General features: G+C 45.4%; 1 protein-coding gene across 1 annotated transcript; it reads right to left on the bottom strand.

Moving 5' to 3' along the window:
- Positions 1 to 15,567: 15,567 nt before the first annotated feature.
- Positions 15,568 to 50,575, bottom strand: LOC123454629 (liprin-alpha-3-like). Its single transcript, XM_045133354.1, has 8 exons — positions 50,447 to 50,575; positions 22,642 to 22,896; positions 21,566 to 21,667; positions 20,783 to 20,947; positions 19,660 to 19,881; positions 17,103 to 17,237; positions 15,773 to 15,936; positions 15,568 to 15,664 (listed from the first exon to the last, which is right to left on the bottom strand). Exons 1-8 carry the CDS (start codon positions 50,573 to 50,575, stop codon positions 15,568 to 15,570), a joined length of 1,269 nt encoding a protein of 422 aa, XP_044989289.1.
- Positions 50,576 to 72,089: the final 21,514 nt, after the last annotated feature.

Here is a 72,089-nt window from a genome sequence, read left to right on the forward strand (position 1 = left end):
ACCACTGGGATGGCCCAAAAGGCAACATAGTGCTGAGAAGAAGGGACGGAGGAATGTCTAGCATTGAAACACCCTCCAAGGCTCAGGGTCAATTGCGGAAGAGGTGGCGGAATGAATGTTCCAAAGGAAGAGCCAAAGGAAGGGTACCACTCCTTACATACAACTATCTGGACAGAATTTGGCCTCGATATCCAAAACCTCACAGTGCCTAGCATACCCACACAAGACCCTCATAATAGGAGAAAAAGATGATGACATCAAATTAAAAGAGAGACTAATGGAGAGAGGGAGGGGATATGATGGAGAGTAGAGTTATGAAGGGGAAAGTGGGGGAGGGGAGAGAAGGGGAGGGGTAAAAACCATGGTTTGTTGTTTATAAGTATAGAAGGTGTCAATAAAAATACATTAACAAATTTAAGTAGAATTTTGGCTGAAGGGATGGCTTAGCGGTTAAAGAGTTTGCCTGCAAAGCCAAAGGACCCAGGTTCAATTCCCCAGGACCCACATTAGCCAGATGTACAAGGGGGTACTTGTTTCTGGAGTTCGTTTGCAGTGGCTGGAGGCCTTGGCACACTCATTCTCTCCCTCCCTCTCTGTCTCACTCTTTCTCTGTCTCTGTCAAATAAATAAAAATAAAATATTTTAAAAGTAGAATTTTCTTGCCGGGCGTGGTGGCCCACGCCTTTAATCCCAGCACTCGGGAGGCAGAGGTAGGAGGATCGCCATGAGTTCAAGGCCACCCTGAGACTACAGAGTTAATTCCAGGTCAGCCTGGACCAGAGTGAGACCCTACCTCGAAAAACCCCCCAAAAAAAAAAAAAAGTAGAATTTTCTTTTAAAAGGCAAAATTTTTTATTCTGAATAGTTACATAATTATTAGGCTGGGAAATGACTTTATAATCTGAACCAATGTTAGAAATGCCATTATGGGATTACTTTGATTTATATAGTATAATTGTTGTAATAATACTAACCACTGGATGTGTTACATACTACATATTCAGAACAGTTGAAGCTCATATAAAGACAGCAAAATGAATGGAAAGGTTTAATGTAATTATCCCATTTCGTAACTCTGGATAAAAAGGACAGGCACTGAAGAGGAGATCTGAAGTTTCCAGGAAGCCATCTTAGTCTTTCAGCCACATGGAGAGAAGAGGAAGCCATGGGCATCAAGTCTTTGGGCTGTGGTTAACTGGGAAACCTCGTGAGCTGGGCCCCTCACCGGACCCTGTGTGCTTTGGCTGGGCTCTGTCTCTGGCCAGCGGAAACAGCACCATGTTGCCCATGCTCCTCAGCCTGCTGTGGTATCTCTTTCTCCCATTGAAGTGCATGTAGAATGGCTTCTTCCAGCTTTCTGTCAGCTGGTCTACATGGAGGATGTTATCAGCTCAGTTCCAGCAGGATTTCTCAGTGACCTTGCAGCCCAAGTATGTGGAGTCTTCAGCAATAGGGTCTTACCATCTATTCCTGGTGGGAAACCAAGGGACTCGGCAATGGCCTATAATGTTTTGGGGGCACAGGGATCTCATGGGATATTTTTTATAATCATGGAAGTTGTTTAAAAATTTGAGAAAAACAATTCCTATTGGATGTACAGTGGGATTTAATTTTCATACTTCTTTAATTTCCCTAATGTCTGATAAACTGAGTGTGTTTTCGTATGCTTCCAGCTATCCACACATCTGATTTGTAATTTCAATTATACTGTGTGCTTTAAAGAAAACTGCTCAGTGGTTAAGGCTCTTGCCTGCAAAGCCAAAGGGCCCGTGTTTGATTCCCCAGGAATCACATAAAGCCAGATGCACAAAGGTGGCACATGCATGTGGAGTTCATGTCCAGCAGCTGGAGGCCTTGTTGCGCTCACACATAGACACACACACAAATGAGTGACTACATTTTTTTTTAATTTTTTATTTATTTATTTGAGAGCGACAGACACAGAGAGAAAGACAGATAGAGGGAGAGAGAGAGAATGGGCGCGCCAGGGCTTCCAGCCTCTGCAAATGAACTCCAGATGCGTGCGTCCCCTCGTGCATCTGGCTAACGTGGGACCTGGGGAACCGAGCCTCGAACCGGGGTCCTTAGGCTTCACAGGCAAGCGCTTAACCGCTAAGCCATCTCTCCAGCCCGAGTGACTACATTTTTAAAAGCAACTTTAAAAAAATATCGGGCTGCTTCTTATTATTCACTTGTCTGTGAGCGTTATTTTTAATTTGTCTATATTTTATTTTTATGTTTTAAGGCTTTTCATATTATATTTTTCATTATCTGGGGGAAAAAGAGGCAGACAGAAAAAGAGACAGTGAGAACGGGCACACCAGGGCCTCCAGCCACTGCAAACAAACTCCAGATGCGTGTCCCACCTCGCGCATCTGGCTTTACATGGGTGATGAGGAACTGAACCTCGGTCCGTTGGCTTTTCTGGCAACTGCCTTCCTTAATTGCTAAGCCACTTCTCTGGAGCTGAGTGTGTTTAATGTCAGTGTGAGTAATTTAGCAAGATCCTGTCTTACGTGAAACAAACAAAATTAAAAAAGAATAGGATGGGAAGTGGAGAGACAGCTAAGCAGTTAAGGTGCTTGCCTGTGAAGCCTAAAGACCCTGGTTTGATTCTACAGGACCCACATAAGCCAGATTCACAACGTGGTGTCTGTGTCTGGAGTTGCTTTTCAGTGGCTGATGTGCCCATTCCCTCCCTCCCTCTCTCCCTCTCTCTAAAATAAGTAAATAAATAAATGAAATATTTTTTTAAAAAATAGGATGGGAATGTACGTTAGTGTTTGCCTAGCACTTAATGAAACTTTGGAACTGATACCTAGTGATGCTCTGGATAGTGTGATATGGAAAAGCATGGATAATTCAATAAGGGGGAACATCAAGTGTAAATCCATAAATATATATGTAATAATGTATTAGTATATATGAATATATATATATATACATATATATATATATATATATAAACATTATTATTGAATGATCCATGGTGTCATTTAATACAGCTCTTAGCTCTAGCAATTGCATCCCATAAAGGTTTTCCATATCACACTATCCAGGTGAAACCCCTGTGTCTTCATCTCTTAACCTACTTCACTGTATTTGTGATATCTACGAGCACTGGTCATTATGCTTCATGTTCATCTGCCGTATGTTCATTTCCTTTTCCTAATATTCTCTGTCTACTCATTTGAGAGAGAGAGAACTAGGCGGGGGCGGGGAGTGTGAGGAGAGAATGGGCATCCTAGGGCAACATAAGGTGATGCAATTGTCTGTAACTTGTTTTTTGTGTTGCTGGAGGCCCTGGCACATCCATTCTTTCTCTTTCTGCCTCTCTGTGTCTCTGCTTTTTTCTCTTTCTCTAATAAATAAACATATTATAAACTTCGAAAATGTCAAATAAAAATGTAAGTCCCATCATTTGATACAGTTAATGGGCACATGGAAGCCTGCAGTCCCCTCAGTGTCTGGGTAGCATTTGACACTGTACTCTAAAGTTCTCCTCCCGAGGACTGGGAGGCCTCTCTGACATTCCTTCTCAGACTCCTGTCCTTGGGCTCCTTCAATAGGCCCCGTGACTCTTCTTTGTGATCATCCTGTGGGGTCCGGGTTCTCTCCCCGTGCTGTTCCACCAGGCAACTCCATTCGCAGCTCTGCACACGCCCCGTGAGTGGCTTTAGCCGTCCCCATCATGGAAGGACCACTTCATGCTCAACACTCCAAAACTTTCGCTTTCTCTCCTCCTTCCAAGCTTGCACACATGTGCACATAGCAGACACCCCATGCTATATGTGCACCACGAGATGCGTAAACCGCAGGATGTGTCTGAAGCTGAACTTTTAGTTTCTCTAGTTCCTCTGCTCACTTCACACCCATCTCTTCCTTCAACATTCTGTCATCAGTGGAAAATGGCCCTCACATGGTTATTTAAACCAGGAACCTGCAAACCTACATCCATTATGTAACCTTCCCCTCTCCTCAAAGATAGGATGGACCAATGAACATGACCAATCAATCACCAAGTTTGATCGTCACTGATAAATGACACACTGAGAACCTACTGTGCGTCAGGCACTCTAGGTACTGGCGGGGAGGCCGCTGTCAGTGTGAGTTATCAGACATTTCATGTTTCCTAAGTGAATTCACTGAAGGTCAGTTTCAAGAGAAGTTCTGGAGCTTACCAGCAGACAATGGGTCAGTATCTCATCAGTTTTGTTTTATTCATGAGACTCACATGGTCCTACGTTGGCTCCAGGCAATGCAGAGGAGGTTTGTAAAGGCCGAGTGGAAGTGAGAGGACCAAACAACAGGGCCGGACAGGGGAGAGGACTCAGTGTTCAAGGCGCTTGCCTGGAACGTCAAGGACTTAGGTTTGACTCCCCAGTACCCACATAAAGCTAGAGGCACAAGATGACACACGTGTCTGGTGTTAGTCTGCAGTGGTTGGAGGCTCTGGTACACCCATTCTCTTTTTCACTATCTCTGTCTCCTAAATAAATAAATAAAAATCTAAAAGTAAAAATACAAAAACAAAAACAGAGGTTTCTTCCACCAGGTACAGTGGTATACACCACTCGGAAGGCTGAGTCGGGAGGAACATAATCAAGTAACAGGTTGGCCTGGGTGATGTAGATAGTCCTCATTTAAAATAAACAGGGGAAGGGTGTTAAGGGAGCAAGTCACATTCATGAGGGAGAAAAGGCATCACCAGGAGACCAGAGGTGACTGGCTGTATGTCCCATATGTCGGGAGCAGGACCAATGCTGAAGGAAACTGAGGAAGAAAGGAGTCAGAAAAGGAAAATCGGTTCACCCCATTTGTACCGAGCACAGGAATAGTCTTTTTAAAGATCAGGTTCCTGGGCTGAAAGAGATGGCTTAGCAGTGAAGCTACTAGTTGTAAAGCCTAAGGACCCAGATTTAATTCCCCAGTGCCCACATAAAGTGGAGCATGCATCTGGAGCTTGTTTGCAGTGGCTGGTGGCCCTGGTGTGTCCAGTCTTCCTCTCCCTCTCTCTTTGCATTTCTCTCTCAAATAAATTAATTAAAAATTTCAAAATGTTTAAAAAATTTACAAGAAAACAAATATGGGAGAAAACTTCAAGTACATAGTGTTACAAAGTACATTAAAATTCTACAGTAACTTAAAATAACAGGGAAATGGATGAAAATTATAAGTCTAATTTGAAGATAAAGCTAGGAAAATGTTTTTTGAGGCTGGGTCTCATTCTCGCCCAGACTGACATGGAACTCACTGTGTAGCCCAGCTTTGCCCCAATCACATGCTGATCTGACTCTCAGTCTCTGCATTATAGGTGTGGCCATCACACCTGGATAAGCAGGCAAAAGTCACTCATTGGACTGAAAGAAGAAGAGTAATTTCAAGTCATCAGCGATGCATTACTCAAATGAAGGTTAATCTGGAGCCAGCTAGGTCCACCACATTGCTTCCCTCATTCAGCGCCTCCTTGCTGGGCACACAGTCATGCCTTGTGTGGGTTCCCCTATGGGACACTGGAAACAGAGATGTTCATATCTCAGATGTCTTGCTGTCACCAATCTATGCTCCCATTGGTATACAGGGTGCTTTTGGGCAGCCCCGGAGCTTAGGGAATGGTTCACGATGGTCAAGTCATCATGTCCATCCACACCAAGCTGCAGAGTGAGGAACATGTGGCTGATGCCCTGAACAGGGCCAAGTTCAAGTTCCCAGGACATGAAGATCCACCTCTCCAAGAAGTGCTGATTTAATGTTGGCCATGAGCTCCTAATATCCCAATTCTGGTCCCCTGGACTTCCAAGGACTTCCACTGTGCTTGCCCCTTTAACCATGTTCACCAATAAATCTTATTATATGCATGTGAATGTTCAAGGGAGTTAATGACACATCTAGACTCATACAACAGGCCAGGCCATTTTGGTATATATCTGGGAGGCTGAGCAGGAGGATGGCCATGAGGTTGAGGCTATTCTGGATTATGTAGTGAGACCTTATCTGAAAAAACTTATGTGTTGGGGCTGGAGGGGTAGTGCAGTGGTTAAGGTGATTGCTTGCAAAACCTAATAATCTGGGTTTGATTCTCCAGTACCCACATATAGCCAGATGCACAAAGTGGTGCATCCATCTGGAGTTCATTTGTAGCCTCTGGAGGCCCTGGCATGCCCATTCTGTTTCTCTCTTCTATCTCTCTTATTTCAAGTAAGTAAATAGAAATATTTTAAATATTGAAATGAAGTGAAATAAAATTCAATAAATGAATAATGCCAGTATTTATTAAGTCAGAATTTATTCTGGAGCTATCAGCCATCCAGGTCATTTTTATGGGTGAAGAGTGTAATTTGGTGATACAACACTTACCCAGCAAGTGCAGGGTCCTTGAGGGTTCAGTCCCCAGCACTGCACATTGTAAAACAATTCATTTTCTTTCCTCTATGCTATTAATCTGTAGAAAATATAGAATGGAAAATTTATTAATAAATTCATAACACTGGGCTAAATAAGAATAATTCTAAATATAACTAATTCATGCTTTTCTTTTTGAGGCAGGCCCAACAGATTTGCCTTTTTTAATGTGAAAGAGTGACAGAGAGAGAAAGAAATAGAGAGAGAGGATTATCATGCCAGGGCCTCCAGCCACTGCATTCAAACTCCAGACATTTGTTCCCCCTTGTGCGCATCTGCCACCTTGTGCACTTGTGTCACTGTGCACGTGGCTTACTTGGGACCTGGAAAGCTGAACATGAGTCCTCAGGCTTCACAGGCAAGCAGCTTAACCGCTAAGCCATCTCTCCAGCTGTCATTCATGTTTTATGTTATTTTGTCTTTGCATGTAGAAGTGGAAAATAACGTATTAAATACTTGGTGAACTTTGGTGTCTCCACCACAATTCCAGTTTGTCAAAAGTAGTTACTGACAATTTCAACAGTTAGCAAGTGGTCACGAAACTGTGTAGCAATGGTGGGAGTGGTTCAGACCCCTACACAGGGTTTCCCAGTGCACCACAGACTCACAGCAAATGCTTACAGGCCTAGAAGAGTACCAGAAAATATTGACAAACACAGCCAATTAAAATGTCACATCAGGGCTGGAGGGATGGCTTAGCAGTAAAGATGCTTACCTGCAAAGCCAAAGGACCCAGGTTTGATTCCCCAGGACCCAAGTAAGCCAGATGCACAAGGCGGCGTATACATCTGGCATTTGCAGTGGTCGGAGGCGCTGGTGCACCCATTCCCTCTCCATATCTGCCTCTTTCACACGTGTGCTCTCTTTCAAGTGTGCTTATGCATATGTCATACACACAAATAGGCCCATGTAGGTTTTGGTAGAAAAGCAATGCCAGAGATGGAGAGATTGCTTAGCTGTAAGGGCAGTGGCATAGGAAGCCTGAGGACCCTTTCCATGTAAGCCTTCTTTGCTATACAGTCCAGCTTCTCCCAAGATCATTTGCAACTAAGAGGCTGCAAGGAGAAGTGACTAGAATCCCAGGAAAGGGTCCTGTGCCCCTTCCCTCTCCTCCTATTCCCATCACCGCAGGCATGGCTATCCGTGTATTGTTCTGCTCAATTAGGTGACCATCCTACTGGGCAAGGACATTCTGTACTCCAGGATGGCATCATGCTGTGCCTGGATGGAAAAAAGCCCATGCTACAGCATGCCTTAACCTCATTGTGTGACCAATGGTTAGCAAATCACCTTGATGTTTTAAATGTTCACCCATTTTTATTGTACATTTCTTCCTGGTATGTAATTTTGCCCAGTACTTTAATAAAATATCCCTACTAGGTTTGGTCCCCAGGGCCTCCAGTAACAAGCCACAAGACTGTCAGGATGCAGGGACTGGCCAGCGTCACCTAGAATCCATCCAAAGTGACCATTACATGTATGCAGAGCACTTGAATTCTGCCTGAGTCCCTGCTGTTTGCTGAGGTTTGTGCTTCTTTGTGGTGCTGACGAGCTGCTGGTGGTTTTTCTCTCTGCTTGGATCTGTGATAGGGAGGCCACCCTTGTCATCTTTATGGAACTTCTGGGTCTGTAAGCTTCAATAAATCCCTTCATCCCATAAACTGTGCCTGGTTTCAAAGTTCATACTAGAAAAGTGAATCTGACTTCAACAGTCACTGAGAATCCATCCAAAGTGAAAATAGCTTTTGGTCACCAGAGTCCACTCGGGATGCAGACAAACACCATTTGAGGGAGACTGATTCTGGAGAGGAAGATGGGAAGGAAGAGGACAGCTCGGAGCAGGGAGCAGAAGGATGAGTGAAGAGAGGGGGGAGATTCAGAGTCCAATAAGCCAACATCAGAGGGAGGAGGAGGAAGAAGAGGAGGAGAGCCTGGAGGAAGATCTGCTTCCCTTCACCCTCATCCCTAACCCCCTGGCTGGGAGGAAGGTGTTGGGAGAAGGTTCCAGTGAGGACAGCAGAGAGGCCACAGGTGAGTGGCCTGGCTTAGAGAGAGGGGGCAGACAGAGTCAGTGGGAGTCATATCTATTCTGTCCACACAGGTGCACACGATGCCCAGGAGTTTGGGAGCTATCACCTGGGGTCCCTGTGTGGCTACTGCTCCTTCTGCATTGTAGGCTCCTACCAATATCAGTGTTGCTACCTCTGCCCTCTGGTCTGTGAAACCACACTCCGGATGGGCCCAGGGATCCAGCTCCTCCCCTGCTCAGGGAAGTTCCCATGAGGCAGGTCCAAGCCTAAGGGCTGGAGGCATGTTGCCAGGTGTGGCCAAGTCAAAGAGCAAGTGGTTGGAACCACACACCAGGGACACAGGCAAAATAAAGTAATAGCACCAGGCCTGGTGGTCCATGTCTATAATCCCAACACTTGGGAGGCAGAGGTAGGAGGATATCTGTGAGTTCGAGGTCACCCTGAGACTACATAGTGAATTCCGAGGTCAGCGAGACACTACCATGAATAACAAAATTTAAAAAAAAATGGGTAAAAAGAGAATTAGTATAGGCTCAGGGGCAGGCCAAGAAACCATTAGACAACCCAATAAAAATTAAGGGTTGGTTCATGGTAAAAGTTCTGCAGAAAGTGAGAATAGAAGAAACATATCTCAACATAACAAAAACAATTTATGACAAACCTACAGCCAACATAATACTAAATGGGGAAAAACTTGAAGCTTTTCCACTAAATTCAGGGACAAGACAAGGGTGTTCACTGTCCACATTTTATTTGATATACTACTGGATGTCGTAGCTATAGCGATAAGGCAAGACACACTCTTATAAGGGATACAAATTGGAAAGGAAGAGATCAAATTATCATTATTTGCAGATGATATGATTCTATACATAAAGGACCCTAAACTCTGCCAGCAAACTCTTAGAGCTGATAAACACTTTTAACAATGTAGCAGGATACAAAATAAACACACAGAAATTAGCAGCTTTTTTATATACTAACAACAAACATGTGGAGGATGAAATCAGGGAATCTCTCCCATTCACAATTGCCTCAAAAAAAAAAAAATTAACTTAGAATACACATAACCAAGGAAGTGCAGGATCTCTACAATGAGAACTTTAAAATACTCAAGCAAGAAATTGTAGAAGACACTAGGAAATGGAAAGATATCCCATGTTCTTGGATTGGAAGAATCAATATTGTGAAAATGTCAATCTTACCAATCTACACATTTAATGCAATCCCCATTAAAATGTCAATGGCATTCTTCACAAAAAATCCAAAAATACATTTTGAAGCACAAAAAAACCTCAAATAGCCAAAACAAATTTGCGCAACAAAAATAAGGCTGGAGGTATCACACTACCGATTTTAAGTTATTTTACAAAGCCATACTAACAAAAACAGCATGGTATTGGCACAAAGACAGACGCATAGATCAATGGAACAGGATAGAGGACCCAGATGTTAATCCAGGCAGCTACAACCATCTGATTTTTGACAAAAATGACAAAAATATTCATTGGAGAAAGTACAGCTTCTTCAACAAGTGGTGCTGGGAAAACTGGATATCTATATGTAGAAAGATGAAAATAGATTCTTGTGTTTCTGTCTCCATGCACAAGAATCTAGTCTTTATGGGTCAGGGACTTTAATGTAAGACCTGAAACACTGAAATTGCTAGAAGGAAAGATATTGGCATATTGGCATAGGTAATGACTTTCTGAATATAACCCCAATTGCTCAGGAGCTAAAACCACTAATCAACTACTGGGATATCATGAAATTACAAAGCTTTTGTATAGCAATGGACACTGTAAATAGAGCAAAGAGGAAACCTACTGAATGGGAGAAAATCTTTGCCAGCTATACATCTGACAGAGGATTAATATCCAGAATATACAAAAAACTCAAAAGACAAAACAATAAGAAATCAAACAACTCAGTTAAAAATGGGCTATGAAGCTAAATAGAGAGTTCTCACTGGAAGAAATACAGATGGCATATAAACATCTAAAAAAGTGTTCTACATCCTTAGCCACCAGGGAGATGCAAATTAAAACTACTTTGAGATTCCATCTCACTCCTGTCAGAATGGCTTCCATCAAGAAAACAAATGACAACAAATGTTGGTAAGGATGTGGACAAAGGGGAACCCTTCTACACTGTTGGTGGGAATGTAATCTGGTGCAGCTATTGTGGACATTGGTGTGGAGGTTCTTAAGACAGCTAAAAATAGATTTACTACATGATCCAGCTAAGGCACTCCCGCATATATATCCTAATGTCTCTCTCACTACCTTAGAGATCCTTGCTCAACCATGTTTATTGCTGCTCTATTCACAATAGCTAGGAAATGGAACCAGCCTAGATCTCCTTCAAGAGATGAATTGATAATAAAGATGTGGTATATCTACACAATGGAATTTTATTCAGTGGTAAAGAAAAAGGAAATTTGCTGGGAAATGGATGAATATGAAAAGGATTATACTAAGTGAAGCAACCCAGGCCCAGAAACTAAACATTGCATGTTTTCTCTCATATGTGGATCCTAACTACAAATGTTTAGATTTGTGTGTGAACTGGAACCAAAAAACCAGTAGCAGAGGCCAGTAAACTGTAAAAAGGCTGTAATGGTGGGAGGATAAAGAAGGAACTTTAGGGGATGATATTGTACATATGTAAGTAGAAGATCAGATTACAGGGAGTGGAATGGTTTAAGTGAGGCCTGAGGAAGAGATTGAGTAAGAGAAGGGTAGGTCATTGAATTTTCAAGATATTCTGAATAAGACATATGAAAGCCTACTTCTTTGAATAATGGCACATCCAGAAGCCATAGATTGCTACTAAAAAATTTTCAGTGCCAAGGATGGGATACCTACCAGTGTGTTGTTGGCCAGGGAGGTCCCTGCTGCCTCCAAAACATTACAGGCTTTTGCCAAGGCCCTTGGTTTCCCAGGAGTAACAGATGGTAAGACCCTATTGCTGAAGACTTCACATGCATGGGCAGTAAGACCACTGAAAAATCAAGCTGGTGCTGAGCAGAAAACCTCTCTGTAGACCAGCCACCTATAAGCTGGAAAAAGCTGCACTGCATGCAGCCCTATGGGAGACAGGAGTTATCAATGGTGGAAACAGTGGACACTGGAAGCCTCAGGTTTGGCCAGATAGGCCAAACGACCAAACAGGTGCAATAGTGGCATGTCTGCTCTGGGGAGAACCAATTGCTCTCTAAGTTGACTGGAGGCCCACTCTATGAGAGGAAATACATGCTTGGTACTGAGAACCTAATCAAAGACCTATGGCAGGGGAGGCCATGTGCCTTAGGGGTATAAAGCCTGCTCTTGTCTGGCTAAATGCCTATATTATTCTCACCAAATTGCCCTGTAAGCACTACGCTTAATGTTCATATCCATATATTAATGCTACTCTCACTTTTGGTTAGAGAAGCTTCTCTGTTCAGATGGTGGTGACCACTGGGATGCTCCACAAGGCAACACAGTGCTGAAAAGAAGGGACGGAGGAGTGCTCACCACTGAAACAAGGCTCAGGGTCCATTGCAGAAGAGGTGGCAGAAAGAATGTAAGAGCCAAAGGAAGGGAACCATTCCTTACAATGCCAACTGTCCAGATTGAAATTGGCCTCGATATCCATGACATCACAGTGCCTAGCAATACCCTCACAAGACACTCATAATAGGAGAAAAAGATGATGACATCAAAATAAGAGACTAACGGAGAGAGGCAGGGGATATGATGGAGAGTGGAGTTGTGAAGGGGAAAATGTGGGAGGTGAGGGAAATATCATGGTTTATTTTCTGTAAATATAGAAGTCGTCAATAATAAAATAATAAAAAATCAAGGGTTGGGGCCACTGGAGGACAAGCAGTACCTGAGCAACAAGGGTTGTGGCCTTCAAAGAGGCTGAAGGTTGTTCAGGGCAGGAATTAGGAGAAAGAGAAGCTCACCCTGTTCCTGAATGTCCCCAGTGTCACTCACTGAGCAATCTTCAAGCATGGACTCCCTCCTCTCCCACTGGAAGCTACTGTGGACTATTTCACCTTCTCCCTGCGTCAGTGCATGTGTGGGTCTGGCTAAAGCGTCCTGTTTAGAGAAACGCTGGGTCGCTACGTTAAAGGAGATCCCTGGGGCTCCCAAGTTTCCCCTGTGAAATGGGCAGGGTCATGACTGCATGGGCTGGCTGACCTCTGGGTCCTTCTCTCTGGATCCCTGGCCAACATCCAGGAGACACTAGAAGCCTGAAGGGACAAGTGGATCCTATAGGTTGATGCCCCTCCCTTACCCTTAGACCCCTTACCACGAGCCATGTTTACTGCTCTGAAGAAATGCGGCCTTTCCCGGAAACCTCAGTGTTAGGTGTGGGGTCCATCTTCAGAAGAAGGGGATAGAGACTGGACCTGAACTTGTGCCTGAGGCATGAGTGGGGGGATGGTTCTGGTCCAATCAACACAGCTTTTTGAAACAGTTCTTTACCAGTGGTAGCTCGGTAACACCTGGGCCTGGAGGCCAACTGAGAGTCAGGGTGCGCAGGCTCCCCGCTGTCCACCCTTTCCCATGTCATGACCTCCAGTTGCAGAGTGGAAAGAGTTGTTTTTTGGGTTTTTTTTTCCCCATGCACACTTGGCCTCCCAGTGATCTTTAACCTCTGCCTCCCAAGTGCTGCGATTGGAGGGTTAGAGGCCTGTGCCACACTGCCTGACTCCTTAGGAATTTGTAAAGAATTTTATTTATTTACAAGGAGAGAGAGAGGATGAATGTGCCTGGTTCTGCAGCAGCTGCAAACTCCAGATGCATGCAACAAAGTGCATCTGTCTTTATGTGGGTACCCGGAAATAGAACTGGGGTCATTTGGCTTTGCAAGCAAGCACCTTAACCACTGAGCCATGTCTTCAGCCCTTTCATTAAAACACTTTTTATATTTGTATGTACCTAGTAATTTTTAGAATAAACCATTTATTTATTTATTTATTTATTTGGGGGAGGGAGGGAGAGAGAGATTAGGTGCACCAGGGCCTCTAGCCAATGCAAAGGAACTCAGACACATGCACCACCTGTGCATCTTGCTTTACATGGTTAATAGGGAATTGAATCCCTGACCTTAAGGGATTTGAAGGCAAGTGCCTTATCTGCAGAGCCATCTCTCCAGCTCTCCCCAGGCATTCTTTAAATAAATATTTTATTTATTTATTTGAGAGAGAGAGAGAATGGGGACTCCAGGGCCTTTAGCCACTGCAGACAAACTCTAGATGCATGTGCAACATTGTGCATCTGGCTTTATGTGGGATCTGGGGAATCAAACCTCCGTCCTTAGGCTTTGTAGGCAAGTGCCCCTGGATAGGTATTTTTAATGATCATATTTTATTTTTACAATCATTACTGGCAACCAAGCATTCTACTGCTGAGCTATGCCCCCAGCCCTTACTGGGTTCTAGCTAGGAGCTCTGCCACTTACCAACATGGCCAGCCCTGGTGTGTGTGCAGGGACGTATGTGCAGGTGTGAACAACTGGAGGCCGGGGATCAGTGTAGCATGTCTTCCTCTCTTATACCTCACCTTATTTTCAGAGACAGGATCTCACTGCACATGGAGATCACCAATTTGGTTCAACCAGCTCTCTTGCCCTGCTTTTACTTTAGTGCTATGGATCTGAAAGTTATCAGGTGAGCCATCTCCCCAGATTTGTTTTTTACCTTGAGGCAGTGTCTCACTAAGGTTTCCAGGCTCCCCTAAACTCAATTTTAGCACAGGAAGACACAGAACCTGGCAGTCCAAGAGCCTCCACCTCGCGGGTAGCTGTGACAGGGAGCACTGCAGGGTCGGAGACTCCAAGGTTTTGGTCACCCTGGCCTCAACCCCAGGCTCCCTCCCCTGGACTTGGACTTCAGTCCCTCCCTACATCACCACCTGGACCTGCTCACCTAGATCTCTCTCTTTCCTTTGTGACCTAGGACTCAAAAACAAAACAAAACAAAAAATCAGATAAATGTGTGGCAGGATGGGGTGGACTAGAGATGTGGCTCAATGGCCCACAAACCCAGACAGCCTGGGCTCAGTTGCCCTGCACTCATGTAAAACCACATGCCCCAAGTGGTGAGTGCATCTGAACTTTATTTGTAGTGGCAAGATACCCTGGTGTACCTATTCTCTCTTTTTCTCTCTTTTCTTGCCAATAAAATAAACAAAAACATAAAATAAAATAAATAATATGAGCCAGGAGGATTTCCAGAAGTTCAAAGCCGGACAACTACGAAGTGAAACCCTCTCTGACAACAAACACAATACATAAGGGAGCAGGAGGGACGGGTCTGCCATCTCAGCTCCTCACGACACAGAGGCAGGAGCTTCCAAAGCTCAAGGTCATCCTGGGCACCAGGGCAAGTTCAAGTCCATCCAGAGTAACTTAGAAAGCCTAGCTCAAGCCAAAAGTGTAAAGAGGACTAGAGATGTCACTCATGGGTACAGTGCTGGCCTGAAATCCACAGAGAGGGGCTGGGTAGAGCACCTGCCTAACATGTGGGAAATGCTGAATCCAACCCTCAGAACTGGGAAAAGAAAAGAACAGGAAGGGCAGAGAAGGTGGCTCACCATTGGGCACTTGATTGCAAAGCCTGCTGAGCCAGGTTCAATTCCCAAGTTGCCTCCTTAAACCAGAGGCAAAAAGGCAAAATCTTAACCAAGCATGGTTGTGCACATCTTTGATCCCAGCACTGGGGAGACTAGGTTCTCCACGGGATCACCATGAATTTGAGGCCAGCCTAGAGATTCATAGGCTATTCCAGGTCAGCCTGGGCCAGAGTGAGACGCTACCTCAAACAAACAACAACTACAAAAGGGAAAATGTGCCACAAGTGTGTGGTGTTCATTTGCAGAGGCAAGAGGTCTTGGTGTCCTGACATACAAACATACACATATGTGCACATAAGTAAATAAATATTAGAAAAACCAAAAGGATTAACAACAGTCAGGCATGGTAGCACACATCTGGTTTCCAAGCATTGGAGAGGATGAGACAAAAGGGTCACAACTTCAAAATGAATAAAGAACGCGATGAATGTAGAGTTAATATGGAAAAAAGGGAGGGAGGAGAGGAGGGGTTTCTCACCCAAAGAAGAGCTATCCTGGCCTGGAGGTCACATCCTGCCTGTTTTCTTTCCAAAGAGGTTGCTGAGGTAAGTTTTCATGTCCTTCTTGATGGGGCCTTTGTGGAGGGCATCTGGGGTTCCCTTCCTGGGGGAGCAAGTGGAGAAAGGGCAAATTCTGGGATACCCCTGTCCCTACATGTCCTCACCCCCTCCCATCTCACCCTCCATGTTCTCAACCTTCATCCCTGCTGACCTTTCACAGGAGGGTCCCGCATCGTCCAGGGACTCTTCCTGCAGTGCCAAGGCCTGGGTCTTTCCATGAAGATGAGCAAAGCAGGGAGTGGGTGGAGGGGTGTCTTCTGTTATGGTTGGGCCCTGTCCTGGTGGAACCCCAGCTTCCACCGTGGGGACAGGATTCTGGAGAGAGACACACATATACAGAATTCACTTGCAGGCTTATAATGGGGATTCCTCTTAATGGTGTCTACTAGAAAGAGTCGGGTTGTTTCTGGTTTTGAGTACTAATTGAAGGTAGCCCAGAACAAGCTTGGGCCATAAGGCAATGACTGCAGAGCCCTGGGGCTGGAGAAGCCCATGGGGAATAGCTCTGCTTGTGGTGCAGGAGTAGGGTGCATCGTCCCAGAAAAGCCAAAGAGTTTCAGTCCTGTGAAGAGGAACGCCGGGTTGGCAGCAATACAGTAAGGCTGCGTGTTGCTTTGCATCAACCAAAGCTCAATTTCCCCTTTGTTCCTACTCTTCCTTTTTCGCCTATTTCTGCTGCCTCTTCTTCTTTTTATTTTCTTACTTATTTAATAGAGACACACAATGAGAGTGAAATAACAGTTACACCAGGGTTTCTTGCCTTTGTAAATGAACTTCAGACACCTGCTCCACTTTGTGCATCTGGCTTTGTGTGGGTTCTTGAGAATCTGACCCAGGCCCTCAGGCTGTGCAAGCAAGTGCCTTTAACTTCTGAGACATCTCTCCACTCCACCCTCTTTTTGGGGAGGTAAGGTCTCAGTCTAGGCTGGACTGACCTGGAACTCACTCTGTTCTCCCAGGCTGGCCTTGAATTCCCAGAAATCATCCTACCTCTGCTGCCACATTTTTTTTAAACATCATGTCTCCACATAGCCCAGGCTGGTCCCCAAACTCACAGAAATCCTCTTGTCTCTGCCTCACAAACTCTGGGGTTGCAACCATTGAGCCACTATATCCAGCTTCTCAAGGATCAAATCTTTCCTAGCTGTAATTCTCAGCACAGTAATATTAAAAGACAATGAAATGGAATAAGGGGAGAGAAGGAAGGGAGGTGTATCTATATGGCTGGCTGTGGTGCATGCCTATGATACCAGATGCTTGGAAGTTAAGGCTTTTGGACCATTGGACTCATGAATACAGGAGCTCTTGGTTCTTCTCCAACTGTGCCTCCAGCTGCTCAAGCAGCTCCTCAAAGTTCCCCTGACACTGCTCACTCTGTGCACTGGACCCAAGACCTCTAACTAACCTCACCAGGATCAGCTCAGGCTCCTGGCTTGCCTCCCCTGAGGCCCCGCCCCTGACCCGCAGGCCCCGCCCCTCACCTTGTGCAGAGCCTCTGCTCCCTGTGCCAGCTGAGCCTCAGCCTCAGGCAAGGGCGCTGCCTTCTGCAGCATCTGCTGCAGTTTCAGCTTAGAATCTTCCAGCCATTCTTCCAGCTGTCGCCTCTTCTCTTCATTCTGGGAGAGGCAGAGGCATGTGAGTGAGGGGCTTGGGCATAAGAGCCACAACATCCCAGACTCTGCCCTTTCCCCCTGGCAGGACCTCACCTGCCATTACCAGGACTCCTTGGTCTAGGTGACCACTATTCCCAGAAGGCCATAGGGCAGCCTAGGCTGACAACCCCAGGCAAGGAACCCTCTGGGTTTTCTGGAAAATGAAATTCCTTGCCTTGCTGAGTGTTACAGGTTTAACGCAGTTCTGGATGAAGGTACAAGGCATTATGGTGATGTGCATGCTGGTAATCCCAGCACATAGGAGGCTGAAGCCCAAGAGATTCCAACTCCAGGACAACCTAGGCTACATAGCAAGTTCAAAGACAACCTACATATGGGCACCCAGCCCCAATAAACCAAGAAAAAGATAAAAAGTTCAAACACTCCTAGGATGTGAAGAGTCCAGCCACCCATCTGCCACAACACAAGTTTAGAATTACAGGGCACATGCCTCGGTGTCTTTTGGGAAACCAAGCTCCTTCTCATCTGCACAGCAGCACCCCCAAGAGACACTAGTTTAGCACAGGTTTAGAACCCAGAAGGGACTCCTAGGGTCTGATGGGAGATGGACACTCTGTGAGAAGCCTTGTAGCGGGGCCACAGATTCTCGCCAACAGGCCCAAAGTCATCAAGGAAGAAGAAAACCAAGAGATCATTCCACTTTCCCACTCACTGCCTTCAAGGACCCAGGCATGAGCGGGGAGATGGCTCAGCACTTCAAAGGGCTTGCTTGCAAATCCTGATGGCCCTGGTTTGATTCTCCTGTTCCCACATCAAGCCACATGCACAAATATGCAGAAGGCCCTGGCCAGCCCATTCTCATTCCCTCTGTCCATGCAAATTAATAAATAAAGTTAATGGGCTGGAGGGATGGCTTAGTGGTTAAGGCATTTGCCTGCAAAGCCAAAGGGCCCAGGTTTGATCCCCCAGGACTCACGTTAGCCAAATGAACAGGGGATGCATGCATCTGTAGTTTGTTTGCAGTGACTGAGGCCCTGCTATGCCCATTCTCTCTCTCTCTCTCTGTCTATCTATCTATCTATCTCTCTTTGTCTCTGTCTCTCTCTTTCTTCTACTTTTTCTGTCAAATAAATTAATTAATTAAATAAAGTATTAAAAAATTAATAAACTTAAAACAAATCCAGGCATGCCAGGCAGGGTGGCAGAGGCCTGACATCCTGCCTACTCAGTATCCTGAGGCAGGAGGATTGAAGATACACACTAGCTTGGGCTACAGAGGGAGTTCAAGGCCACACTGGGTAATTTAGAGAGGCCTTGTCTTAAAATAAAAAGTAAAGAGGAGCTGGGTGTGGTGGCACACACCTGTAGTCCTAGCATTCTGGAGACTGAATTTGGAAGATTGCTGAGTTCAAGACCAGCCTGGGGCTACAGAGTGAGTTCCTGGTCAGCCTGGGCTACAGTTAGACCCTACCCCAACAAGTAGAACAAAGAAAAATGGTAAGAGAACTGGAGCATGGCTAGAAAACCTGCCTAGCATCCTCCAGTTGAGAACTGGGGCAGTGGCTCTGCAGGAGAGCTTCATTGGTGGCAGTGAGGAGCTGGGAGTGTGGTTTATTGCAAAGCATGGGCCTAGAGTGCGTGAAGGCCTGGGTTTCATGCCAAGAACTACATCCCTCCCCGCTACACACACTTACACAAGTTCAACTTAGATAGGGAATATACCTGTGGGTAAAAAAAATGGAGAATGTACCTGTGGTTACATATTAATCAAATACTGAAGGCTATGTAGCCGGTCATAAATCAAAGCTATATTGCCCTGGTTCAATTAATTGTATTTATTTATTTATTGTGTTTTGAGGGAGGGTGTTACTCTACCCTAGGCTAACTTGGAATTTACTGTGTGGTCTCAGGGTGGCCTCAAACTAGTGATGGTCCTCCTACATCTGCCTCCCAAGTGCTGGGATTACAGGCGTGCACCACCAATCCCAGCTCAATTTGTTTTTAAAATAACTAAGGGCTGGAGTGATGGCTTAAGTTAAGTTAAGTTAAGTTAAGTTAAGGTGCTTTCCTGCAAGGCCAAGGGACTCAGGTTTGATTCCCCAGTACACACATAAAGCCAGATGTAAAAGATGGCACATGCACCTGGAGTTCCTTTGCAGAGGCTAAAGGACTTGGCACTCCCATCCTATCTCTTGCTCTACCTGCCTCTTATTCTTTCTCCCTCCCTCTCTCTCTTAAATAAATAAATAAACAATCCCATTTTACAGATGAGGAAACTGAAGTTCAGAGAAGAGAATCTACACAGCTTGGGACTGAATCGAGGTTCCACATCATTTGGGAGCTCATGAGCTGATCTCCTCTAGTCTAAAGGACAGGGAAAGCTGGGTAGGGACAGAGGGCAGCCCTGCAGGGGCTCCAGCCTCACCTCCTTGAGCTCCTGCTGCAGCTTGCGGTTGGCTTCTTTGGTCTCATTCAGCTGGTGGTGAGCAGTGGCCAGTTCCTGCTCCAGCTGGCCCACCTGCCCGTCCAGCAATGCCTGGCCCTCCCGCAGCTGGCATACTTCTGCTCTCTGCTGCTCCAGGGCCTCCTGCAGCTCGGCTATGCACCCATTGGTGTCCTCGACAGGACCCAAAGCATTTGCAAGGGTCTGGAGGGGGAGGAGGCACAGAACCCAGAGTGGGGAGCTGGGTTGATGAGTTGGGGTGGTGACAGGGCAAAACAAAGATCAGCAACAGTCATTCAGATCCAAGTCTGCAGGGTGAGTCACTGAGGGCCATGGAAATTAGTTTTCTAAGTGACTATTAAAGGACTTGGGCATTCAGAAATCCTGGAGTCTGTAAGTACACTAATATGTATTGGGACCATCACAAAATCACAGAGTTAGTAGACATGATAGCACAGGTTTAAAATCCAGACACTTGAATTCAAGGTCAGCATGGGCTACAAAATGATACCCTGGCTCAAAATAAAAAAGTAGGGCTGGAGAGATGGCTTAGCGGTTAAGCGCTTGCCTGTGAAGCCTAAGGACCCCGGTTCGAGGCTCGGTTCCCCAGGTCCCACGTTAGCCAGATGCACAAGGGGGCGCACGCGTCTGGAGTTCGTTTGCAGAGGCTGGAAGCCCTGGTGCACCCATTCTCTCTCTCTCCCTCTATCTGTCTTTCTCTCTATGTCTGTTGCTCTCAAATAAATAAAAAATGAACAAAAAAAAAATAAAAAAGTAAAAAGAAGTGCTGAAGAGATGGCTCAGTGGATAAAAGTGCCTACTTGCAAAGCCAGATGGCCTGGGTTCAGTTTCCCAGTACTCATGTAGAGCTAGATGTACAAAGTGTGCATGAATCGGGAGGTCCATTTGCAGTGGCAAGAGGCCTAGACATGCCGCACCACACTCTCACTGCCCAGTCAGTTCTGCCCTAAGGAGCTGCCCTTCCTGTTTCAACAAATCATTGTAACGCTTTAAATGCAAGTGGGATACATCTAGCCAATCACAGCCAGAGTCAGTACAACTCCAGTCCACCATAAGTTTCTGTTCTTTTTCCTAATTCTGCTACCTTCTCCTGGAGGACTTTGTGATGATGGAAGAGGATTTTCAGAGTTGTAATCATTTCCATGTTGGAGGAGACACCGCCAGAGGACTTGGGTTGGTGTTTGACAACGGTCCTGCGTAGAGATCTTTCATGCCTGGAAACCATATACTTCAGGTGTTCCAACAGCAGCTAGAAAAATAGGGAAATCATGTCAAGATGTAAGGGAGAATGTGTGAGGTCAAGAAGGGGGTGATAAATGTAGAAGAGCCAGGGAGGAAGAGATGGAACCAGGTCAAAAGTCTCCCCAAGACTGAAAGGAGAGATGGTTAGAGGTTATAGGCATTTGCTTGAAAAGTCTGATGGCTGGGCTCAATTCCCCAGTACCCATGTACAGCCAGACACACAAAGTGGTGGATGCATCTGGAGTTCATTTGCAGTGCCAGGAGGACCTGGGGTCTCTCACCCTCTGTCTGCCTTTTTCTCACATAATAAATAAAAGTAATAAATTTAAAAAAACATCATATATTTACAAAATTAAATTTAAGTTTAAAAAATGATTAAAAGAAAAAGAACAGGGCAGTAGTGATTGCCAAGAAAGGCGTGGTGTAAGAAGCTCAGGGAGAAAGGATGAGAACAGAGGGAGCAGTAAGGAAGTGAGCTCAGGAAAGAGAAGACCGGAAAATGACATGTGGAAAAAGATGGATGAGGAGGTAACACCAAGTGAATCCGCCCATTCCACGAAGCCCCGCCCCATCACCCCAGGACTCCGCCCTAGCACTGAGGCCCCCGCCCCCCAAAAGACCTCACCCTCATATTGTTCCGCTCAGCCTTCAGCTCTGCAATCTCTTCTTCCCTCTCCAGCAAATGCTTCTGACACGTTATCAACTCCTTGGTCAGAGCCTGTAACTCCTATCCAGACATGGGCAGGGTCAGGACACCAGCTCAATCCTTTCCCCATCTCCCTCATGAGAGATTTGGGGGTTCCACTCCCATGGCTAAGCCCCGCCCCTCTGAACAGTCAGACGGGCTTCTTCTTACACAGGCTCCACCCTCCCATCTGGACCTTGCAAACAAGGTCCCTCTCATGAAGGACACATTCCCCCACCCCTACCATGTGGATCATGCCGGCTTGTCCCCTCCCAGTCCCCGCAAACCTCCAGCTCCGACCATCCTCCCATGACTAGGCCACTGCCGTGCCCAGCTGGTTCCTCACCTACGCAAGTCTTGACCATCTTGCCACTCTTCTCTCTCTTTCCTCTCTGCCCCACCCCTGAGCAAAGATCTGCCCCTCCAGCACTGCAGGCACCAGACCCTCCTAGCTGGGCCTCGCCCTCTACCTTAATCCTCTGCCTCCTCTTGTTCCCTCCCCCCAGCCCCCTTCCAGGAAGGGCTCATCGCTAGTATCAATTCTGTCCCCAATGTCAGTCAGGCCCATTGATAGACCACGCCTACCTTGCTCATCAGTCTCTGGTATCAGGAATCTAGCTCTCTTGTGAATCAGGCCCTACCCACCCAGGTCATGCCCACCTTTCTTGCAGCTCAAACCAAGCCCCCAGACTGCCCAACAGGTCCCTCCCAGTGGGCAGTTGTCAGCCCTCTGTCCTCTCAGGTCTTGACCTTCAGTCTTAGGCTCCGCCCACTTCGTTAAACCTAGTCCCTTCCCCTAGACTTCTCCTAGACAAGCCCCACCCCCATTGTTAGTCCCCGCCTCCTGAGCTGCCCCGCCCCTTTCCCTCAGACTCCGCCCAGGATGTTCTTGTGCTCAGTCCCCGCCCTCCCTGAGCCCCGCCCATCCTGCCACTCAGGCGTGCCCAGCAACTGAACCCAACGGACTCCGCCCTTCCCGCGCTCTCCCCGAGCTCCGCCCCTCGGGCCCTCCAGACCTGGGGCAGCAGGATGCTGAGCTGCTGCTTCAGGGAGTCTTTCTCATGTCTCAGCTCGCACAGCCGCCGTTGTGCAGTGGCCAGATTGTCCTTCGCCTGGCGCATTGTCTCCAGCATGCTCTTCATCTCGGAGAACATCATCAACTTGAGAAGTTCCTGGTCCCCACCTGCCCCTTCTGGGCCCAGCAGCGAGCCACTCATGACATCTCCACAGATGGTGGACATCACCTCGCGCATTATGGTGGAGGCCCCAGCCTGCAGGGGACAATCTGAGGTGAGGTGTTGCAGTCACTTAAGAGGGGGAACCGACGCCCAGCCACTCTGATCATGGTGGGGAGATTGAAGTACAGACATGCGGTGGAGGACAGTCTCCCTGGAAATCTAAGTGTCAGCTGCCAAAGGTTGCCAGGGGAAAATAAGGTCTATGCATTATAATGAGACAGACTGAAACTCTAGACCGGGCATTGTGGCGCACACCTTGGATCCCAGCACTCAGCTAGGGTAGGAGGTAGGAGCATCTCTGTGAGTCTGAATCCAGACTGAGCCACAGAGTAAGTACCAAGTCCGCCTGGGCTAGAGTGAGACCCTGCTTCAAAAATACCAAGAAATAGAAAGTAGGCGGATAGATAAATGACACAGAGACAGAGAGAGGACGGGTAGATACAAGCGTGTGGGGAGCAGGGGTGACTCATCTCAGGACTCAGGAGTCTGGACCCAGCAATCCCAGCCTGCACACACCTCCTCTCCCCAACTTCACTAGGACCCTGGATTTCTGGGACCCGCCCTCATGAGGTGTTAGCTAACAGTGGGGGAAATGGAGGGGACAGAGCTTAGGGAACTCCAAGGCATTACAAGGGGCCGGGCAGACATGAAGGAGGCCATCAGAGCCACTTCAGGTGTCCTTCAGGTCAGGCAGTTCTGGCTGGCCAGGCCTAACCCAAGAGGAACTTTTGCTTTGTTTCTTCCTTCCTTTCCCCCATACAGACAGCAGCCTGAAGGGTTTCAGAATGGTTAATTCCCAATCTGCCCATATGAGTTCTATGACCAGAGAACTTCCTGTGGTCTTCTGTGAATGGAAGAAGAGGCTAAGGCCCTCTGGGACCTGAGGAAGGAGGCGATTGGCAGCCCGTGTCCTTGGCATTTGATGTGCTGCTCTTGAGAATCTAGACTCTCAGAAGGTAAGGCTTAAGAAAATGTCTATAAGAGAACAGGCAGCCAGCAAACATAGTATCTCAAACCCACAACTTACTCAGATGGTACAATGCAGGGTGGCTGGTGGGGGGGTTGATGTGGAAGCGGTGTCCACCGAGAGACAGCACACAGCCAATCTCACCAAGACACTCGAAAGTGCAGCAAGAAGTTTCCACACTGACCTGATAGTAAGGTCTGTTGATGGGACCTCACCTGGCAACAACTGTAGGGTCAGGTTCTAGAACTGACTGTAGAACCTGTCCAAAGTCAACCAGTGACTTAAAAAGGTAGTGGCCCCAATACAGAGCTTTCTCACCTGAATGAAGGTGCTATTCAAGATATAAACCTGGCATAGTGCCACATGCATGTGGTCCCAGCACTCAGGAGGCCAAGGATAGAGGATCAAGTGTTCAAGGCCAGCCTTGGCTAGACAACAGGTTCAGGACTAACCTGGGCTACATGAGATCCTGTCTCAAAAGTAAAAATAAAAACAAAACAGGGGTTGGGAGATTACTTAGTGGTCAAGGCACTTGCCTGTGAACCCAAGAATCCAGGTTAGATTCCCCAGTATCCTCAAAATCGGGATGCACAGTTTGGCCCATGTATCTGGATTTCCTTTGCATTGGATTGAGACTCTGGCTAACCCATTCTCCTTCCTCTGTCTCTCTTCCTCCCTCCCTCGAATAAATAAATAAACATTTAAAGAAACAGAAATACCTGGCTTGAAAGATGGTTCAGTGCTTAAGGCACTTACCTGCAAAGCCTAATGAGCTGGGTTTGCTTCCCCAGCACCCACATAAAGCCAGATGCACAGTGACACATCTGTGTGGAGTTTGTTTGCAGTGGCTCTAGGACCTGGAGTGCACATTCTCTCTTTCTCTGCTTGCAAATAAATACATAAAATACTGAAAAAATATTTTTTAGGAAACAAAATACATGGTCATAGCCTTTGTGTCTAAATAACATTAGAATGATCTGTACACATATCCAGCCCACATGGCTTCCTTCTGGGATCCCCTCTGTGTGGGCCAGCTGCATATGACAAGGGTTCCACTGGCCTGTGTGCCCCACAGGGAACATGAGAGTCAGCTGCATTATCCTCTCAGCCCATATTACTGCCTGTATCTCATGGTGTGCATGCATGTGGGTATGCATATTTGCATATATGTGGGAACATGTGCACGTGCATGTATGTATGTGTGCTGGGGGGCAGAGGTCAATGTTGGGTGTCTTCAATTGCTCTCTACCTCATTTTTTATTTTATTTTTTATTTATTTTAGATAGAAAAAGATGCACCCGTGTGTTTGTGTGTGTGTGTGTAAGAGAGAGAGTGGACATGAATGGGCATACCAGGTCCCCTAGCAAAGAACTCAGTATCTATGCAGCACCATGTGCATCTTGCTGGCGTGGGTGCTGCAGAATTGAACCTTGGTCCTTAGCTTTGTAGGTGAGCGTCTTAACTGCTAAGTCATCTCTGCAGCCCCCCACCTCATTTTGTTGCATATGTCATGTGTGTGGTATGTGATGTGATGTGTGTGTGCTGTATGCATGCGTGTGTACAGATATGTGCGCAATTCATTATTAAGATGGATGATAAATTATATTGGCTTAGTTGTATATCACATACTTATGTCATATGTTACATTTATTTCTGTGCATATATCACATAAGTATGCAAGTTTTGTTATTAATATTTCATCCTATTTTATTTGCATATGCAAAATAAAACCTTAAAATACTTGAATATGTGTAATCCTTTCTGTATTTCATCATGCACTTGTTTAAAAAGGGAAAATTTAGCCGGGTGTAGTGGTGCATGCCTTTAATCCCAGCACTGGGGAGGCAGAGGTATGAGGATTGCCTGAGTTTGAAGCCACCCTGAGACTACATAGTAAATTCCAGGTCAGCCTGGACTAGAGTGAGACCCTAACTCGAAAAAAGAAAAAAAAAAAAGGAAATTTGGCTGGAGAGGTGGTGATCCTCCTACCTCTGCCTCCCCAGTGCTAGGGTTAAAGGTGTGTGCCACCACGCCCAGCAGCGTTATGTTTTCATGAAGGTAGACACATGTGGGCCAACATGTTGTAAAACATGACAGACACACCCATGCAATATAACATTAGAATCACACACACAGAGCACACATACACAGATGCATCCTCACACACACATGAGCACAAACACGTCCACACATACACATTCACACACTTGTACAGACATGCGCACACACACTCAGAGGCTCAAGTCCACACCTGTACACCGTTCTTGTCAGGTGAGTGACATCATCAACCTTTGCAGGATCAAGGACTGTGTTTGGTTGAATTTCCCACAACCAGGCCCAGTGCCCAAGGCAGCAGCAGCCATAGAACCTTCATCCTGGTGGTGCCTCTGCTCCCTTGGGATGGCGTCCAAGAGAATATGAGTGGAGGTGTGAGTGTTTTTGTTTGTTTGTTTTGTTTTGTTTCTTGGGGTAGGGTCTCAATGTACCCCAGATGACCTGGAATTCACTATGTAGTCTCAGTCTGGCCTTCAACTCAAGGCCAATCCTCTTACTTCTGCTTCCTGAGAGCTGGGATTAAAGGCGTGTGTCACCATGCCCAGCCTGAGGTACATTTTTATTTCCTAGGCCTGTTGGCTGGACATGTGAATGAGCCCATTGTCCTTCCCTGGTGGTCCTCAGGTGGTCCCAGCATGGACCACGGGGCTGTCAGCGGTGCAGGGGGCAGGTGGACGTTCTGTTATTATTATTACTTTTAGTGATTTTATTATCATTATTATTACTTTTTAATGTCTCTAGTGGAGAGACTGTAGACGTCATTGACTTTAATGGAAAGGATGCAGTGATCACATATGACCTATTCAAAAGACAACAGGATTTTCTCCAGCATTACAATCATTCAAATGGACCAACATGAATGACACATCCCCCAACTCCTGGATTCACTTGTTCCTTCCTTCCTTCCTTCCTTCCTTCCTTCCTTCCTTCCATTTTTGTTTTGTTTTGCTTTTTCAGAGTTAGGTCTGGCTGTAGCCTAGGCTGACCTGGAATTCACTATGTAGCCTCAGGGTGTCATAGAACTCACAGCAATCCTTCTACCTCTGTCCCCACCTTGTGATGGGATTAAAGGAGTGTGCCACCAAGACTGGCTCGCTCCTTCTTTCTTTCTTTCTTTCTTTCTTTCTTTCTTTCTTTCTTTCTTTCCTTCTTTCTTTTTTTCTTTCTATTTTTGATTAATATGAGAGAGAGAGAGAATGGCAACGCCAGGGCTTCTAGCCACTGCAAACAAATTCCAGATCAGTGTTCCACCTTGTGAATCTGGCTTTACATGGATCCTGGAGAATCAAACCTGGATCCTTATGCTTTGCACGCAAGTGCCTTAAACCACTGAGGCATCTCTCCAGCCCTCAGTCTTTTAGTTCTTGAATGTATTAATTACCAATTAAGTGATCACCCTTTGTTACATGCTAAACTTTTACACATGGAGAATTATTACCTGTCATTAAATAAATACTTCAAGATCCTATGTGTTTTTCCTTGTTCTCTAATGAAATGGCAATTTAAAAAGTGACTTTGGTTCACATGAAAATGCAAGACATAAAATTACATGTCCTGATTTTGGAGAAGAAATTGTCAAGTAGGAGGGACAGCGATATGCTAAAGAGATTTCCACTGAAAATAATCAACACACCAAGGATAAGTAGTAAATATATAAGTCCTTCAAATATATACACATAAATGTATAAAATATATACAACATATTATATCTACCATATATTATATGTTACATATAGTATATTAAATAAATACTTCAAGATACTATGTATTTTTCTTGTTCTGTAGTCAAATGAAAAAGTTTAAAATAATATATGTATACTCTATGTGTTATAATATGCATATTAGAAATGGAGATTTCTTTATAAACCAAGCCACATCTTCTAAGAATATATATTAGAATATGTATTAGGATTGAAGACTTCTGTATATACCAAAGCACATCTTCCAAGAATATTTATTGTACCATATATTAGGATTAGATATTTCTTTAAAATTTTTTTTTTTTTCTTTTTCAAGGTAGGGTCTCATTCTAGCCCAGGCTGACCTGGAATTCACTATGGAGTCTCAGGGTGACCTCGAACTCACGGTGATCCTCTTACCTCTGCCTCCCAAGTAAAATTTTTTTTTGTTTTATCTTTATTTATTTATTTGAGAGTGAGAGCTAGAGAAAGGAAGAGACAGAGAATGGGCGCGCCAGGACTTCTAGCCACTGCAAACGAACTCCAGACACATGCGCCCCCTTGTGCACCTGGCTAATGTGGGTCTTGGGGAATCGAGCCTCGAACCGGGGTCCTTAGGCTTCACAGGCTAGTGCTTAACCGCTAAGCCATCTCTCCAGCCCAGGATTAGAGATTTCTTTAAAGACCAAACCACATTTTCTATAATATATGTTATATATTAGGATTGGAGATTCCTTTACAGACCAAACCACATCTCCTAAAATAACTTTTCGACCTGAACACTAGATGGCGAGCTTGGATCACAAACGCCCTGAAGTTCCCTCCCGCGTGAGCAGGAGCGCCGCCTACAAGCCACACAAGGAAATTACATAAATAGAAAATGAACAGGTAGAATGAAAATTCCTGGGACAGAAAACTTCATGAACAAGAGATACTGATTTATCTAGCTTTAAACAAATACGTTTGAAACATTGAATTAGAGGGCTTATTTATTGCAAGGAAATTATTTACCACCCACAGCTCATATATGAGAGGATTATTTCAACAACATGAATTACATTTTAAACCTAGGTCATTTGGAAAACCTCATTCCATACAAGAAGTCAGCTGGTCCAATGTTTATATCAGAGCTTTGCCCAGAAGTATCAAATAATATGAATCTGAGTATTCCTTATAAAAAATTTAAACTGAGAAGAATACGAGTGATACTCATTCCAAACCCAACTGTCCAAAATCGAAAACAGAGCTGGGCATGGTGGTGCACATTAATCCCAACACTTGCGAGGCAGAGGTACGAGGATCGCAGAGAGTTCGAGGCCACTCTGAGACTACACTGTGAATTCCAGGTCAGCCTGAGCTGCAGGGTTTCAACCTACCTCCAAATGCCAGGAAAAAAGAAAGAAAGAAAAGAGATACAGTAATGTCATTTACAGACCACTGCCAAAATTTAAAAATACAAAACAATAATTGTGTGCAATTTCTATTTCATATTAGCATGTCTGCATTTATAATTATATATGTATGTATACTATACATCTTCTGTTATTACTAACATAAATTATTATATATCTGTATATCTCATATGTATACATACCAATATACATATATGCACATACATGGACATGAAATCTTTCCATGAGTATAATTTTTTAGGTGAGAGAAATGCAAGAATACTATTATTAATGTCATTAGTCATGAGTAAGCCTAAGGGGACAATAAATAAACTAAATGTGGATGATACAAAGATTAATTCCCAAGTTTGAGCATGTTTCTCTATTTGGAATGATATGAGACAAGAATTCTACCCCCTGGGCTGGAAAGATAGATTAGTGGTTAAGCTCTAGCCCATGAAGCCTGAGGACCCTGGTTCGAGGCTCAATTTCCCAGGACCCACGTTAGCCAGATGCACAAGGGTCACACACATCTGGAGTTCCTTTGCAGTGGCTGGAGGCCCTAGTGTGCCCATTCTCTCTATCTGCCTCTTTCTCTCTATGTAGGTCACTCTCAAATAAATAAATAAAAATAAGCAAACAAACAAAAAAAGAATTTTACCCCCAATCATTACATCTTAAAATATGACATAAACCATGTGTTATAATGGCTCTAGTGAAATGCAACTCCAGACATCTTTTAGGGAGGACCCGGGTAGAGGGCTCCTTTTAATGAGTCAGCTGAAGTTCAATATATGAAAGAATAAGTTCATGTTCTACTTTCTTTTAGTTTTTTGAAACAGGGTCTTAATAGGCAGACCCTAGCTGGCCTTAAATTCATGTTTAATACACTCGAGTTTCCTCAGTGCTCATATAAAAGGTACTTCCCAGGGGCTGGGGAGATGGTTCAACAGTTAAGGCACTTGCCTGCAAAGCCAAAGGACCCAGGTATGATTCCCCAGTACCCACATAAAGCCAGATGCACAGAGTGGTGCATGCATCTGGAGTTCATTGGCAGTGGCTGGAGGCCCTGATGTACCAATTCTCTCTCTCCCTCCACCCTGTGTCTAATTAATTAATTAATTAATTAATACTTTTTAAAAATTGTCCCTCCCAGAGAATAAAGAACCCTCACAAGAGAGAGGGAAAGGCCGTGATTGAGGGTGGATTTGTGAAGGAGGAAAAGGGGGAGAGGGAATTATGGTATATTATATATAATAACGGAAGCTGTCATTAAAAATCTAAAAAAAAACCAAACTATGACAAGCATTTGCCTCCTTCAAATGAAATATTTTAAAAACTAATCAATGGGCTTTGAAGTGTCCTCTGGGAGGATGGGGCCCAGCTAATCCCAGGTCCCTCATCTCATCACAAAACAACAGCCTTCATTCAGGGGTTAAAAACAAAAACAGTTCAAACTGAATTGAATATGTGTTCACATGGCTAAAGAAAACCCAGGAAGTTTGTTGTTCAAACCTGTTATGCACATTTTTTATTATTTTTAATTTAAATATTTTATTTTTTATTTATTTGAGAAAGATAAAGAGAGAGAATGGGTACACCAGGGCCATGTGCTGCCTTCCACATCTGGCTTACATGGCTACTGGGGAATCAAATCTGGGTCCTTAGGCTTCACAGGTAAGCGCCTTAACCTACATTTTGTCAGGCCCTGTGTGTATTGCTCATGGATTTCTCAAATCAAGAATCAATTTTCAACCATGATGTTATCAACTGAATCATCATTCATGGTACTGTTTGATAATCACAAGAATTATTCATGATTAAATATCAATTGGTCACTTAAATTGGCAACTTCTTCATTGTGTCTTTGACACTGAGATTGTAACGGGGTTTTAAAATAAGAGGTGTTCTTTTATTTAAATGGGCAACATGCAGGGCATGGTGGCTCAAGCCTTTAATCATGCATTCAGGAAACAGAGGAGGAGGATTGCCCTGAGTTTGAGACCAGCCTGAGAAGACAGAATGCATTGCAGGTCAGCCTGGGCTACAGCAAGACCTCACCTTGAAAAATCAAAATAAATAAGTAAATAAATAAAGTAGTTGAGCTTGGGAGATTGTGCAGTGATTGAAGGCACTTTCTTGCTAAGCCTGCTGGCATGGGTTTGATTCCCCAGGACTCAAGTAAAGCCAGCATGTGTGCATCCCCTCACTCCTTACAAGCAAATACTCTTGGCCCTGTACTGTATGAGAATTTGCCAAAGTGTGTTGTTTCCATCATAACAGAATGTGAAGAAACCCTCTGTAGATACAGTCATGTGTGAGGAAAAGAAAAACAACAAAACACAACTTCAGAAGCTAAAAGTCCTTTCTGGACAAGCGTTTCTCCCCCAGCCCCTTGTATTGCCCATAATGATGTAAGTACATGCATCAGACAACCATCTTTACATGGAAATCAAATCACCTTTTTTTGTTGATGTATGATTTGTAGATTTTATTTTATATTTGTTTTTGTTTTTCAGTTTAGTGTCTCGCTGTACCCCAGGCTGACCTGGAATTCACTATGCAGTGTCAGGCTGACCTCGAACTCATTACAGTCCTCCTACCTCTGCCTCCGCTGTGCTGGGAGTGGCCTTTGGGCGCCCAGATGACTCCATCACAACTCAGCTGTGCAGCACAGAGTGTGTGGGTTTGCTGACCATCCACCTGGTCCTGAGTCTTGATTAGACCTGATAGTCACTGCAAATGCCCGATTCTTTCTTTTCCCAATGTTTTTTTTTTTTTCCACATTGTTTGTATTAGATATATGAAAATTGGTTTTGGTTCACTTAAATTTTTTTTCACAGTTAAAATATAGACACAGCCATTACTCTCAGAAGATAACTATGGACTTTTGAACAGATTTGAAGCTTTTTGGTTTTTTTGTTCAAGGTAGGGTCTCACTGTAGCCCAGGCTGACCTAAAATTGAGTATGTAGTCTCAGGGTGGCCTAGAACTCATTGCAATCCTCCTACCTCTGCCTCCCGAGTGCTGGGATTAAAGGTGTGTGCTACCATGTCCAGTTTCAGACTTGAAACTTTTAATGTTTCAGTGAGTTTTGAAGTACTAGATGGCCTTGACCCTACTTTAGAGTTAATTATAATATATATATAGATATAGATTAGATATAGATATAGATATATTGGTTTCTAAATTTATTTTCAAGCAGGGGGGTTTCAAGAGAGAAAGAGAAAGAGAGAGAGAGAGAGAATGCACAACAGGGCCTCCAGCCACTGCAAAAGAACTCCAGACGCATGTGCCACTTTGTGCATCTGGCTCTACATGGATACTGGGGAATTGAATCCGGGTGGTTAGCCTTTGCAGGCAAGTGTCTTAATCATTGAGCAATCTCTGCAGCCCCCTATATTAGAGTTAAGTTGGATGGCATTGGAGCTGGAGAGATGGCTCAGCAGTTCAGGTATGTGGCTGCAAAATTCAATGACCAGGTTCTATTCCCCAGGACCCATGTAAAGCCAGATACACAAGGTCACACATGCATCTGGAGTTCATATCAGTGGCTGGAGGCCTTTGCACACCCATTTTCTGTCTTCTCTCTCTCTGCTTGCAAATAAATAAATAAATAAATAAATGTGTTTAAGTGTAGTGGATTGGAGTGTGAACTTGACAAGAGCTGAAGTCTTTATACTTTACCATCCTCAGTCACTTGAGCATCTTTGGCATCTCCTAGGAGTCACACCTCTCCAAAGCATCTGAGGTGTCTTTGGATCCCTCAGAAGACAGGAATCTGAGGATAGCCCTGGTTGTTTTGAGAGGGGTTTAACTGAAGAAGAAAGATCCATGAATATATGGGCTTCATCTTCCCGTTATGGGAAACTGAGGCACAAAGGCCAGCACAGATCCAGAATGGAGACCCTGAAGGTTTATTCATGTAGACCTGGACTCAGAAGAATCACTACCAAAACCTGAGCACTGAGCACTGACCCCTCAGAGTGTTTATAAACACTATGCCAGGCAGTGTGATGTCACCTTGTATATTCTTTTAATGTTTTATTTATTTGCAAGCATACTGATAGAAGAGAGAGAGAATGGACTTGTCAGGTCCTCTAGCCACTGCAAATAAACTCCAGACCAATGCACCATTTTGTCTATCTGGCTTTATGTGGGTACTGGGGAATCGAACCAGGTTCCTTAAGCCTTAACTGCTGAGCCATGTCTCCAGCCCAAGCAGGAGGCTCTCTGTCATCGCTCTCCATCAACCTTGGTGAGATAGGGCCTCCCAGGAAATGAAGTGTTTACTGATTCCTCTCATCCACATCTCTCCATCCCAGGATGGCAGGTGCAGAACCCTCCTCACAGGTACAGCTTTGACATGGGCCCTGCAGGTCCCACCACTGTGAACATGTGGTCTACAACCACTGCACTGTGACCTTGTAAAAAATAATTGTGCCCATGTGCCTCATGTCAATGTGATATTTGCAGTGATTAGTACACAGCATTGTGCTATCTGGTTTGCATGCTTTGGAGAGGTTGTGTACTGATATTAAGTCATTAGCCAGAGTTTGCTGAGGAAGAAGTCCCCAAAATCCATTTCAGCTTGGTGTGGTGGCATAGGCCTTTGACCCCAGCACTGGGAAGGCAGAGGTAGGAGGATTGCTGTGAGTTCTAGGTCAGCCTGACACTACAGAGTGAATTCCAGGTCAGCATGGGCTAGAGTAAGATACCTCAAGAAACAAACAAACAAAGAAAAAGAAAGAAAGAAAGAAAAACAGAGAAAGAAAACACAACCAACCAACCAAACAAATATAAGACACCACTCAAACATCAGGTAGGTAAGGAGCCCATCATTCTTCTTCTTACCCAGCCATGGCCTTATTTGGGACACTTGCCTATAAGCTTTGTAATTGCATGAGATCCTAGCAGTGGATCTGTGATTTTATTTACTGAGCAATTAGGGTTATATTCAGAAAGTCCTTGCCGACACCAATATGTTGAAGGGTTTCCCCTACTTTTCCCCCTAGCAGTTTCAGAGTTTCAGGTCTGATATTTAGGTCTTTGATCCACTGGAGCTAATTCTTGTGAATGGAGAGAGATAAGAATCTGTTTTCATCCTTCTACTGATACATATTCAGTGTTTCCAGCATCATTTGCTGAAGAGGCTGTTTTTTTCTCCAATGAGTATTTTTGGCATGTTTGTCAAATATCAGGTGGCTATAGCAACATAGATTACATTTGGGTCCTCTATTCTTTTCTTTTTTTTGGTTTTTTGAGGAAGGGTCTTGCTCTAGTCCAGGCTGACCTGGAATTCACTATGTAGTCTAAGGGTAGCCTTGAACTCATGGCAATCCACCTACCCCTGCCTCCCAAGTGCTGGGATTAAAGGCATGAGCCTCCACTCCTAGCTAGGTCCTCTATTCTGTTCCATTGATCTACATATCTGTTTTTGTGCCAGTACCATGATGTTTTTGTTACTATGGCTCTGTGGTATAGGTTACAATCAGGTATGGTGATACTACCAGCCTTATTTTTGCTGCTCAAAATTGTTTTAGATATTAGAGGTATTTTGTGCTTGCAAATCAGCTTTTGGATTGTTTTTCTATTTCCATGAAGAATACAATTGCAATTTTGATGGGGATTGCATTAAATGTGTAGATTGCTTTCAGTAAGATTGCCATTTTCACAATATTGATGCTTCTGATCCAAGAACAAAGGATGTCTTTCCATTTCCTAGTGTCTTCTGCAATTTCTTGCTTGAGTGCTTTAAAGTTTTCATTGAAATCCTTCATTTCTTTGGTAAAGTTTATTCCAAGGTACTATTTTTAATGTAATTGTGAATGGGAATAATTCTCTGATTTCATCCTCTGTGTGTTTATGGTTAGCATATAGGAAAGCTACTGATTTTGGGGTGTTTATTTTGTATCCTGCTACATGGCTGTAGGTGTTTGTCAGCTCTAAGAGTTTGCTGGTAGAGTCTTTAGGGTTTTTTAAGGATAGAATCATGTCATCCACAAATAATGACAACTTGATCTCTTCCTTTCCAATTTGTATCCCTTTTATGTTTGAATCTTGCTTTATTGCTATGGTTAATACTGCCAGTACTACACTTAATAGAGAAAAGTTTCAGAAAGACAGTATCTGGAAGTGTTAAGGGGTTAGAGATATAGCTCAATGGTGGAAAACCCAAGAATACATTAGGCCTTGGGTTCAGTCCCTTGCATTCCACCCACCTCAAAAAAGTCTTATAGATAAGGAGTTGTGGTAAAAGTATAATCAAGATTTTTTTGGGGGGGGGGGTGGAAGGATGGCTTCACAGTTAAGGCATTTGCCTACAAAGCCAAAGGACCCAGGTTTGATTCCACAGGAAGTAAGCAACATGCACAAGGTGGCACATGAGTCTGGAGTTTGTTTGCAGTGGCTGGAAGCCCTGGTGTGGCCGTTCTCTCCCTCCCCCACCTCCCCTCTCAATCTCCTCCCTCTTTTTCTCTGAAAATAAATAAAAATAAATTTAAAAAGACTTCCAGTGATATATTGAATAAAAGTGAGGACAGCGGACACCCTTGTCTTGTTCCTAATTTTAGTGGGAAAGCTTCAAGTTTTTCTCCATTTAATAATATGTTGGCTGTAGGCTTGTCATAAATAGTTTTTATTATGTTGAGATATTTTCCTTCTATTCCCAGTCTCTGTAGGACTTTTATCATGAAGGAAAGTTGGATTTTGTCAAATGCTTTCTCTGCATCTAATGAGATGATCATGTGATTTTTGTCCTTCAGTCCATTTATAGAATGCATTAACATCTATTGATTTGCATATGTTGAACCATCCCTGCATCTCTGGGATAAAGCCTACTTAGTTGGGGCAAATGATCTTTCTGATATATTCTTGCATTCTATTTGACAAATTTTGTTGAACATTTTTGTATCTATGTTCATGAGGAAAATCAGTCTGTAATTTTCTTTTTTTGGTCTATCTTTTTCTGGTTTTGGTATCAGGGTGATGCTGGCTTTGTAGAAGGAGTTTGGTAGAATTCTTTTTCTATTTTATGGCAAAGTTTAAGAAGCATTGGTGTTATTTCTTTCATTAAGGTCTGGTAAAATTAACCAGTGAATCCATCTGGGCCTGGACTTTTTTTTAGTTGGGAGGTTTTTGATAAGTGCTTGGTTTTTCTTTATGATTTCTATTTCCTTATTTATATCTTGTATTGACCTCCTTATTTCATTAAATTGGATTCATTTGTCTTCTTTGATTCCTTTGATTTCCTCTTTGATTTCTTTGAACATATTTTAATGATTCTTTTGAAATCATTCTCAGCCTATTCCTCTAAATCAGTCTGACTGGAGGTCATTGATGATACATTAGTACTTTTTGGTGGACTTACATTGTTTTGATTTTTAAAAATTTTTTTGTTTATTTTTATTTATTTATTTGAGAGCAACAGAGAGAAGGGCGGAGGGAGACAGAGAGAGAATGGGCGCACCAGGGCTTCCAGCCACTGCAAACGAGCTCCAGACGCATGCGCCCCCTTGTGCATCTGGCTAACGTGGGTCCTGGGTAGTTAGGCCTCGCACCGGGGTTCTTAGGCTTCACAGGCAAGTGCTTAACTGCTAAGCCATCTTTCCAGCCCTGTTTTGATTTTTTTTGTATTATAATGTAGAGACTTTTGCAGCTTGGATTAATTTAGTGTTTGCATTTTCTAGTTATCTGCTGTATTATTAGATGTATCAATCAATCTGATGTTATATATCTTCAGGGTAGAAGCTTACAGTGCTAGGTGTGGCTCTTAAGACTCTCATAGTAACCATAAAAGTGACCCTAGTTGTTGGGTTTGCCTGTTATGAGAGTATTCAAGTAGGCTGAGTGGAACAAAATACAGGCAAATTCTAAAATTTAACTAAATAATGTACACATTCAATGAAAAACAGTGCAGAGTATTTATGCAAGAGCAGGTGTTATGACAGGCAAATCCTCTAAGTCATGGTCCCTAAGTATGTGTGTTGCCCACACTCTTAATCCTGTCAACTGGGAGGCTAAGATTTCTGGTCTGTAGAGGGTTCCAAGTCAGCTTGTGACCAAGTGAGACCCTTCCCCAATGATGGACAGAAGAGGAAACAGAGGCTATACATAAGAAAGCATCAATTTATAAGTCCAAAATATAGCTTATTTAAGAATGGCAAATCTGACCATCCATCAGATTTAACATATAATTTACACTGACATGGAAGGTGCAATAAGCACTTCTAATTCAAGCCTATATACCAGTCTTATTGGTGGGTACTGACCTGGTGTAATCCCAATTAACCTTTGGGATGGCTTTGGTCTCATGTAAGCTGCTCAATTATGCTTGGGACCCTCTTTGCTGTGCTGTGGACAGGTAGGCTGGCTGGGTTGGTGGGCTGCTGCTCTGATCGCCTGTGCTGGGTGCTGTGTAGGTGAGTTCCCTTCCCGTTTGAGTTTGCGAGGAGCTCCGGTGTGAGTGGAGAATCCCCACACCTGGCTTTGCCTGTGGCTCAGTCTGAGCCTGGCGGCTGTGGCCACGCGGACCTGGTGCCGATGCCGCTGGAGCTGCTCCTGCCTGAGTCCGTGGTCTATGCACACTCTGATCTCTCCTGCTTCTCTGCTGCAGCTGATATTTTCTTATACACCTCACTTTGTAGTAGAAGAGTGTATTTTGCTGGGTTCTTTTTGGCTCTTTCTCCCCTAGGCTGCTTTGGCATGGTTCCTATGCTGCCAACTTAACTCGAAGTCCTGCATTTTCATTTACATATTTTTACCAGTAAACTTGCTAGTACTCGGCCTATGGCAGGAGGATAGTGAGTTCAAGGCCAGCCTGTGCTGTATACAAATGCCTTGTCTCTAAAACAAAGAAAAGGAAAAATTTAATTATGAAAAGAAAAATGTAATGATGAAAATAATATTGCTATCTGTTTATTTGGAGAAAATATGGAAATGAAAAGCAAAATGTGATTTAGTTATTGAATACTTCTTTAAAAAATATTATAAAAATTTATTTGTGTGTTTGCATGTATGTTGTTCATGTGTATGTTCACGTGTGTGTGCCTGTGCTGTGATGCCAGTGTGGAGGTCGGAGGACAGCGTTCTGATTGACCCTCTTCCTCATTTGTAAATTTAAAAATATTTTATTCATTTATTTGCAAACAGAGCGAGATATAAGGGAGAGAGGCAGAGAGAACGGATGCACCAGGGCCTCTAGCCACTGTAAATGAACTCCAGATGCATGCATCTCTGTGTGTCTGGCTTTACATGGGTTCTGGTGAATTGAACCTAGGTGGTTAGACTTTGCAGGCAAGTGCCTTAACCACTAAGCAATCTCTCCAGCCCCCCTCTTCCTCATTTGGGACAGGGTTTCTCGCTCTAGATTCTCTCTGATTATGTTCTTTGCAGTGCTGGGCCAGATCTCCCAGGAAATTTTCCTGTGTCCATATTTTTAAAGAGTCTTTCTTGCAGCATTTGTTTTGGGTTCTTGTATCACTGGCAGCACATTTTGGAAGTCACTTTCATCTGTCAAACATTGTTTTAATCTTTCTGTTCCTTACCTTTTCCAAACAGTCAGGATAATGTTTTGTAAATTGATTGCTACACTCTGAATACTGTCCTACAATTCTTTTCTTTTTTTAATTTGTTGATTTTATGTGTTAGAGAGAAAGAGACAGAAAGAGAGAGGAGTGGCCTTCAGCCACCGCAGATGAACTCCCAATGCATGCTCCACCTTGTGCATCTGGATGATGTGGGTCCTGGGGAATTGAACGTGGGTCCATTGGCCTTGCAGGCAAATGCCTTAACCTCTAAGCCATCTCTCCAGTCCTTTCCCACAGTTCTTTGTGTGATTGTTGGCAGTGTTCACCCTTTGACAACTGCATGTTAGTACTTGCTGGGCTCCCGCACTTCCTCACTGATTGCCCAGAATCCGCACATTTCCATGTATCTCTAGGTGAACAAACGCTGCCACACCTGTTCCCTGTTTGTCTTGTCTTTGCTGCTAGTTCACAGTATATTTAATTACTTAAAAATTATATAGATACTACATAATACTTGTGATAGCGGACATTGCTGCTCTGCTCTGATTTTATATGAATTATTCCATCAGCATGTTGGCCATAGTTGTATCATACATAGCCTTTGGCATGCAGGAGTTTGTGTATGTGGATAGCATGTTGGTATGTGTGTGTATGTGGGCAGCATGGGTATGTGTGGGTTTATTCATGTGTGTGTGTTTGTAGGTAGTATGGTGGTGGTGGTGGTGTGTGTGTGATCCATCCATCACCCATCCATCACCCATCCATCCATCCATCCATCCATCCATCCATCCATCTTTCCCTCTGTACAGAATACCCAGGAATGGGATTGTTGGAATGTAATCAGCTAGTGCACTTTTAAAATTTATTGGAAAATGATAAATAGTTCTTTGTTGTTGTTGTTTTGAGGTAGGGTCTTACTCTATCCCAGGCTGACCTGGAATTCACTATGTAGTCTCAGGTTGGCCTCAAACTCAAGGCAACCCTCCTACCTCTGCCTCTAGAGTGCTGGGATAAAGGCGTGCACCATCATGCACAACTTAATAAATAGTTCTTATTGCCTTCTTGTTGTGCTGGGACCAAACACTCAACCAGAACATCTTCTGAAAGAAAAGGGTTTATTTCAGCTCACAGTTTTGAAGCAAAGTTTCATTGTGTCAGGGAAGCATGACAAGAACACATAGCAGAGTGTCACATCAGGAATAGCAAGACGGAGTTAGCTAGCCCTGGCACATTAGCAGGGTGTAAAATCCAAGGCCGACCCCCAGTCACACACCTCCTCTAGCAGGACTTCACCTCCCAAAGTGTGCATCAGTGAGGTGTAAAGTGCGAGGCTTAATCACAAACACATGAGGTTATGTGGATCATTTCCATTCAAACCACCACAGTCTGCCTCTGATGCTCATAGGCTCATGGCCATCTCATCATGCAAAGTGCATTCAATCCAGCTTTAAAAGACCCCATAGCCCTTACCAGTGCCAACAAGGTTCAAAACTCCAAAGACACTGGGTGTGGGGGTGCATGCCTTAAATTCCAGCACTCAGGAGGCAGAGATAGGAGGATCAGTGTGAGTTTGAGGCCAGCCTGGAACTACAGAGTGAGTTTCAGTCCAGCCTGGGCTATTCTGCAACCCTCAAAAAACCTCAAAAGGCCAAAGTCTTATCTGAAACTCAAGACAGTCAACTGTGAGCCCTGTAACATACTTCCAACATATAATGGCAGAGAAAACATTCCCATTCCACAAAGGAGGATGGGGGCATAGTAAGGAAAGGTTAGACCAATGCAATATAGAAAACCAGCAGGGCAAACATCAAGTTCTGCAGCTCCACGTTTGGGTCCTGGACTCCTGATGAAATCCTCGGGCTCCGAAGCACTTGGGCAACTCTGATCCTCCAGCTGTGCTGCTTGCGGGCAGGGCAGAATCTTCTCCCACGCAGCGTCTTCCCTGGCAGCTGCTCCGCAGTCCTGTCAGCTCCACCTTCCGAGGCTCCCGCTGCAGCCCGTGTTCATCTTCACAGCTGCACGCGTGGCCTCGCAGGGTCTCCCTTCGGGGCCTGTTTTACACTGCCAGGCCTCAGCGGCTCCCGGAGAGGAGATGTGGCTGTAGTCGTCCATGGACCCTCTCTCCCGCATTTGTCATTCGTACAAAACCAGCACTAAGGCGGCTGCAGATTGGTTAACTGAGGGAAGAGGGAATGCAGCCCAACTTTGAGGAGCAGGAACCTTCTTCAGCAGTCCTCCTTCAGGCCCCTTTCTTTGCAAAGCAGCAGCACTCCTCTGCTGGGCCAATGCAGAGCAACTGGACCCTCCTCAGTGTGGCAATCTTTTACACAACAGCAGCTAAAACAGCCTGAAACCAGTCTACACCTCTGTGGTGGTTTGATTTAGGTGTCCCCCGTAAACTTAGGTGTTCTGAATGCCATGTCCCCAGCTGATGGCAACTTGGGAATTAAACCCTCCTGGAAGTGGTGTACTGTTGGGGACAGGCTTATGGGTGCTATAACCAGCTTCCTCTTGCCAGTGTTTGGCACACTCTTGTTGCTGTTGTCCATTTGATGTTGGCCAAGAGGTGATGTCCACCCTCTGCTCATGCCATTATTTCCCCCCTTCATCATGGAGCTTCCCCTTGAGTCTGTAAGCCAAAATAAACCCCCCTTTCCCACAAGCTGCTCTTGGTCGACTGTTTTCTGTCAGCAATGCGAAGCTGACTGCAACAACTTCCTTCTGTGCCATAGTTCGCATCTTTCATGTCCTTCTGCTATGTATTTTCCACCGCCAAACACACCAGTCCATAACTCAAGTACTCAGGACACAGACAGAACGCAGCCAGCGTATTACACAAAGCGCCGATAGCCTGCCTTCCTTCCTTCCTTCAACCCTTATTCCTCCCTACTTTCCTCCCCCTTCCTTTCTGCTTTCCTTTCTTCCTTCTTTATCTCTTCCTTTTTTCAGTCCTGGCGATTGAACACAAGGTCTTGTTTTAGTAACAATTGCTCTATCATTGATTATGATATCCTGCCCCTTCTTTCTGTGTTTTGAACTGAAGTTCCATTGCATATATTTAAAGAACATGGCTCATTATGAAGGGTGAGAATATTTATTTTCATCTCCATGGAGGGGAATCTAACACTTGTGGGAGGGTTTGTAATTTTTCTATGGGAGAGAGAGAGAGAGAGAGAGAGAGAGAGAGGATATCATGCCAGTGCCTCCAGCCATTGTGATCGAACAGCAGACACATGTGCCATCTTGTGCACATGTGGGACCTTGTTAGCTTGCATCACCTTGTCCATCTAGCTTATGTGGAGAGTTGAACATGGGTCCTTAGGCTTTTCAGGCAAACCCCTTAACCACTAAGCAATCTCTCCAGCCCTGACACTTGTGTTTTTAAGAGTTGAGGTTCCAGGTGATAGGACACCAAATTCTGCTTGATGGTCATGAAAGCCCAACTTAGGTGAGGTTTTGTTTAAAGGATTCTAACTTCAGGGCTGGAGAGATGGCTTAGTGGTTAAGCACTTGCCTGTGAAGCCTAAGGACCCTGGTTCAAGGCTCAATTCCCCAGTACTTATGTAAGCCAGATGCGCAAGGTGGTGCATACATCTTGAGTTTGTTTGCAGTGGCTGGAGGCCCTGATGTGCCCATTCTGTCTCTCTCTCTCTCTGCCTCTTTCTCTCTCTCTCTGTCTGTCTCTTTCAAATAAATACATAAACAAAAGGATTCTAACTTCAAAGGACTAAAAGGAAGATCAAGGCCAGAGGGAGGACAGGGACTGGGCCCTGAGGGAAGGTGAGAACACAGGGCTGTCAGGTAGGTTAGGAGAGCGCGCCTTTGCTGCGGGTGTCGTTATACAAGACTGCACACACGGGCTCATGCATGTCACACACACACACACACACACACACACACACACACACACACGACTGTTTAAAGGACAGAACTTTGTTTCCGCACAGTTCGGGTCGCGGTGCTGACATGGCCAGTACTAGGAAGAACGCTTCTTTGGCTTGCAGTGCCTGTGCCCGGGGCGTTGTGTCCTTACGGGCTTTTCCTCTGTGCCCCTACACCCCTGGAGTCTCTTACTCATCTTGTAAAGACATCAGTGCCCCAGTAAGAACCCCATGCAACCCCAGCCTCGCCCTCAAAGGCCCTGTCTTCCTGTCCAATGCAGAAGAGCATTAGGCAGTTAGGGAGCCCAAAGACAGATTTTTCTCCCAGCTTTTTCTAGATCCAAAAGTGGTGGAAGCAATAGGACCAAGGAGCAAGGCCCAGCTCAAATGTCCTACAGTGTGACAAGTGCTGGACACGCCTCATGGGCTAGGTTCCGTTCCCACGTTCCCCACGTACCACCAGATGCACAAAGTGGTGCGTGTGTCTGGAATTTGTTTTCGGTGACAAGAGACCCTGGTGTCATCCCTCCATTTTCTCACTCCTTGCAAACAAAGAATATTCTTTAAAAATATCAGCTGAGTGTGGTGGGTCATGTTTAATCCCTGTACTCAGCAGGCTGAGACAGAAGGATCTCCATGAGTTTGAGGCCAGCCTGGGGCTACAAAGGAAGTCCCAGGACAGCCTGGGCTAATGTGAGACCTGCTTTAGAAAAAGACAAACAAAAATTAACCCCTGGCCAGTGGAAGGCCTTAGTGTGAAGACGTTATCACATGACCAGTGCCCCTTCCAACCTGCATCATCACTGTCAGCCTGGAGTTAGAGCCAGGTCCTTGGCCCATCGGGGAAGCCCCATCAAATGGATCAGCAGAGCAGTGAGATTGGAGGACACCTCTTGTTCCTCCACAGAAAACCCATGAGATCACAGCACTGTGGGCCAGGCAGCAGCTTCTGGCCTTTCCTCAGGGCAGCATGTTGGTGACTTCTGGTGTCAAGGGGTCAGCAGAAAGAAGGCACATCAGTTCACATAGGACTTTGGGAGGGTTGTGCTGACTTGGAGCCCCTCCCCCCACTAGCCTAGGCATGGACCTGCCAAGGGTGGTGAGGATAAAGGATTGGGCAACATTCAGAGAATGTTTTCCTGGAAATCCTAAGCATGACTAGAGATTTTTTTTTTTTTTTTTTTTTTTTTGAGGTAGGGTCTTGCTCTAGCCTAGGCTGACCTGCAATTTACTATGTAGTCCCTAGGTGGCCTTGAACTCACGGTGATCCACCTACCTCCACCTCCCAAGTGCACTCTTAATCCATTTTTCAGGGAACACAAAGGTCCCAAGAGGTAAATGACTCACCATTCCTCACACAGTGAGCTCAGTGCACAAGTCCCAGAAGCCAAATCCTGTTTTCCCCAGCTTGTGAGAGTCAGCATCTGCCACCCCACACTCAGCCTCACTGTGGCACTGGCTGAGCCTGTGTCCAGTACATGGTGGCCTTGGGGACAAGCAGGATAGCAGACAGGATGCTGGCCTGGGATTCAAAGAGACAGGGTGCTTCCAGTCTTCCTACAAAGTGATGTTGTTTTCTCTGGTTAGAAAATATAGATGGGGGGGGGAAGGAAGGGGAGGTAGCTGGAGGATGGCTTAGCAGTTAAAGTGGTTGCCTGCAAAGCCAAAGGATCCGAGTTTTGACTCTCTAGGACCCACGTAAACCAGATGCACAAGGGGGCAAATGTATTTGGAGTTTGTTTTCAGTGGCTGGAGGTCCTGGCATGCCCATTTTCTCTCTCTCTCTACTGTCTCTGCTTATTTCTTCCTCTCAAATAAATAAATAAATAAATACTTCCTCTCAAAGAAATACATAAATAAAATATATTTTACAAAAAGAAAAGAAAAGGGATGGAAAGATGGCTTAGCAGTTAAGAGCTTGCCTGTGAAGCCTAAATATCCCGATTCGAGGCTTGATTCCTCAGGACCCATGTTGGCCAGATGCACAAAGGGGCGCACACATCTGGAGTTAGTTTGCAGTGGCTGGAGGCCCTGGCACGCCCATTCTCTCTCTCTTTGTCTCTCTCTGCCTCTTTCTCTCTCTGTCTTTCACTCTCAAATAAATAAATTAAAATGAACAAAAAAAAACTTAAAAAGAAAAGAAAGATAGGGTCTGGGCTGGAAAAATATTCAATGGTTAAAGGCATTTGCTTGGAAAGCCTGAGGGTCCAGATTTGATTTCCCAGTACTCTTATGAAGCCAGACATGCCAAGTGGCATATGCATGTGGAATTTGTTTGCAGTGGCAAGACACCTTGGTGCACTCATACTCATTCTCTCTCTCAAATAAGTAGATACATTTTTCAAGGATGGGGGATGGGCCGATGGCTCAGTGGATAACGCACTTGCCATGCCACTTTAAGAACCTGAGTTTGGAGGCCCAGGTCCCAGGTAGGAGCCAGAAGCTGTGGCAGGCTTCTGTCATTTCAGCGTCCATACAGTGAGGAGGGAGGTGGACACAGGAAAATCTCCCAGAAGCTCCAGGAATGAAGTGGAGAATGAGAGACCTTGCCTCAGAGGATGCAGACGGCCACAGTGTACACCTGAACATTGTCCTCTGACCTCCACACATGTGCTGTAGTGCTCCAAGTCACACACGGGAACGTGCGTGTACACACATGTACCAAATAAATGGGAAAAATTAAAAGAATATATGGATAGTAAGTTCTACTTACCATTTGACATTCAACGACACCTGAATTTGGAGTGTGGATCTTTTCTGCGGCTGACGCTATTGGTTCAGTGCCGTCATGATGCTGGCGAGGGAAGAAGCCACAGCCCCTGCTAGACGCGTGGCCTGAAGAGCACAGCCAATACCCACGGCAGCCTGCACAGCTGACGGCACAGGTAGACTCGGGACATTTTCTACTCCAAGTACTTCCCGTTATAAGTCAAGGAGCAGCTAGGTGGTATAAAGCAATCTAGTGGGCTGGAGAGTGGCTTAGCAGTTAAGGGCTTCAATGTGCAGCCTAAGGACCCAGGTTGATTCCCCAGCACCCATGTAAGCCAGATGCACATGGCAGTGCATGCATCAGCAGTTTATATGCAGTGGCTAGAGGCTCTGGTGCTCCCATTCTTTCTCTGTCTCTCTCTAATACATAAATCAAAACAAAATATAAAAAGATGTTAAGATGACTTAGCTGTTAACCACATGCTTGCAAAGCCTAAGGACCCAGGTTCAATTCTCCAGGTCCCACGTTAGCCAGATGCACATGGTGGAAATTCACCCAGAGCTTGTTTGCAATGGCTTGAGGCCCTGGCATACCCATTCACACTCTTTCTCTCCCCCTCTTCTGTCTCTACTAAATAACTAAAAGAAAAATAAATCTTAAAAAAAATCTAAGGCTGCAGAGATGGCTTAGTGGTTAAGGCGCTTGCCTGTGAAGTCTAAGGACCCATGTTCAGTTTCTCTCCAGATCCCACATAAGCCAGACACACAAAGGTGACACAAGTGCAGGGTCGCATATGCACACTAGGGGGCGCAAGTAACTGTAGTTCGATTGCAGTGGCTGAGGCCCTGGGACAGCAATTCTCTCTCTCTCTCTGTTTCTCTCTCTAAAAATAAATCTAAAAATTGGGCTGGAAAGAAAAATAAAAATTGAGCTGGAGAAATGGCTCATGGGTTAATGCACTTGCCAGTGAAGCATAAGGAACCAGGTTCGATTCCTCAGTATCCATGTAAGCCAGATGCACAAGGTGGTGCATGCCCATTCTCGCTGTCTCTCTATCTTTCTCTAACTCAAAAAAATTCATATATAAAGTCATGCAGTGTTAAGGAGTTGTAGCCCCTGGCCCTTGAGGATAGCAGAGTTGAGCTGCCCCAACCTCTCCCAGCTGCCGTTCTAGGTAGGGGTGGATGTTGGGGCAGGGCGGGCTGCTTCCAGATTGAGACGGACCCTCTGGAACTGCATGACTTCTTCACTCTGGCCACCCATCTGGCACTCCTTAAAGCTGCCTAAAGCTCTGCCCTTGGACAACTTTTTAAAAACACACTTTTGCTTTGGGCAGGGGGAGGCTGGAGGGATAGCTTAGCTGGTAAGGCATTTGCCTGCAAAGCCAAAAGACCCAGGTTCGATTCCCCAGGACCCATGTTAGCCAGATGCACAAGGGGGGCACACACGTCTAGAGCTCATATGCAGTGGCTGGAGGCCTTGGCGCGTCCATTTGTGCTCTCTCTCTCTCCCTCCCCTCCCCTCCCTCCCTCCTTCTCCCCACTCTTTATCTGTTAAATAAATAAATAAATAATATAATATTTTAAAAATACTTTTGCTTTGGGCTGGACAGATGGCTTAGTGGTTAAGGTGCTTGCTGGTAAAGCCAAAGAACGGGTTCAATTCCCCATTACCCAGTAAGCCAGATTTACAAGATGGTGCGTGTGTCTGGAATTCATTTGCAGCAGCTGGGGTCCCTGTCATGTCCAATCTCTCCCTCCTTGATCCCTGCCTTTCCCTGCCTCAAATAAATAAATAAATAAATCTACTTTTATTTTATTTACTTGCAAGCAGCGAGTGGCTAGGAGAGACACAGACAGAGAGAATGGGCACACCAAGACCTCCAGCCACTGCCAATGAATTCCGGATGTGCAGATGCATGTGCCACTTTGGTACTTGGAATTTGAAACTGGGTGGTTAGGTGTGCAAATAAGCATCTTGACCACTAAGCATTCTCCAGACCTTTGACAACTTTTTAAGAAAAATATTTATTTATTTATGAGAGAGAAAGAGAGAATGGACACATCAGGGCCTCTAACCACTGCATATGAACTCCAGACACAGGTGCCCCCTTGTGCATCTGGCTTACGTGGGTCCTGGGTAATCGAACATGGGTCCTAAGGCTCCTCAGGCAAATGCTGTAACCACTAAGCCATTTCCCCATCCCCTCCTTTGACAACTTTTATTGAATTAGGCCAAGCTTGGGAGAACACCTGTTTTGTTTTGTTTTTTTCAATAAAATTTGTTTATTTGAGAGCAGGGCATGGTGGCACACACCTTTAATCCCAGGACTCAAGAGGCAGAGGTAGGAGATCGCCATGAGTTTGAGGCCACCCTGAGACTACATAGTGAATTCCAGGTCAGTTTGGAGTAGAGTAAAATCCTACCTCAAAAAAACAAATATATATATATATATATATATATATATATATATATATATATATATATATATATATATATTTAAGCCAGGTGTGGTGGCACATGAAGTCAAGGCCACCCTGAGAATACAAAGTGAATTCCAGGTCAGCCTGGACTAGAGTGACACTCTACTTCAAAAAAAAAAAAAGAAAAAAAATGAAGAAAAAGAAAAAAATTATTTATTTGAGAAGGGGTAAGAGAGAGAGAGAGAGAATGAATGAATGAATGGGTACACCAGGATCTCTTGCCACTGCACACAAATTCCAGCCACATGTATCACTTTGTGCTGCTGGCTTTATAGGGGTACTGAGGAACTAAACCTCTGTCATCAGGCTTTGAAAGCAAAAGCCTTTAACCACTGAACCATTTCTCCAGCCCAAACCTGATGTTTTTATTTTAAATATTTTATTTATTAATTTGAGAAAACAAAAGAGATAGAAAGAGTGCACCGGGGTCTCTAGCCCCTGCAAGCAAACTCCAGATGCATGCGTCATCTTGTGCACCTGGCTTACATGGGTACTGGGGAATCAAACCTGGGTCCTCAGGCTTTACAGGCAAGTGCCTTAACCACTAAGCCATCTCTCTAGCCCCACAAAACCTGATTTCTAAGTGGTGGTAGCAATGAAGTTGAGTCAGAACAGGAACATGGGAGGAGTGACAGACTTGGGGCAGGGAAGATCCATGATCAGGCATTTTCAAAGGATGTCACATCTGTGCACAGAGACAGATGACAGCTAATGTGCTGCACCGGACTCATCTCGCTTCACTGTCACAAGAGATGCATGAGGAAAGCACTGTCGTTCTCGTTATGCAGGCGAGGAAGCTGCGGCCATAGAGGATCTGACATGGCAAAGCTGAGCTTCGAGCCTGAGTCTATCCTCGGGTTAGGCCGGGACAGGGGATTCAGTAACCGTCTTGTCAGGAGCTTCCAGGGCACCCTGCCCGCTTCCTTCTGGACTCTCTCCTTCCAGGTGGCGCTCGCCATGCCCGCGTCCCCCACTGCCCACCACAGCTGACGGGCTGGGGTAGAGTCTGAGCCAAGGACCCTGGACAGCTCCAGGTTCTCTCTCCCTGGGGTCTAAAATTTGCACCCAGGGACTCCGGGCTGCTGACAACAGGGCAGGACAGGGACTGAATGTGCTGACGGAAGGACTGATGCCGTGCAGATATAGGCCAATGGGCCAGTCAAGAGGCTGGCCCAGAGAGGCCAGCAGGACAATGAAGTTGGCTAGACAGAGGATTCTGGGGACACAGGACAGATGGCTGCCAGTGGACACTGGATCCTTCCAAAACTGGCATCAGACTTTTCTTTGGGTACCAAGAAAACTGCTTTGTTGCTCCTATGAATCTGACCACCATCCTCCTCGTGAGTCCACTGGCTGCGTGGGCTTGGTGATGTGGAGATGTGGGTGTAAGTAACCCCTGGGACACCAATCACAGTGCCACTGTTCTCCAGGCCTGCTGTTCCATCTTGGTGGTGTCAGGTTGGCAAAAGGCCCCTGGCATACACCAAAACAGAGCTCTGGACACAGACACTGCCCCCTGGAACATCAGGCCAGCAGTGTGCAAATGCAGTTATGTCCTTGAAGATGTACCGTAAGGTGTCTCTGTTATCATCAGGCCCGAGTCACAGGACCTGGCTGTCCTTCATGCTATTGGCCACTCTCACATAGAGGTATGGCTCCTGCTCGGGATACTGGGCCATGCTGGTCTTCACTGCCCCCATATTTGTCTCTTCCCTGCCTGTTCCTGTCATGCCCATTTTAGATGGCACCTTAGTTATTTACTTATATCAGGCTGGAATCCAGCTCCAGGCCTTGGGTGTGGGAGACACGGCTCTCCTCCTCAGCTGCACCCTCAGCCCCATAGCAACGTGTCCAGCGAGCCTCCTTATAGTCAGCTTGTCTGCAGCATAAAATTACAACTTATGATACTGTTGGATATGGTTGCATGGTGCTGAGCACAAAACGTCACACATGAGTTCACTACATTTCAATACTTAGGTGGCTGGTGTCTCAATTGTTACACACAGAATGCAATCACTCTTGGCTGTGTGCCTGGTAGCTGTTAGAGATACTGGAGAAAGCAGTTAAGATCCCATTACTATCGGCACCTCTTTCCTTTATAATAAGAAGACCTAATAAGAATATAATATGGGACTGGAGAAATGGCTTAGTGGTTAAGGCACTTGCCTGCAAAGCCAAAGGACCCAGGTTTGATTCCCAAGTATCCATGTAAGCCAGCTGCACAACAGGGTGCATGTATCTCGAGTTCGTTGGCAGTGGCTGAAGGCCCTGGCACACTCATTCTCTCCCCTCACCTTCTGCCTATTTCTCTCTTTCAAATAAATAAAGAAAAATAAAATGAGAATATAAGGCTTCATAAATTCCCCAGTCCAATTGTCAGGAACAGATTGGGTTTGCATAGTCAAGAAGACCTACAGTGAATATCATGGAGCCTCTGGAAGAAACTGGGATCTCTTTCCCTACCTGGTCTGTGCCCTTGATGTCAGGGGTAGAGCAGTGACCCAAGAAGGCCACTGGCTGTCAAACTGGTCAAGCATATTTACTGGCAGAGAGATCAGTACAATGCTCTCTGGGACTTCTGAGAAGTGACATTGTTGTTTGAGTGTAGAATGTCCCCCATACACTCACGTGTTGAGAGAGGGGGAATGATGGGCACCCCAGGGCCTCCTGCCATTGCCAATAAACTCCAGATCATGTGACACTTTGTGCATCTGGCTTTACATGGGTACTGGGAACTGAACCCAGATGATCAGGCTTTGCAAGCAAGCACCTTGATCTGCTGAGGCATCTCTGCAGCCATTTTGAAGTCTCGGACATGAGCCTGGCCTCTAAAGCCACAGTGGAAGGCAAGTCTAATCACTGCCTTCCCCTTCCCACCCTAAATGCTTACCTGCAGGTCAAAGAACTTCCTGTAGCGCTGGTAAAGGACCTCTGCGGAGCTGCTGGACCACGTGACACGAATGATGTAGACTGCCAGGAGGGAAGGAGGGGATGGGGCGAACCCCAAGGCGTGGGACATGGTTTGGCCTAGCTGTCCAAGGTGGACACTTCATCCCCAATGAAGTGTTGGCAGGGCTGACCTTTCAAAAGTCCTTAAGTAGATTTATGACATTCTCTCTGAAGTGAGTCCCCTATCATAAAAGGGTTTGTTATAAAAGTGAGTTCAGGGCTGGAGAGATGACTTGATGGTTATGGCACTTGCGTGTAAAGCCAAAGGACACAGGCTCAATTCCCCAGTACCCACATAAGCCAGATGCACAAGGGGGACATACATCTGGAACTCATTTGCAATGGCTGAAGGCCCTGGCGTGCTCATTTTCTTTGTCTGTCTCCTCTCTCTCGCTTCTCTCTTTTTCCTTGCAAATAATTAAATTAAAAACTATTTTAAAAGTGAGTTCAAGTGGGGGGAGGGAGGGAATTGCGATGGGATGTTGTTTACAATCATGGAAGTTGTCAATAAAAATAAATAAATAAAATAAAAGTGAGTTCAGTCTGCTTATCTTCTCTCCTGTTCTTATTCTTCCACCTGCTGGATGGGTTATGCACCACAAAGGACTTTGCCAGATTCCAGCCTCTTGATCTTGGCCTTCCCACACTGTCAGAAATAAGTCTCCATTCCTTACCAATTACTCATCTGTGGTAATCTGTTACAGCAATCCAAGTAAGACTAAGAAAGGGTCTTTCATCTCTGGGACCGGGGGTGGTGGGAGGCACGGTCAGAAAGTCCTGTGCTTCGATTTCAACTCGTCCAGGGGCCAGACAGACCAGTCCCTTGCTGTCTCCAGGCCTTCAGCCCTCCTCAGAAATATGAGGTTAGTCGCCCCTGCCCACTGCAGAGCTGTGTGAGGACACGCAGAGGATACCAAGCACGTAGCTGTGACAGCCCAGCGCCAGCTTGGGGACAGCTGCTACTTTCCCGCTGTGAGGACATCTGGCTCCCCACACAGCTCAGAAAGCGACAGGGCTGGCTCTTCTGTCAACAGAAGTCATCAGAAGCCAGGGAGCCTGCGCCCTTAACCTCTTCCAGGTCCTGCACACTGAGCCGCCCTGCCGTTCCCACCAATGAGGGCCCAGGCAGAGTCCAATGATGCCTCTGGGCCCCAGCTCCTCCTGGGCTAACAGAACCTGCCTCCTCTGCTTCTGGATACATATATGGGATCCTAAGGATGGGAACATTCTATCAACCACAAGGCTGTGTCTTCAGCCTTTGTTGCATGTTATGGTACATACAGGAAACAATACACAGATCAAAAATTTGGGGACACGGAGGTGTTGGCGGTCAGACACACATATCTCGATGAAGGTGATAACATGTAACAGGCTGGGGAGAAGGCTCAGTGGATAAAGACCTTGCCACACAAGCATGAATACCTGAGTTTGGATCCACAGACCCCAAGTAAAGCCAGGTGCTACAGCGGGTGTCTGAAATCCCAGCACACCTATAGCAAGAAGGGAGACAGAGAATGGAGAATCCCCCAGAGGCTCTGAGCCAAACACAGAGAAAGAGGCAGGCTGAAAGAGTGAGCATGGGCACCCCAGGGCCTCCTGCCACTGCAGACAAACTCCAGAAGCACGTGTCACTTTGTACATCTGGCTTAACGTGGGTACTGGGGGATAGAACGCAGGCCATCAGTCTTTGCAAGGAACACAAACCATCACAAATGAGTTCACTGCATTTCAAATAGTAGCCTGGGAAGTGAGAGACCCTGCCTCAAAGTGGAAGGTAAGAACCAACACCCAACGTTGTCCTCTGACTTCTGCGCACATGCTGGGGCACACACAGGAACACACACACAAGCACTGGGCCACCTGCTAGCTTTGCCCAATACTGGTCTAGAACATTTCTCCTAGGGACCCCTTTCCCTAGCTCACCCAGACTCTTAGAAGAGGTATCATGCGTAGTGATTGGAGCAGAGGTGAGCATGTGCTAAGAGTCAGGCCAATCAGACAGCCTGTAAAAGTCAGCCTTGAGCCTGGTATGGTGGTGCATGCCTGTAATCCCAGCACTGGGGAGGCAGAGGTAGGAGGATTGCCATGAGTTCAAGATCACCCTGAGACTACATAGTGAATTCCAGGTCAGCCTGGACTAGAGTGAAACAAGAAAGAAAGAAAGAAAGAAAGAAAGAAAGAAAGAAAGAAAGAAAGAAAGAAAGAAAGAAAGAAAGAAAGAAAGAAAGAAAGAAGGAAGGAAGGAAGGAAGGAAGGAAGGAAGGAAGGAAGGAAGGAAGGAAGGAAGGAAGGGAAAGAAAGAAAGAGAAAGAGAGAGGGAGGGAGGGAGGGAGGAAGGGAGGAAGGAAGGAAGAAAGAAAGAAAGAGAAAGACAAAGAAGGAAGGAAGGAGAGAAAGAAAGAAAGCTGGAAAGATGGCTTAAGGTGTTTGCCAGCAAAGCCAAAGGACCTCGGTTCGAGGTTCCCTGGACCCCGGTAAGCCCTAAGCACAACGTGGTGCATGCATCTAGAATTCATTTGCAGTGGCTGGAAGCCTTGACATGGCCATTCTCTCTCTTTCCTTCTTTCACTCTATAAAATAAAATAAAATAAAATAAAATAAAATAAAATAAAATAAAATAAAATAAAATAAAATAAAATAAAATAAAATAAAATAAAATAAAATAAGAAAAATCAGCTTTGAGACTTCAGCTCCAACTCTGAGAAAAATCTGTTCTCTTCCCCTAAGGCTTGTTGTTGTCAATTTATCACCTCGTGGACAGAGACTTTCCTGAGAATGAAGCCACAATGGGAAAGTCCTTGAATGTAGTCTGACCTTTATATCTTACTCAGTCTGAAGCAAAATCTACTGAATGTCCCATTTCCTGGGCCCATAGTTACACCTGGACCATGGAGGGCTATGTGTGTAATGATAATAAATGTATCTCACTTAATTATTTTAGTTATATATATTTATGGAGTATGGTTTGATAATTTTATACATGTATTCTATGTGCAATGATCAAATCAAAATGTGTAATCTATATGTCTATATATATACTTGAGACATAATACATTGTACATATGTGTGTGAATGTGTATGTACGTACATATGTATGTATGTGGGTGTGCATGTATAGTGGCTCTGGGGATAGAATCCTGGGCCTTGTACATGCTCAGCACACACTGTAACATACAGCTACATTGCCAATCTCTCACTGTATATATTTTTTAAATATTCTAGGCCTGGAGAAATGACTCAGAGGTTAAAGGCCCTTGCTTGCACAACTTGATGGCCTGTGTCTGATTTCCCGTTACCCACATAAAGTCAGATGCACAAAGTGGTGCATGCATCTGGAGTTTCTTTGTAGTGGCAGGAGGCCCTGGTGTGCCCACCCTCACTCTCCTTCTGTCTGCCTCTTTCTTTCTGTCTCTCTTTTAAATAAATAAGTCTCAGAAAACATTGTAGGGCTGGAGAGATGGCTCAGCAGTTAAGATGCTTGCCTGCAAAGCCTATTGACTCAAGTTCAATTCTCCAGTACCCATGTGAAGCCAGATACACAAAGTAGCACATGCGTGTGGAGTTCAATTGCAGCAGCTGGAAGCCCTGGCATGCCCATTCTCTCTCTCTGCTTACAAATAAGTAAAAATATTGAAAACAATTTTATATATCCCTCCAGCTTTTGTGTGGGAAATATTTTGGAGAAAGGCAATAATATCAATAAGGAGACTTTTGTGACTCTAACAAGAAGTTAAGAGCTGCAAGAGGCCAGGCATGTTGGCCTATGCCTTTAATCCCAGAGCTTGGGAGGCTGAGGTAGGAGAACCACCATGAGTTCAATGCCAGCCTGGGCTACAGAGTGAGTTCCAGGTTACTCTGTGCTAGAATGAGACATTGACTCAAAAAGTAAAACAAGGGCTAGAGAGATGGCTCAGTGGTTAGGGCCTAAGGACTCATGTTTGACTCTCCAGGTCCCATGTAGGCCAGATGCACAGTGACACAAGTGTGCAAGGTCACACATGCGCACAGGGGCACACGCATCTGGAGTTTGATTGCAGGGGCTGAGGCCCTAGTGTACCAGTTCTCTCTCATAAAAAGAAATGCCAGTCTGTTGGGCTTGCCTCAAAAAAAAAAAAAAAAAAAAAGCTGAAAGAAACTGCACAATTCGGGTATAAGCTAATGAGTTTCCTTTCTAGGTGAACTGAGGCCTACAAATTGAAACTACTGTATGCTGGGTTCCTGAAGATGTCCAAGCAAAATTTAGATGGCTGTCAAGGACAGTACTCATAAGGAAGAAAACACAAAAAAGTTACAAGCATGATTGTCAATTCACTTACAGCCAACACAAAGCATTCTCCCATAAATGGAAAAAACTATTGCTTAAAAAATTCATTCCTGCTGGGTGTGGCTTTAATCCCAGCACTCAGGAGGCTGAGGTAAGATGATCAGGATCACTGTGAGTTTGAGTCCACCTTGAGACTACATAGTGAATTCCAGGTCAACCTGGGCTAGAGCGAAACCTTACTGTAAAAAAAAATTTTTTTTTTTTGCTTCCTTAGTTTTTTTTTTTTTAATTTGATTTATTAGTTTTCTTTTCATCAAATACAGGCAGTTTGGTACCATTGTTTAGGCTCATCTATGATCTACTCCCTCCCATTAGACCCTCCTTGTTGATGTAAATGGGTCGTGCACTGTGGGGTTAGTCCCCAGTTATTGGTATGATAAATGTCTCTGCAAATCATGACCCAACATGTGACTCTGACATTCTTTCCACCCCCTCTTCCGCAAAATTTCCCTGAGCCATGTTGGGTTCATTTTTGGTCTGCTTCAGTGCTGAGGTGTTGGGGGCCTCTGAGGCTCTGGCTCTCTGATTTGGTAGGAGTTGATTTTTCTCTGCGTTGGTCTCCTTCCCCTTTGTGCTGGTATCCGGTTCACAGGAAAACATCACCCTTGCTTGTTTCACCAATTGTCCTTAGTTTCAGTTGGGCCCCTTTTGAGGTATGTTGGGGCAGCTCTCTCCATAGGATCTACATCTATCTGAAAAAGAGAAGCAGATTCTCCAACGGAGAGTAAGTTAGCACCAAGAAAATTGAAACAACACTTACTTTTTTGATAGACAGATTGATAGGTGTAGGCCTTCTTGTTCCCCATGATTGATGATAGCTTAATATTGGAGAGTGGGCTTGTGTTTGGGTATGGTTCTGACTTGTTTCCCAGCTCCAGCTAAGGGTCTAGTACCACTGAGTGGATCAGTTAGCCAAATCAAGAGTAGTTGGTTCCTCACCATGGCTGTGTGCCACTATTGCACTTGTGTGGGCATCACGTCAGGTTATTTGTTGCTAATTAGATTAGACAATGAGTTGCTTGGACAGATATTGGCCGTTTCCCCCAGTCGCCCATGTAGCGCCTTCTGGCACTAGACACGCTGACTGTCTGGAGACTGACTCTCTCCTGGCTTCCAGCCATGCCCTTCGATTTTGTGTATCAGCTGCATATGGAGTCTTCAGCAATAGGGTCTTACCACTGGCGTTTGGTGGGTCATCAAGTACTCTGACAGAAGTCTGTCATTGTTTTGGGAAACCTTGTAGGTTTCTCTGATCAAAAGCTCATTGTGGATGGTAGCCCCAAGCTGGAAGTGGGGGTTACAGGCCAGTGCCCACTAATAAATTGAGGAAAAACATAACTAATATACAAGAGTTAGAGAGGAGAGAGATAGAGGGGAGAGGGGGAGAGGGAGGGAGGAAAGATGTAGAAGATTTAGGTTAGTCTTGATCCTACCCTCTCCAATGTCTTGTGGTTCAGGTGTTTCTTGTAAAGGTCTAGTGAAGGTTCAGCCATTTTCTATATAGCAGTAAGAAAAATTTTTTAAAAAATCATACCTGACATCTTGCTTAAGATCTTCACAGCTCTGTTTCTATAGTACAAGAGATCTGCAGCAGGCCTAATTGATTTACTGGGGTCCACCTCTGACCAAAACTAGATGTCTTCAAATGGAGGGATGGCTCAGTGGTTAAGTGCACTTCTGGCACAAGAACGAGGGCCTGAGACTGCCCAGGTTTATATCTGCAGGACTCATATAAAAACTAGCTGGGCATGGTGATGCCTATGTGTAACCCCGGTCCTGTGGGGGAGTGGAGACTGGAGAATCACTGAGGCTCTTGGATGGTAAGCTCAAGAGTCAGTGAGAGACTCCATCACAAGGATCAAGAGGCCAGTGAGGCGTGGGGTGGACACCCAATTGTCTTCTCTGACCACTGCAGGTGAACACGCAGGGCACCGCATCAACATGTATGTGTATACACCTCACATACTACTCATGTGAAAAAAGAAAAAAGGTGATGGCATCACTTTGAGGTAACTTTCTCACAAGCCTTGTCCTATGCAGGGCTTCACACAGGCCATGAATTCCAAAGCCAGCTCCGTTGTGATCCACACTGGAGAGCCAAGGCCTGTGCACCAGGGAGGTCAGCACCTCGTGAGCCTTGGTCAGCAGCATCTGGCTTTATGTGGAAATCGAAATGGTCTGGCAGGCTTTGCAAGCACGTGCCTTCAAGTGCTGAGCCACTTCTTCAGCCCGGAGGTCAGCTTCTTTATGGAGCATTGAGGAGATTCAGACAGCAAACCAAGCATTGTACACACACAGCATCATTTCCTTTCCACTCCAACTCAGGTGGCTGCCATTACAATCCCTATTTTGTACTTATGAGGAAACTGACACAGACACCCCACAGGTGAGGGCTCCTAATCAGGATGTTTCTCAATCTGATCAAGTTGACAGTCAAGATGAACTGCCACCACCACCATGATGGTCACAGTGAGCACAGGAACCAAGAGTGAGGCCAACCAGCCTGTCCCTGCAAATGACCTCCCCAGGACTCCGCCTTCTCCACAAATCCTAAGCGACAACTGCACATGGTTTTATACATGAAACATATGAGTCTGTGTGTGCATGAATGTATGATACACACACACACACACACACACACACACACGTTACCTCACATACACATGTATACATTTACTTCTCAGAACCTGTAGTAGTTTGTGTTTGCCAAGAACACTGACTTAGTCAGTCCTTAATCCTCCTGGGAGAAATACAGGGCTAGGGTCTTCAAACCATGCATTTTTATCATAAGATCAACACATAGAGACACTTTATTAATATAGATCAAGAATCCGTTCATATTTTCACTCAGAGGCAGCAGTACTATTACTCAAGCCTGAATGAAGCCTTTCTTTTCTTTCTTTTCTTTGTTTTTCACAGTAGGGTCTCGCTGTATCCCCAGGACCCACATTAGCCAGATGCACAAGGGGACACATGTGTCTGGAGTTCATTTGCAGTGGCTGGAATCTCTGGTGCGCTCATTCTCTCTCTCTCTCTCTCTCTCTCCCTCTTTCTCTGCCAAATAAATAAAAATAAAATATTAGGCAAGCCCAACAGACTGGCCTTTAAAAAAAAAGTCAGGTTTTAGCTGGGTGTGGTGGTACATGCCTTTAATCCAGCACTCAGAAGCCAGAGGTAGGAGGATCGCCATGAGTTCAAGACCAGCCTGAGACTACACTGTGAATTCCAGGTCAGCCTGGGCTAGAGTGAGACCCTACCTTCAAAAACAAAAAGCAAAACAAACAAATCAGATTTTGTGGGGCTAGAGAGATGACTTAGTGGTTTACTTGCCTGTGAAGCCCGAGGACCCAGGTTTGATTCCCCAGTATCCACGTAAGCCAGATGCACAAGATGATGCATGCATTTGGAGTTTGTTTGCAGGGGATAGAGGCCCTGGTGCACTCATTCTCTATCTTTCTTTGCTTTCCCAAATAAATAAATAAAATATTTAAAGTAAAAACATCATGTTTTGGCCTGGAGAGATTGCTCAATGTTTAAAGGCTCCTGCTTTCAAAGCCTGATGGCGGAGGTTCAATTTCTCAGTACCCCCATAAAGCCAGCAGCACAAAGTGATACATGTGGCCATAATTTGTGTGCAGTGGCAAGAGATCCTGGTGTGCCCATTCATTCATTCATTCATTCTCTCTCTCTTCTCTCCTACTCCTCAAATAAAAATAGTTTTCTTCCTATTTTTTTTGGTTTTTCAAGGTACGGTCTCACTCTAGTTCAGGATGATCTTGAATGCACTCTGTATTCTCAGGGTGGCCTTGAACTCATGGCGATCCTCCTACCTCTGTCTCCCAAGTGCTGGGATTAAAGTAGTGCACTGCCATGCCTGGCTCTCAAATAAATGAATTTTATTAAAAAGACAAACAAAAAGATTTTCTTCCAAGCTTGGCCTAACTCAATAAAAGTTGTCACAGGACTGGAGAAGGCTTAGTGGTCCAGATGCTTGTTTGCACGCCTAACTGCCCAGTTTCAAATACCAAGTACCAAAGTGGCGTGTGCATCTGTGCATCTGGAATTCACTTGCAGTGGCTGGAGGTCTTGGTGTGCCCATTCTCTCTGTCTGTGTCTTTCCTATCCACTCTCTGCTTGCAAGTAAATAAAACAAAAGTAGTTTATTTTTATTTTTTTAATTTAATTTATTATTTTTCTTTTCAGCAAATACAGGCAATTTGGTACCATTGTTTAGGCTCATCCATGTTCTACCCCCTCCCAATGGACCCTCCTTGTTGATGTAAATGGGTCGTGCATTGTGGAGTTAGCCCACAGTTATTGGTATGATAAATGTCTCTGCATATCATGACCCAACATGTGACTCTGACATTCTTTCCAACCCCTCTTCCACAAAATTTCCCTGAGCCATGTTGGGTTCATTTTTGGTCTGCTTCAGTGCTGTGGTGTTGGGGGCCTCTGAGGCTCTGGCTCTCTGATTTGGTAGGAGCTGATATTTCTCTGTGTTGGTCTCCTTCCCCCTTGTGCTGGTATCCGGCTCATCAGGAAAACATCACCCTTGCTTGTTTCGCCAGTTGTCCTTAGTTTCAGTCAGGCCCCTTTTGAGGTATGTTGGGGCAGCTCTCTCCTTAGGGTCTGCATCTATCTTTCTTTCCCCGGTATCTGCAGCGCAGCTAGGCGGTCGCCATCTTGGCCGGAAGTCCCAAAAGTAGTTTTAATATTGTTATTTATTTGAGGCGGGGAAAGGCAGGGAGGAAGGAGGGAAAGAATGGGCATACCAGGGCCTCCAGCTGCTGCAAATGAACTCCAGACACACGCACCACCTTGTAAATCTGGCTTACTGGGTACTGGAGAATTGAACCCCAATTCTTTGGCTTTGCCAGCAAGCACCTTAACCACCAAGCCATCTGTCCATCCCAAAACAAAAGTATTTCTTTTTTTAAAGTTGTCCAAAGGCAGAGCTTTGGGTAGCTTTAAGGAGTCCCAGATGGGTGGCCAGATGGGAGAGGTTGGGGCAGCTCAACTCTGCTATCCTCAAGGTCCAGGCAGTTAGGCCAGCCCACGTGGGGCTACCACTCCTTAACACTGAGTGATTTTGTGATTCCATGTCCTGTCTGGCACATAGCCTTGATGTGAGTGTGGGGAGGGTGAGGCTTGGTGGCAGAGGGCTTAACCAGTGTGGCATAATGGAAAAAGATAAAAGTTTCTATCAGGAAATGTGGGCCCAGCCACCCGCCAGCTGTGTGGCCTAGGGCTCACTCCTTGACCCCTCTGTACCTGGGTGTCCTCATCAGTGACATGGGTGACAAGAATAAGAAGAGCTGGCATTTCTGAAGCCCTGATGGTATGCACAGTCCTCCTACATATGTAGAAATAGTGACTCTTATAATCCTCACAGCTTATCAAATTACACAGATGAAGAAACCCAGGCTCAGAAAGCTCAGCCATTCACCTGAGTCACATACTAGAGAGCGTCAGAAGTCAGGCTGGGGGTTCGGCGGAGACACCAAAGTCCACGCTCTTAGCCACTCTGCAGTCTTGGTGGTCATGTCCAGACGAGGCGAACTACAGAAACAGAAAGCACAGTGTTATTACTGCAGAGCTGGGGAGGCAACAATGGGGAGACATGCTGATACATACCAGGTATCTTTTATGGAGGGGGGGTGATGAAAATATTCTAGAATTAGATAGTGCCCATGATTGCATAACCACGTGAATCCTTGAGAAAATGTGGCCTGGTGTAGTTTACAAGGTGGATTTTGAGCTGGAGAGGTGGCTTAGAGGTGAAGATGCTTGCCTGCAAAGCCTAAGACCCAGGTTCAATTCCGCAGTACCCACGTACGCCAGATGCACAAGGAGGTGCCTGCCTCTGGGGTTCATTTGCAGTGTCTGGATGTCCTGGCCCGCCCATTCTCTCTCTCTCTCTTCACTGAGCATGGATAAATAAAATAAAAATAAAAGGTGGATTATGTGGTATGTGAAGGTGTTGTTCAATTCTTTTAGAAGCTGGTGAGGCCATGAGGGCAGTGTGTGCTGCCGAGCCCAGAGCGGAATGGCCGGAGGGTTACTGCCAGGCCGGCACCGCAGCTCAGAATCGGTGGAAAGATGAAGCGAGGACAGGGTGGCGGTTTAGTGAGCCACTGCGAGCAATCTCGGGCTTAGTGGCTATGGGACATTGAGCCTGGGTCTTTGCCTCTGCAGGCAAGTGCCTTATCCCCAAGTGGGGTTAGGCATCCAAGAGGTAACAGGCTGTTCTCTACCCCTGACAAGTGCCCCCCCTTGGCTGTGTGTGGGGGAGACAAGCAGGCCAGGCCTCACACAGCACCTGCATCCCAATCCAGGTCACCTGTCACTTTGACATGCAGCTGGCGCAGAACACAGCCCTGTGGGAGGAGCTGGACCTGCTGCATATTGAGAGGGCCACTATCTGAATGTGGATCACAAGCTGAAGATGTGGGGCAAATGGATCCTGGGCAGAGCCATCAGGACCCAGGTCCTCCTCAGCAGGGCTGAGGACTCATTCCCACCTCCAGGAAGCAGCTGCACTTGCATGTTGAATGCTGTTCCTCAGGGCAGCATTTCCGCCAGCTTGGACACACATCTCTCAGAATCTGACGCCTTCAATGTCCTTTGAAGAGGCTCCCTTTCTTCCTTTCTTCCTTCCTTTCCTACTTCCCTCCCTTCTTTTCTTCATTCCTTCATTCCTTTCTCCCTCTCTCTGTCCATCCTCCTTCCCTCCTTTTCTGCCCTCTTTCCTTTGAAATAATTTCAAACTTATAGAGAAGATGTGAGTATCATACAAAGAACCCCTATATATCCTGCAGGGTTGAAAAAATACATATACATACATTTGGCTATTTGAAACAGTCTCACTGTACAATAGGGTGGCCTTGAACTCATCCTCCTGCCTTAGGCTATCTAGTGTTGGAATTAACAGGCACAAGCCACTAAGCCTGGTTAACATCAGTAACTTTTCCCTCTCTGTGTCTCTGTCTCTTTCCACCTCTGTTACTCCTTGCCTCTGTCTCTATGTCTCTGTCTACTAGTGTTCTCTCTTACTCTGCCTCTCTTTCTGTCTTTCTGTCTGTCTCTGTCTGTGTTTGTTTCTTTGCCTCTGTCTCTGTTTCTATCTCAGCCTCTCTCTAACCCCTCCCATCTCCGCGATCCCTGTTTTGTGTGTGTGTTTCTGAGGAAGGATCTTACTCTAGCTCAGGCTGACCTGGAATTCACGAGATAGTCTCAGGGTGGCCTCGAACTCTCAGTGATCCTCCTACCTCTGCTTCCCGTGGGCTAGGATTAAAGGCCTGCGCCACCACGCTGCCTTTAACCCCAGCCTTTGTTGAGGTGATGTATCACTATGCTTGCTGCGCTGTCTCATCGTATCTTGCATACATTATGCTCCTAAAGTCTCTGAACATTTTCTGAGCACAGTACTGTGGTTTTAGACAACACAGTGTGGTTGTGCAGGTCAGGGATTTGAACATTGCCAGAATTCTAAACAGTCCACACTTCAACTGCACTGGTCATTAATGTCCCCATAATGTCCATTGCAGCTGGTTACATTGTCCTGCTGTCAGCCAGGATCCCAGGTGGCCTTTGGATCCCGGGCCCCCTTCATCAGGAGTAGCTGCTGGCTAGCTGTCTCCGTGAGCATGGCATTTGGGAAGCATGCAGGCTGGCTCCTCTGTGTGGAGGTCACTGCTTTTTCCACCTTAGTCTGCTGTGTAACAAATACCCGAGGCTGGGCCCTTCATGAAGAAGCTTGTGTTTTCGGTGTGCAGGCGTCACAACAAATGGTGTCTGAGTTCTGCTGGTCTTCCTTCCTTCCTTCATTCCTTCCTTCCTTCCTTCCTTCCTTCCTTCCTTCTTCCCTCCCCCCTTTCTTCCTTCTTTTTTTCTTTCAAGTTTACTTATTTGCAAGAAGAGAAAGAGAGAACGGGCATTCAAGGGCCTGCAGAGAAACTCCAGCTGAGTGTGCTACTTGTGCATCTGGCTTTTACCTGGGCACTAGGGAACGGAACCAGGGTCGCCTTTGCAGGAAATGCCTTAACAGCTGATCCATATCTCCGGGCCAGATGGAGCTATCTTTGATCACTAGGTTCTCTGTGCTGTGCTAAGGTGGAACCTCTCTCTTTGTGATGAGTGAGTGTGTGCATGGAGATTCTTTGAGGCCATGAGAACACGTTCTCCCTTCTCCCATGCACACTGTGGCAACTGTCTCGTGTCCATTTCTTTTCAGGATCTAGTTTGTACTTTATTAATTAAATTATTATTTTCTAATTATTTGATATAGGGTTTCCCTCTATCCCAGGATGACTTGGAATTCACTATGTAGTCTTAGGCTGGACTCAAATACACAGCCATCCTCCTACCTCTGCCTTCCAAGTGCTGGGATTAAAGGCATGTGCCACCACGCCTAAAAAAAATTTTTTTATTGACAACTTCCATGATTACAGACAATAAACTATGATAATTCCTCCCCTCTCTCTTCCCCCTTCACAACTCCACTCCTCATCATATCCCCTCCCACTCTCAATTAGTCTCTCTTTTATTTTGATGCCATCATTTTTCCCTGTTATTATGAGGGTCTTGTGTAGGTAGAATCAGGCACTGTGAGTTCATGGCTATCCAGGCCATTCTGAGTCTGGGAGAGTGCATTGTAAGGAGTCCTGCCCTCCCTTTAGCTATTACATTCTTTCTTCCATCTCTTCTGCAATGGACCCTTTGCCTTGGAAGGTGTGATAGCGATATTGCAGTGCTGTCCCCTGTCATGGATGCTCTGCACTATGGTGCCTTTTGAGTCATCACAGAGGTCACTGCCATCTGCAAAGAGAAGCTTCTCTGACCAAAAGTGAGAGTAGCATTATTATATGGGTATGAACAGTAAGAGAAGTGCTTACTGGGCAGTTTGGTGAGCATAATGTATGCATTTAGCTAGACACAAGCAGGCACTACATCCCTAGGGCTCATGACTTCCTCCTCATAGGGTTTTAGTATCAGGCATATATTCCCTCCCATCGAGCAGGCCTCCATTCTAATCAGAGAGTAGTTGTTTTCCTCCATAACAGACACTTGTTGGCTCATTTTGCCTAACTGGCCAAACTTAAGGTTTGCAGTGTCCACTGTTGCTTATTTCTAATGATGTCTTCTCTTTCTCCCATGGAGCTGCATGAGGCAAAGCTTTTTCTAGCTTTCTGACGGCTGATTTACATGGAGGAAGTTTTCAGCTCAGATCCCGCAAGATTTCTCAGGGACCTTGCATCTCAAGCATGTGGAGCCTTCAGCAGTAGAGTCTTACCATCTATTTGGAGTGGGAAACCAAGAACCTCAGCAATGACCTGTAATGTTTTGGAGGCATCAGGGACCTACCTGGCCAACAACTCACTGGGAGATATCCCATATTTACTGGCACTGAAATCTTTCCAATAACAATCTATGGCTTCTGGGTGCACCATTGTCCAAAAAACTAGGTTACCATATAACCTCTTAGATTTTTATTAGCCCTTCCCCACCATTCCTTTACTCAATGTCTTCCTCTGACCTCACTTAGACCATTCCACCCCAGGAATCTGTGCATCTACTTACTCATATGCAACACCATCCCCTTAAGTCCTCCCTCTCCCCCCTCCCTTATATTTCCTTTCTAGTTTGCTGGCCTCTGCTACTGAGTTTTATTCCAACTCACATACAAGTCCAAACATTTGTAGCTAGAATCCACATATGAGAGACATCATATGGCTCTTAGCTTTCTGGGCATGTGTTACCTCACTAGTATAATCCTTTCCAGGTCTACCCACTTCCCATAATTTATTTCATCTTTACTGCTGAATAGAACACCATTATATAAATGTACCACATCTTCATTTTCCACTTGTCAGTTGAGGGACATCTAGGTTGGTTCCATTTCCTAGCTACTGTGAATAGAGCAGCAATGAACATGGTCGAGCAAGTATGTCTGAGGTAGTGAGATGAGTCCTAGGAGTGTTAGAGCTGGGCCATATGGTAAATCTATCTTTAGCTGTCTCAGGAACCTCCACACTGATTTCCATAATGGCTGTAGCAGTTTACATTCCTACCAACAGTGTAGAAGAGTTCCTCTTTTTCTGCATCCTTGCCAGCATTTGTCATTTGTGTTCTTGATGATAGCCAATTATTTTTATTTTTATTTGAGACAGAGGAAGAGAAGGAAAGAGGGGGGAGGGCATAGAGGGAGAGGATGGACATTCAAGGGACTCTGCCCACTGAAAATGAACTCCAGGTGCATGTGACACTTTGTGCATCTGGCTTACATGAGATCTGGATGGACCCTTGGTCCTTAGTTTTTGCAAGAAGGTACCTTAACTGCCTTAACTACCTTAACTGCTAAGCCACCTCTCCAGCCCAATGACAGCCATTATGACAGCAGTGATGAAATATCAAAGCAGGGCTGGAGAGATGGCTTAGTGGTTAAGCATTTGCCTGTGAAGCCTAAGGACCCTGGTTCAAGGCTCAATTCCCCAAGACCCATGTTAGCCCCAGATGCACAAGGGGGCGCACGCATCTGGAGTTTGTTTGCAGTGGCTGGAAGCCCTGGCGTGCCCATTCTCATTCTCATTCTCTCTCTCTCTCTCTCTCTCTCTCTCTCTCTCGATCTGCCTCTCTCCCTCTATCTGTCGCTCTCAAATAATAAAGAAAAGTAACAAAAAAATTTTAAAAAAATATCAAAGCAGTTTTCATTTGCATTTCCCCGATGGCTAAGAATGTAGAGCTTTTTCAAAAAATTTATTATATTTATTGAGAGTAGCACAGAGCCAAGGAAAGGCACCCACATGGCTAGAGATCCCATGTGGAGGGCCTGGAAAAAATATGGAAAGAAAAAAGGAAGCTCAAGGAGGACTGAGGAGATGGCTTAGTGGTTAAGTTGTTTGCCTGTGAAGCCTAAGGACCATAAGTGGGAAAAGTTTTTTAAGACAGTTCAAGGCACTCCTGACATGTGAGGAGCTGGAGGGAATAAAGAAGCCTGTTGCAGTCCGGTTCGCATTGCTGGTAGAAATCACCCAACCAAGAGCAGCTTTTGGGAAAAAGAGTTTTATTTTGGCTTACAGGCTTGAGGGGAAGGTCCACGATGGCAGGGGAAAACGATGGCATGAGCAGAGGGTGGACATCACCCCCTGGCCAACATAAGGTGGACCATAGCAACAGGAGAGTGTGCCAAACACTGGCAAGGGGAAACTGGCTTTAATACCCATAAGCCGGCCCCCAACAATACACTCCCTCCAGAAGGTGTTAATTCCCAAATCTCCATCAGCTGGGGAGCTAGCATTCAGAACACCTAAGTTTATGGGGGGACACCTGAATTAAACCACCACAGAGCCCATATGGAGAGTATGGGCTAGGGGGCCCAACCAGCTGGGCCTGGGCTGAGGGAAATACTCACTTACAGCTGAAAGTTTCTAAGTGGTCACTGAGTCTGCCCTCCCTTTGCAAAGGTATTTATACCTTTATAGTGGTGAGATGTCTTTGGGCTCAGGTGAACCAGAGGGACAGCTGGTTGATTAGGGCTAGGAGCTATCTCAGGATGAGATTAGCTGTTCCAGGTTAGGAACCAGAGATAAATGTGAATATGTGGCATTTATCTTTCCTTGTTTGTGTGAGTTCATTGAGTATAATCTCTTTCCAGTCTGTCCACTTTCCTACAAATTCCATTTTATCAGTTTTTTCTTACTGCTGAGTAGAATTCCATGTGTAACACATCTTCATTATCCATTTGTCCAGTGATGGGCACCTGGGTTCATTCTAGTTGAGCAGCTATAAACATGACTGAGTAAACATCTCTGCAGTGGAGCACGGAGCCTTTAGGTAGATGCTCAGTGGAGGAATAACTGGGTCTGCACCAGGCAGAGGAAGATGGATGCTGAGGACACTCAACATGTACCAAAGCAGAAATCAGAAGCACCTGAGAGCTTAACACTGAAGTAGACTCAGAACACACTCTCCATGGCTCAGGGAATTTTGTGCAAGGGGGGCCAGAGAGAATTTAAGATCCACAGGTCTTGAGGGCATACTCAGAGGCATGTCCCCCCCTCCCAGTCCAATGACTGACTTTGCTCTCACTATGCATAACCCACAACCCCATGGGCAATGCCAGCAACCCTCTGAGGTGGGATCTCAGAGGATTAGGGGCAGGGAGGAGGGAAATGATGGTACCAAGACATGAAACAAATCATATTCCCATTTCACAGGAACGTGAAGGTAATTGCAACAGATACCATATTGGATTACGGGCTCACCCTATAAAGTGTGACCACATCTTAACTGCTTCTTCCCTAATCTTATTTCCAATAAGGTCATCTTCTGAGGTACTGGAACACAGGACTTTAATGTATTTTTTTTTAGTTTATTTATTTATTATTATTTTTTTTCTTGAGGTAGGGTCTTACTCTAGCTCAGGCTGACCTAGAATTCACTATGTAGTCTCAGGGTGACCTCGAACTCACGGCAGTCCTCCTACCTTTGCCTCCCAAGTGCTGGGACTAAAGGCGTGCGCCACTGCACCTGGCTTTTAAAGTATTTTTTGGAGGCAGTGGATGTGTCAATCCAAAATAATCATTCTTTTAAAAAATATTTATTTATTACACAGAGAGAATGGCACACTAGGACCTCCAGTCACTGCAAACGAACTCCAGATGCATGGGCCACTATGTGCATCTGGCTTACGTGGGTTCTGGGGAGTCAACCTGGATCCTTAGGCTTAACTGCTGAGCCAAGCCCCAAAATAATCATTCTTACGGAGACTTAAATCACTTAGAAAAGCTTTTCTGGCCGGGCGTGGTGGCACACACCTTTAATCCCAGCACTCAGGAGGCAGAGGTAGGAGGATGAGTTCAAGGCTACCCTGAGACTACAGAGTTAATTCCAGGTCAGCCTGGACCAGAGTGAGACCCTACCTCGAAAAACAAAAAAAATAAATAAAAAAAAAGAAAAGTTTTTCTGGGCTGGAGAGATGGATTGGTGGTTAAAAGTTTTCTGCCTTGGGTGGAAGTGAAAGAAAATGAAGGACTGTGATTTAAAAGCACATTTTGGGCTGGAGAGATGGCTTAGTGGTTAAGGTACTTGCCTGAAAAGCCATAGAACCTCGGTTCGATTCCCCAGAACCCACGTAAGCCAGATGCACAAGGTGGTGCATATGTCTGGAGTTCATCTACAGAGGCTGGAGGCCCTGGTGTGCCCATTCTCTCCCTCTGTCTCTCCGCCTCTGCCTCTTTCTTTCTCTGTACCTCTCTCAAATATGTAGATATTTTTTTTTTTAAAGTAAAGAGGGCATGGTGGTGCACTCCTTTAATCCCAGCACTTGGGAGACAGAGGTAGGAGGAATGCTGTGAGTTCGAGGCCACCCTGAGACTACATAGTAAATTCCAGGTCAGCCTGGGCTAGAGTGAGACACTACCTCAAAAAACAAAACAAAAACAACAAACAAAAAACAAAAACAAAAAGAAAGGTACATACACTTTATGTAAGGCTGAGACATGTATTTAATTGTAGTGGAGTAACATGTTTATATTAATGGATGTGTGTCTCTCCGTTCTTTTTGAAAATATTTTAATATTTATTTAAGATAGAGGGTATGCGCGTGCCAGAGTCTCTGTGGCTGCAGATGAACTCGGGGTGCACGTGCCACTTTGCATCTGACTTTAGAAGGGTACTGGGGAATTGGACCTGGGGCTGTTAGGTTTTTCAATGAAAAAGGGACAGATAGAGACATAATGGGTGTACCAGGGCCTCTCACCACTGCAAATTCCAGATGCAAGTGCCACCTTGGGCTATTACTGGCTTTGCGTGGGCACTGGGGAATGGAGCTGGGGTCCTTAGGCTTTGCAGGCAAGTGCCTTAACCACTGAGCCATCTCTCCAGCCCCTCACCATGATTCATTTTAGTTTTCCTATAGTCCTTCCCCCATGGCTGCTGCTGCTTCTTCTTTTTTTTTTTTTTTTTTTTTTGCTTTGTTTTTTGGCATCTTACAGTAACTCATGCCAGCCTGAAGTGATTCTCTTGTAGGCTCTGGGGTGCTGAGATTGCAGACAGCACCCCTGGGACAGTTCCTAACTCCTGAGACATGAATTGCCCCAGGGAATGTTGTTACAGGGAACCGGGAGAAATTTTACCCTTTGTGTTTCAAAATTCTAAGCTGTGGGGGAAGAAGGCAAAGAGAGGCTGGGAATAACATTTGGTTAATTCAATCTCCTTCTAAAAGGAGAGAAAGTACCTGGGGGAAGGCCAAGCCCTTAGGGCACCCCCCAGGCCAGTTCTGTGAGGAAAATGGACTTTCCCTACATTCAAACTGGGCTTCAGAGAAACAGGAAGAATGTCTCTTACTTCCTGTGAGGTCATACAGTTTTCCCCTCCAAGGGAATAAAACCACAAGCAAGTGTTTTCCGAGCTTCCGAAGGGGCACGGCGCCGCCTGAGGTAGAGCCACCACGGGGACCTAGTGGTCAGGCCCGGGTCGGGCTCAGCGGGAGGCCAGGGTCCCCGTCCTCTCCTGAGCCGCCGTGTCTGAAACGCAAGTCAACCTCTAGGTTGGCTGAACGGACTCACTTGGGTTCTCCTCCTGTGGAACCAAGCTTGGAAAATAATGTTTGGTTCTTTAAAAAATTAAGTTGGAATAAAAAAATTTAAAAATATTTTAAAAAAGAGAGAAGGCTGGAGAGATGGCTTGGTGGTTACATGTTTGCCTGTGAAGCCTAAGGACCCTGGTTTGAGGCTTGATTTCCCCGGACCCACGTTAGCCAGATGCACAAGGGGGTGCACACATCTGGAGTTCGTTTGCAGTGGCTGGAGGCCCTGGGGCGCCCATTCTTTCTCTATCTGCCTCTTTGTCACTCTCAAATAAATAAATAAAAATAAAAAATATATATTTTTAAAATTAAGTTGGCAAAAAAGAGGGAGGAGGTGCCAGGCGTGGTGGCGCATGCTTTTAATCCCAGCACTGGCGAGGCAGAGGTCGGAGGATCACCGTGAGTTTGAGGCCACCCTGAGACTACATTTATTCCAGGTCAGCCTGAGCCAGAGTGAGTCCCTACCTCTAAAAACCAAAAATAAATACATAAATACAAATAAAAAAAAATAAAATTGGGACTGGAGAGATGGAACTGTTGAGGTGCTTGCCTGCTAAGCCCAAGGTCACATGTTCGACTCTCCCGATCCCACATAGGCCAGACGCACAAAGGCGAGACAAGCACAAGGTCGCTGGCGCCCACTAGGTGGCAGGAGCACCTGAAGTTCGCTTGCAGTGGCTGAGGCCCTGGAGCACCAATTCCCTGCCTGTGTCTCTTGCTCTCTCAAATGAAAAAAGGAATTTCCCTGGGGTGTGGTGGCGCACACCCTTAACTCCAGCACTTGGGAGGCAGAGATAGGATTGTCATGAGTTCGAGACCACCCTGAGTGAAACCTTACTTTGAAAAAAACAAAACAAAAAATTTGAAAATGTGATTTTGTTTTCAACCTTTAATTTCGGATCTGAGATTTGCAAGTTGTGTCTTATTCGTTGGTGGGCTGGGGAACTGAACCTATCTTCTGGGCAGCCAGGTGTAACCTTGGGATTTTCCTGTCGAAAGAAAGGATCACTGAGCTCTCACTGACTGGGGTTTTGGGAGGGAGGGAATGGGAAGGGGAGTAGGTGAATGGGAATGGGGGTCCATGACTACACCACTTATGTTTTACATGTTGGATTTATTGTTCTGAAAGGAGTGATGACCCTTTCGGAGGGGAGTTCTGTGAAGCTTTGAAACCTGAGGTTTCTGCAAAGAAATCTCAGTTGTTGCTAAGGAACATGTGCGTGTGTGCACGCGTGTGTCTGTGTATGTGTGTTCTGTCATCTCCCTGTCACCAGAGCCTACTCAAATGGCACAAGATAAAGGAAAGATGCAGGGATGGAGAGATGGCTCTGTCGTTAAAGGCCCTCACGTGTAAAGCCTGGTGGGGGTTCAGCTCCCCAGTGGCTCATACATCTGGGCTAGCAGGAGGCCCTGGCATGCCCACTCTCTCTTTCTCTCTCTCTCATAGATAAATAAAGTAGTTTTAAAGTGAAGGCTGGAGAGATGGCTCAGCAATTGAAGGTGCTTTCTTGCAAACCCTGGCGACCTGGATCTATTCTCCAGGACCCATAGAAAACCAGATGCCACAAAGCGGTGCATGCATCTGGAGCTCATCTGAAGTGGCTGGAGGCCCTGGAGCGCTATGCTTCTCTCTGTGTGCTTGTTTCTCTCTCTCTCTCTGTCTCAAATATGTTAAAAAAATAAAATATTAAAAAAGTAAAAAAAATTTTATAAAAAGGGCCAGTCTACTCAAAAATAAAAATATGATATAAAAATAACTCTCTCTCTCAAGTAAACAAATAATAGAGTAAAAAAATTAAAGGTTTGGAGAGATGGCTTAGCAGTTAAGACACTTGCCTACAAAGAGAAAAGACCCAGGTTCTATTCCCCAAGACCCATGTAGGCCAGATGCACAGGGACACATGTGTCTGGAGTTTGTTTGCATGGATGGAGGTTCTTTACCAGTGGTAGCTGGGTAAAGTCTGGGGCCTGGAGGCCAACTGAGAGTCGGGGTGCGCAGGCTCCCTGCTGTCCACCCACCCCTAGGCCAAGTGGCCCCGCTGCAGAGTAGAAAGAGGGTTTTATTCCTGTGCCAACTCAAGAGCCAAAGGGGAGTCAGGAAGGCAGTGCTGCCCCCCCATTACATGTGGACACAGACAGGGCGATGGCATGGGGGTGGGGAGACCCCCGGACATGGGGGAGGGACAAGGGACTCGCCAGATGATGACCCCAGGACTAGCATCCAGATGTGTGCGGCAGGGCTGAGTGGCCCAGGGATGAGGATTGTAGCAGGGAGTCCACCTAGGCTCCTAGCGGACTGGGAGAAAGACTTGGGAACCACTGTGCCCACTGTGAGGAGGAGGGTAGGCCTCTCAGCACCTGCAGCCTGAGGAAGGCCCTCCCCCTCTCTGCAGATGAATGTCCCCATCTCCAATTGGAATCGGATCAATAAATTACAACATAGATAAAAGGAAGGCGGAAACACAATGGAATTCTACACAGCACCAAGAAACAAGCGAAACAATGAAATTTGAAGAAAAATGGTTGAACCTGGAGCAGATCATTCTCAGTGAACTTACCCAATCACAGGAAGATAATCGCTGCATAGTCTCACTCATCTATAGCACCTAACCTGAATCTATCCAAGGTGCCAACATACCCAGCAAGCATCTTGAGGACTAGACAACAAGG

Source organism: Jaculus jaculus, chromosome 14 (assembly GCF_020740685.1).
Source record: "Jaculus jaculus isolate mJacJac1 chromosome 14, mJacJac1.mat.Y.cur, whole genome shotgun sequence".
NCBI lineage: Eukaryota > Metazoa > Chordata > Mammalia > Rodentia > Dipodidae > Jaculus > Jaculus jaculus.

Bases quoted from the DNA above. Each gene is read 5' to 3' on its own strand.
- LOC123454629 (XM_045133354.1), bottom strand. From the start codon at position 50,575: ATGTCCCACGCCTTGGGGTTCGCCCCATCCCCTCCTTCCCTCCTGGCA. The intron at 20,948-21,565 runs GTGAGGTCTTTT...CTATTTTTCTAG, and splicing joins CTGAGCGGAACAATATGAGG to CTGCTGTTGGAACACCTGAA. The intron at 15,937-17,102 runs GTGAGGGGCGGG...GTCTCTCTCCAG, and splicing joins GAGCAGAGGCTCTGCACAAG to AATCCTGTCCCCACGGTGGA.